This window comes from Schistocerca serialis, chromosome 6, assembly GCF_023864345.2.
Source record: "Schistocerca serialis cubense isolate TAMUIC-IGC-003099 chromosome 6, iqSchSeri2.2, whole genome shotgun sequence".
Taxonomy (NCBI): Eukaryota; Metazoa; Arthropoda; class Insecta; order Orthoptera; family Acrididae; genus Schistocerca; species Schistocerca serialis.
In genome coordinates, this window is record NC_064643.1 from 230068232 (window position 1) to 230140320 (window position 72089).

Sequence of the window (72089 nt, forward strand, 5' to 3'; positions counted from 1 at the left end):
CGAGGAAAACATATTAAAGAAAATGTTATACAGCGTACAAGTTTATAGCGCAGCGTTCTTCTTTTCACCGAAACACGAAGCGGTGGAAAACAAAGGATTAATTAAGCTTCCTGCTGGGAGCTTACGCTTTGAAATTAAACATTAATTGTTGTTTCCGAGACAGCACGCTCTGGGTCGCTTTAAAATATTAATTTTAGACTGAACCAAAGTGTACTAAAGGAGTCTCAGCTACAAGCCTCAGCTACAAGCAGCGCATATTTTGCCTCACTCCTTCGCACTGTTTTCGCCACAGCAAAGTCACTGTATCGCCTTACACGTATCAAGAAGTACACTGGGCTTACCATAAGTGGCAATTTTGTACAGCACATTCTATTAATCTGGTATCATCAGTAACATTAGAGGGCTCACAGGTAAATACAGTCTGATCTTGCAGTGAAGTCTTAAATAATAATTTACAGAAGCATTTATTATAATTCTGATATTTGGACATTTTTGTGTTCTTACTACACTGGAGCCAAATGTTATTCAGTTTGAATGTTGGCTATATTGGCTTTATGTACAACAACAACATTAAACTTTCATTATTCTTCTGTAACTTTGCAACATTCGGTAGAAGTACTGGCTGAAGCAGGAATACAGAGTCAGTATCGATATTCCTGAGTCAGGAATCTCTTTGGGCTTCAGAAACAAGTGGGTATTGGTTAGTTTGGTCGGAGAGTAGGTAAGGATACAGTACCCTGATGTCTGCGGAACACGACTTTTGTTTCATATGATGCTTCCTCCTTCAACAATCTGGTAGTTTTTCTTTGAATGGGATTTAGTATTGCACCTGTTCGTAAGTAAGTACTTTTTTACCGGGCAGGGTTTTCTGAAAGCAAGAAACACAGGATCGGCATGAGATCCGACATAAAATGCCATCTCTTGCACAAACAGAAAAATTTGTATTACCCACGATAATGTAATTATACAACAAACTGATATTAACGACTTGTAGCTGTAGTGCAAAGTATGTGTCCTGCGACTCTTCTAGTAGACTAGGATGACCTCCATTTCTGTACTTTGTTGGACGCATCATTATTCTACTAACTTAAGAACAAATGTGCTGGAAGACACCTCACAGTTTCTTTGTGTTTAGTACAGAATTTAGGGACTGCCTCATCAGGTCCTGAACGATTTCTTTTTCACTTGGTTTAAATAGCTTTTCATTTCCATCATTAGGTATTTCTAGGTCTATCACTTTCTTTTGTTCGCACAACAGCCCAAAAGTTTTATTCAGTAGTAACATTTTCCACTGAAATAAGTTCGAAAGGCGATATAAAATACTTTACAATTCATCATGCTGTGAACATTCGTTTAAGTGACGTCATTATCAACATACAAGTGGACAGACGAGTTTGCTCCACAGACTGATTGTACGTAAATTCAGAAACTTTTAGATAAATTTCGGTATAGAAGCCACTGAATGCTTCTTGCATAGCTGTTGTTACTCTTGGTATCGATTTGCTGAAATTTTATGAAGCGCGCATGACAATAAGGTGGCAGTAGAAATTCAAGAAAGGATAGCGAGTGGAAATCGTTGCTATTTTGCCTTGCAGAATGTATTTAATTCCAGGAATGTTAGTGGGAATACAGAAATCAAAATATAAACGACCATATTAAGACCTATAGTAATATATGGATCAGTAGGCTCGGTATTGACATTAAAGGAGGAGAACTGGTTATGAAGATGGGAAAGAAAGATACTGAGAAGGTTTTTTGGAGCAGTGAGAGAGAAAGATGGCTGGACACTAAGGACAAATGTAGAACTATAAAAACTTTTTGGACAGATGGATATAATTGGTAAAATTAAGCAGGGAAGAATAAGATGGGCAGGACACGTACAGAGAATGCCAGAAACTCGGAGTGTCAAGAAAGTTTTCATGGGAAATCCTGACGGGAGAAGGAGAAGAGGTAGACCCAGGAAAAGGTGGCTGGGCGATATGGAAGAAGGTCTAAAGGCGATGGGAATAAGAAACTGGAGGAGGAAGGCGATGGACAGAGAAGAGAGGCAGGTGATAAGGAGGCCAATGTCTTCAAGGACTGTAGAGCCGCCCAAGAAGAAGAAGGAGAAGCATGACAATAAGAGCACTACACGGCAATCACAAGCAGAAGTTATTTCCTAATTTGCCATTATTAAGGGATAGATACAAGACGAATTTTTTTTAAAAAAATGAGCTTGTTTACTTCACAGTAAAGCTTCCAAAATAGTATATCAACTAATTACCCATAACAAAATCCAGTAGTACAAGAGAAACGCTCTTGATAACATGTACCATTTCGCGAAACGCGACTTGCGGAAAATAGATAAAGAAAAACCTTGGCTGGTAGTAGCAAATGTCATAGAACTACAAACAAAACCAGTGAATTTTATTCGTTCAAATTCATTTACTTGTCCTTCATAATAGTAACGCTCATTTCGATTTAAAGTATTTATAGAAAGGGTACTCTACATCGGTAAATTGCTGACTGATCCAAATGTAGCGATTTCCATCCTTGCAGCATCGCTCCTTTTCCTTCTTGCGCCGGCCGTTGTGGCAGGTTCGAATTCTGCCTCGGGCATGGACGTGTGTGATGTCCTTAGGTTAGTTAGGTTTAAGTAGTTTTAAGTTCAAGTCCCATAGTGCTCAGAAGCATTTGAACCTTCTAGCAACTGCACTGGTACGTAAAACTTAACGGACCAAAATAACCTTCTCATGATATGTCTCTGTCATGCAACAAAGCACAAAGAAATATTTGTAATACGTAGAAAGAACTGCTACAGTATAGTACTGATAGAAATACGCAATGAGACGAACAGAAATGGCACTTTTATTTAAAGAATATAATTACACTGATAATAACGCTGAGCCGTGCGTGGCTGGTGTTCCCGTCATCATGTATTTTAGACCTTGTTTTTAACGTACTTCCATCTCACTTCGTTAATTTGAATTACTACTGTCACCGAGTTGCTGCTTTGACTGACCGTGAGCGGCGTTAGCTGCGCGTATCGATATATCCCCTCTCGTAGTATCTTTGCTCGACTGCTATTACTTCCCGCTCGTTGTCTGCTGTAAGCGAGTTAGTCGCAGTTCGGTTTGCGAGCTCGGATTGCCAGTCAGTTGGAACGTGTCTGGAGCGCAGTCGAGATCTGCCAGTCGGGGAGTTGGAATGAGGCAGTAGTGCAGTCGGGTTGGAGCCGTGAGGTCTGCGTCGACAAGGCTCGCCCAACAATTGCCGCCGCACGTCACTTGAGCCGGGCCATGGTCTTGGTGGATCGTCGGTCGGACGACGAGTTTTGGCTCGCTGATCGTTCACGAATCGGCTGTGTGTGTGTGTGTGTGGAACTTGGCTCGGTCCTTTCCTGGTGCAGGGATGTCGTCTAGCCAGTGGGCGTGTTTCCTCTGCATGTTTGGATCCGAGCCAGTATTTCCGCCGTCGTGTGTGTCTGCGAGTCTGGGGCGCACCAGCAGTGCAGTTGCGACGGAGCAGGAGCAGCAGTCGCGGACGGATCAGCAGGCAGTCGGTCGGTTGGTACGGACCAGGGAAGACATCTCCATGCTGTGCAGTAGCCTGGGTCCACTGCCGGGGCCTGCGCAGTGTCGCAGCGTGTGTGGAGCTGTCCGATCGCAACGAGCTTCGTGGTTCACCGACCCAGAACGTCAAAGTTGAGTAGTAGTTTCAACTACCAAAGCCAAGTCCATTCATGTTGTGTGCTTCGTAACTTTCGTGTGTTTCAGTTCTCATGTACTGATTAGTGGCAAGCAACTCGTTGTGTCGGTCGGTCCGTGGCTGTCCTCTCGTTGGGTTCCGATAGTCAAGTATAGTTGGGCTCACCGCCTGTCTCACCTAAGTGAACGAGGGTAGACCGACATGCCTGAAGGCTTTCTGAGTGCCACCGGTGTTTAATTATCTGTTGTCAGCTATTTAAAATTTTAGGCTTATGGTTTATGGTTTTGTTTTCCTAAAATTTTGCTAAATACATTTGAAATTTATCTTTCAAGTTTAAACAGTGTGGCCTTCTACCTTTAAACATTATGGTAATATATTTTGAAGTCTGATTGTGGTCCTCAGCCACTGGTATTGCACCTTGCGTATGGTCTTTTTTTATTTATTTTATTGCAATCTTAATTGGATTTTTATCTTGTTAAGATTTCTTATTGGAGGCCTTCGGCCTTGAAAGAGTTGCTAAATTGCAATAAATGACACTTAGAAGCAGTAACTGATTTCAACCCTTGTCTCTTTCCACAATCCTATTACCTGTTCTGCCCAGCGGGTTTAGTGGGCGTTTCAAACGCTATTCATGATGGTCGTCAGGACATCAAAAAAGGCGGGACGTGTTTCTTAGTGGAGTATGTGATCCCACGGACGGCAACGAGCTCCCATGCTGGCCACAATGTTGGTAAGGAGTTCTTATGCCATTGCGTACCATGCCTCCACCGGCGCGGATGATAACTGCTTGAAAATCGATGGTGCACGTGGACGTTTTTCAGTACTTGTTCTCAACGTATCCCACACGTGCTCGATGGGATTAAATCAGGAGAACATGCAGGCCAGTCCATCCGTCGAATATCCTCTTGTTCCAAGAGCCTCTCCAACTGCGCTGTTAAATGCTGGCGAGCACTGTCTACATCTACGTCTACGTGATTATTCTGCTATTCACAATAAAGTGCCTAGCAGAGGGTTCAATGAATCACCTTCATGCTGTCTCTCTACCGTTCCACTGTCGAACGGCACGCGGGAAAAACGAGCACTTAAATTTTTCCTTGCGAGCCCTGATTTCTCTTATTTTATCGTGATGATAATTCCTCCCTATGTAGGTGGGTGCCAACAGAATGTTTTCGCAACCGGAGGAGAAAACTGGTGATTGAAATTTCATGAGAAGATCCCGTCGCAACGAAAAAAGCCTTCGTTTTAATGATTGCCACTCCAATTCACGTATCATGTCTGTGACACTACCTCCCCTGTTTCGCAATAATACAAAACGAGCTGCCCTTCTTTGTACTTTTTCGATGTCATTCGTTAGCCCCACCTGATGCGGATCCCACACCGCACAGCAGTACTCCAGAATAGGGCGGACAAGCGTATTGAAAGCAGTCTCTTTAGTAGACCAGTTGCACCTTCTAAGTCTTCTACCAATGAATCGCCGTCTTTGGTTTGCTCTACTCGCAATATTATCTATGTGATCGTTCCAGTTTAGGTTATTTGTAATGGTAATCCCCAAGTATTTAGTTGAATTTACAGCCTTCAGATTTGTGTGACTTATCACGTAATCGAAATTTAGCTGATTTTTTTAGTACTAACGTGAATAACTTCGCACTTATCTTCATTCAGGACCAATTGCCACTTTTCGCACCATAAAGATATCTTATCTAAATCATTTTGCAAGTCGTTTTGATAATCTGATGACTTTACGAGACGGTAAATGACAGCATCATCTGCAAACAATCTAAGACGGCAATTCTGAATGTGTCCTATGTCGTTAATGTAGACGAGGAAAAATAGAGGGCCGCGCGGAATTAGCCGAGCGGTCTAGGGTGCTGCAGTCATGGAATGTGCGGCTGGTCCCGGTGGAGGTTCGAGTCCTACCTGGGGCTTGGATGTGTGTGTTCGTCCTTAGGATAATTTAGGTTAAGTAGTGTGTATGCTTAGGGACTGATGACCTTAGCAGTTAAGTCCCATAAGATTTCACACACATTTTATTTATAACAATAGAGGGCCTCTAGTACTTCCTTGGGGAAAACCGTATATTTCTTTTGTTTTACTAGATGACTTTCCGTCTATTACTACGAACTGTGACCTTTCTGACAGGAAATCACGAATCCAGTCGCACAACTGTGGCGATACTCCGTAGGCACGCAGTTTGGTTAGAAGACGCTTATGAGGAACGGTGTCGAAAGCCTTCTGGAAATCTAAGAATATGCAATCAATCTGACAATCCCTGTCGATAGCACTTATTACTTTATGAGTATAAAGAGCTAGTTGTGTTTCACAGGAACGATATTTTCTGAATTCGTGCTGACTATATGTCAATAAATCGTTTTCTTCGAAGTATTTCACAATGTTCGAATACAGCATATGTTCTAAAACCTTACTGCAAATCTGCGTTAGTGATATAGGCCTGCAATTCAGCGGCTTACTCCTACTTCCCTTTTCGGGTATTGGTGTGACTTGAGCAATTCTCCAGTCTTTAGGTACGTATTTTTCTGTGAGCGAGTGGTTGTATCTAATTGCTAAATATGTAGCTATTTTATCAGCATACTCTGAGAGGAACCTGACTGGTATACTATCTGGACTGGAGGCCTTGCCTTTATTAAGTTATTTAAGCTGCTTTGTTACACCGAGGATGTCTACTTCTATGTTTCTCATCTTGCCAGTTGTTCTTGATTGGAATTCAGGAATATTTACTTCCGTCTTCTTTGCTGAAGGAGTTTCGGAAAACCGTGTTTAATAACTCTGCTTTAGTGGCACTCTCGTCAGTGACTTCACCATTGTTATAGCGCATTGAAGCTTTTGATTACGTCTTGCCACTGGTGTGCTTCCTGTATGACCAGAAATGATTTCATTGCTCATATGATGCGTTGTCTCCCCCCATGAACCATGGACCTTGCCGTTTGTGGAGAGGCTTGTGTGCCTCAACGACACAGATAGGCGTACCGTACGTGCAACCACAACGGAGGGGTATCTGTTGAGAGGCTAGACAAACGTGTGGTTCCTGAAGAGGGGCAGCAGCGTTTTCAGTAGTTGCAGGGGCAACAATCTGGATGGTTGACTGATCTGGCCCTGTAAAACTAACCAAAACGGCCTTCCTGTTGTGGTACTGCAAACGACTGAAAGCAAGGGGAAACTACAGCCATAATTTTTCCGGAGGGCGTCCAGCTTTACTGTATGATTAAATGATGATGGCGTCCTCTTGGGTAAAATATTCCGGAGGTAAAATAGTCCCCCATTCGGATCTCCGGGCGGGGAATACTCAGGAGGACGTCGTTATCAGGAGAAAGATAACTGGCGTTCTGTGGATCGGAGCGTGGAATGTCAGATCCCTTAATCGGGCAGGTAGGTTAGAAAATGCAAAAAAGAAAAAAAAGAAATGGATAGGTTAAAGTTAGATATAGTGGGAATTAGTGAAGTTCGGTGGCAGGAGGAACCAGACTTTTGGTCAGGTGAATACAAGGTTATAAATACAAAATCAAATAGGGGTAATGCAGGAGTAGGTTTAATAATGAATAAAAAAATAGGAGTGCGGGTAAGCTACTACAATCAGCATAGTGAACGCATTATTGTGGCTAGGATAGACACGAAGCCCACGCCTACTACGGTAGTACAAGTTTATATGCCAACTAGCTCTGCAGATAATGAAGAAATTGATGAAATGTATGATGAGATAAAAGAAATTATTCAGGTAGTGAAGGGAGGCGAAAATTTAATAGTCATGGGTGACTGGAATTCGACAGTAGGAAAAGAAAGAGAATGAAACGTAGTAGGTGAATATGGATTGGTGCTAAGAAATGAAAGAGGAAGTCAGCTGGTAGAATTTTGCACAGAGCATAACTTAATCATAGCTAACACTTGGTTCAAGAATCATGAAAGACGGTTGTACACATGGAAGAACCCTGGAGATACTAAAAGGTATCAGATAGTTTATGTAATGGTAAGACATAGATTTAGGAAGCATGTTTTAAGTTGTAAGACATTTCCAGGGGCAGATGTGGACTCTGACCACAATCTATTGGTTATGAACTGTAGATTAAAACTGAAGAAACTGCAAATAGGTGGGAATTTAAGGAGATGGGATATGGATAAACTGAAAGAACCAGAGGTTGTACAGAGTTTAAGGGAGAGCATAAGGGAACAATTGACAGGAATGGGGGAAAGAAATACAGTAGAAGAAGACTGGGTAGCTTTGAGAAACGAAATAGTGAAGGCAGCAGAGGATCAAGTAGGTAAAAAGACGAGGGCTAGTAGAAATCCTCGGGTAACAGAAGAGATACTGAATTTAATTGATGAAAGGAGAAATTACAAAAATGCAGTAAGTGAAGCAGGCAAAAAGGAATACAAACGTCTCAAAAATGAGATCGACAGGAAGTGCAAAATGGCTAAGCAGGGATGGCTAGAGGACAAATGTAAGGATGTAGAGGCTTACCTCACTAGGGGCAAGATAGATACTGCCTACAGGAAAATTAAAGAGACCTTTGGAGAAAAGATGAAATGGGAGATATGATATTGCATGAAGAGTTTGACAGAGCACTGAAAGACCTAAGTCGAAACAAGGCCCCCGGAGTAGACGACATTCCATTAGAACTACTGACAGCCTTGGGAGAGCCAGTCCTGACAAAACTCTACCATTTGGTGAGCAAGATGTATGAGACAGGCGAAATTCCCTCAGACTTCAAGAAGAATATAATAATTCCAATCCGAAAGAAAGCAGGTGTTGACAGATGTGAAAATTACCGAACTATCAGTTTAATAAGTCACAGCTCCAAAATACTAACGCGAATTCTTTACAGACGAATGGAAAAACTGGTAGAAGCCGACCTCGGGGAAGATCAGTTTGGATTCCATAGAAATGTTGGATCACGTGAGGGAATACTAACCCTACGCATTATCTTAGAAGAAAGATTAAGGAAAGGCACACCTACGTTTCTAGCATTTGTAGACTTAGAGAAAGCTTTTGACAATGTTGACAGGAATACTCTCTTTCAAATTCTAAAGGTGGCAGGGGTAAAATACAGGGGGCGAAAGGCTATTTACAATTTGTACAGAAAGCAGATGGCAGTTATAAGAATCGAGGGGCATGAAAGGGAAGCAGTGGTTGGGAAGGGAGTGAGACAGGGTTGTACCATCTCCCCGATGCTATTCAATCTGTATATTGAGCAAGCAGTAAAGGAAACAAAAGAAAAGTTTGGTGTAGGTACTAAAATCCATGGAGAAGAAATAAAAAATTTGAGGTTCACCAATGACACTGTAATTCTGTCAGAGACAGCAAAGGACATGGAAGAGCAGTTGAACGGAATGGACAGTGTCTTGAAAGGGGTGTATAAGATGAATATCAACAAGAGCAGAACGAGGATAATGGAATGTAGTCGAATTAAGTCTGAGGATGCTGAGGGAATTAGATTAGGAAATGAGACACTTAAAGTAGTAAAGGAATTCTGCTATTTGGGGAGCAAAATAACTGATGATGGTCGAAGTAGAGAGGATATAAAATGTAGACTGGCAATGGCAACGAAAGCAATTCTGAAGAAGAGAAATTTGTTAACACCGAGTATTGATTTAAGTGTCAGGAAGTCGTTTCTGAAAGTATTTGTATGGAGTGTAGCCATGTATGGAAGTGAAACATGGACGATAAATAGTTTAGACAAGAAGAGAATAGAAACTTTCGAAATGTGGTGCTACAGAAGAATGCTGAAGATTAAATGGGTAGATCACGTAGCTAATGAGAAGGTATTGAATAGAATTGGGGAGAGGAGGAGTTTGTGGCACAACTTTACTAGAAGAAGGGATCAGTTGGTAGGCCATGTTCTGAGGCATCAAGGGATCACCAGTTTAGTACTGGAGGGCAGCGTGGAGGGTAAAAATCGTAGAGGGAGACCAAGAGATGAATACACTAAGCAGATTCAGAAGGATGTAGGTTGCAGTAGGTACTGGGAGTTGAAGAAGCTTGCACAGGATAGAGTAGCATGGAGAGCTGCATCAAACCAGTATCAGGACTGAAGACCACAACAACAACAACAACATGATGTGTTGAGGAATTTATCCATCGTCAGGTATACAGGAGCGATCACTGCACCTAGATATGGCGTTTCCAGTTATATGAGAAACATGCGCCGACTAGTTCGCGAAAGTTCGTTTTACATACAACTTGAAATGCCATATCTAAGTGCAGTAATCTCTCCTGCATATCTCATGATGGAGAAATTTCGAAACGCATCATGTGACCAATAAAGGTATTCCTTGCCTGACGTTTGACTTCACCATGCGATCCAGTCATCCTGAATGCAGAATTACTGATTTGTTATATATTTCCTTTTTGACGGCAAATAACAAATGACAAAAGAATTTGGTTGTAGTGTGAAATCTTCCTTTTTGCCCAATTTCATGCTTCTAGGCCAATGGGAACTACCCTACAGTTTTTGATGAATAAGTTTGCGAGTATTAAAATACCTGAGAAATAGCGGTATCTTTTGGTTGCATTGACTTAGAAACTTCAATTTTTAACATCGCCATAGAATTCACATGAAAAGAAGGGTTTTTAACATTCGGACGTACACGCGTCTAAGACGTGTATATTTCTATTGTCTATTTTCAAAAATCACAATTTATGAAAGATTGTTTATATTTTATTATTAGGATTAAGTAGGAAAAATTAATATTTGTCATTTTGGAAGTAATTCTGGTAGCAGGGAATGTCTGCACCAAAGTATTGTTGGCGGGAGAGACCGCACATTGATATAATTTTTAAAAGGGCAGGAGAGACCGCGTATGGATACATTTTAAGAAAGGAGCGGGAAAGACCGTGCATTGATACATTTTGTAATGGTAACAGGGATTGTCTGCACCAGAAAGCATTGTTGGCTGGAGAGACCGCACTTTAGCATCCGTAGGAAGTCAGTAGTAAGCGAGATGTGAAGCGAGTCGGTAGCAGGTCTGAAGCGAGAGGTTGAGAGGAGCGGTGTGCCTGCCAGCCATCAGCTATGATTTACAAGAGATTATAAACGGATGTACGGAGACATCAGCTAACTATTGTCATAAGAGGAACTAATATCAGTGATTTATTTATTTATTTTTAGAAACTCAAGACTACTGAAGGTATGTTTGCGCAATACTAGTTGTACGATTTTGTAAAAATTAAATCCCATTTGAACGTTTGTAAAATCATTTCATTACCAGTAGTAAATAGTTGAAGAAACGTTTTCAGAATGTAATTAATTTTTGCCAGCAATGATGCGTTACTGATTATAATCCATCCCAAAAACCATCAACGTAAAACTTTGCAAAATTTTATTCTTGTCAAGAAAAAGGTTAACTATGAACTACGTAACTTCAGTCAAATTAATTAAAGAATAGCGTCAGCTTTGCTATTAAGGAATAACGTCAGCTTTGGTAATAAATACAGCCACTTCTTATGACAACCGACCAGTAGCTAATAGAGTATTGTAAACCAGAGTAAGTATATTCATGTCGCAGTTCGATGTAGCAGTCAGATAGCGATCCAGTAACAGTAAAAAAAAAGGTAAGGAACAGTTTTGGATTATTGCAGATAACGACTGAGGGCTACGACGACGACACATTCTATGTTTCGACAAAATAATCAGCAAATCAATTTTAATAAGCATCATCTAAATTGGTATGCGAAGATTGCACTTTTTATTATTGAGAAAGAGAATTAATTTCAAAGGGAAGATTTCATATGTTTTATTAAGCAAGAGACAGAAATCCTAAGTAAAGGTTTCATAGGTTATTGTAGAAGGGAAGATTGCGAAATAAAAGAGATATAGAGGAGACGGGAAGGTTTCACACAGACAACAAAGCGATCCTATAAGGGTTCTGTTTTTACCAATTGAAGCACAGAATCCTAACAACTGAGTCCCGGCTGATTGCGCCTGTGGAAAGACGCACGTGGGAAATTTTCTGGCGTACGCCTATTCCAGCACACCGGTCGGCACTAGGGAACTGCGCTAAATTAGGTGCGTCTATGACAAGAGAAGACCAAAACACGCCCTCAGGCTACGAGCTCCCTGGGCAGTACGCCGAATCGGGACTCAGTTCCCATTGTTCTAGTTGTAAGACGTCGTGGTCTCCTGACCAGCAGATCAACCCCACGCTCACATAGTGTTCCACAATGATAGTCATCGACTCGCACCTCGCAGCTATGAGGGAACGTTAGTCATTGTATATAGTTGTGATATGAGCACGGACAAGATTCAAGAATTATTACATGTTATATCCAGCCGCGGTGGCCGAGTGATTAAAGGTTCTTCAGTCCGGCACCACGTGGCTGCTACGGTCGCGGGTTTGAATCCTGACTCGGGCACGGATGTGTGTCATGTGCTTAGGTTAGTCAGGTTTACGTAGTTCTAAGTCTAGGTGACTGATGACCTCAGATGTTAAGTCCCATAGTGCTTAGAGCCATTTGTTACATGTTATTTGATTGCTGTTAACCAGAGAAATTCAGATTGGACATTATTGAAGTACTCTAATGGTTGCTGTAATAAAATGTACTTCAAGCACGTCTGAATTCTGTGTTATAGTGAGAGCAAACCGGCCACTCACCTATCATACCACCCTCTCCTCATCCAGCCAGGAACCACAAAACATTACAAGAGGGCACAGCCACAACAGGAAAGGAGTACATTGTCACAATACCGTTGACTTATGACACACCGTGTTCAAAGATTTAGAGATCCGAACGCCCTTGCAAAATAATGCCACGCACACTATAACACTTGGAGCTTCAAAAAGATTATGTTCGTCAATTCTGCTAGGTGCGTTACGTTTCCCAACCTCTCGCCATATGAGGGTGTGTTCAGAGTCAATACTGAGACTCAAAATACTCCAGTCCGAGTTGAATACGGGGGGCCTCACTCTTCGTAGGTTCAGTCGCTAAGGTCTTGACACAGTGTTGCCGGTTTGCGAGTATCAACGGAACACAACGTACTGCTCGTCGGTCAAGGAGAGTCTCCCCATGCTTTCCACTGAGGAACGTGAAACTTTCTATGTCGCACGCAGTCTGACGTGGGTCCCAATCTTGCCTACTGCACAATGTAGCGGTCACGCTATACTTGCCCGACTTCGATCAACCGCTCAAACTCGGGCAGCAGTGCATGCGTTTCGGAATGCTCCCCACGCACCAGAATCAGTGCTGTGAACAGTACCAAACCTCTCGGCTACACTCGTCATATCTCGTCCTTCTTATATTTACCCGATGATTCTTTCCCTTGTGAAGTCATACAGATGTCGTCTCTGCGCCATGTTGTAATGAAGGACACCGCCAGAGCGCACCGTAACTACTCCCTGATTGACGCACGCTCTCTTTTTCAGTTCTTTCAACTGCCTCGTGTTTAGGGGCTAGCCCCATTTGGCGCTTCAGCAACGGTGACCTCACGCCATAAGTTGGCAGTTGATGGTTGGAGTGCTGACACATTATCTACGTGTCCAGTGACGCTGGCAACTGATGTGCTATGCTTGGGGTTCATTTCAACCAGTACCACATCAAAAACAGCTTGAAGATGATGCACCGAAGCATTGAAACTGGTAGCGACAAAATAAAATAAAATCATAACGACGGCTGTAGGTATTTTTATTTGTCACGATAGTAAACGGCCATCGTCCCAGAGACATACAAAAGAAAGACATAAGACGTCCTGCTTTCTGTGTGCAACTGGGAGACCTTTGGAAGCGTGCTCCCACAATTCCACTCATTTTGTCAGAGGTGTTACTTTATCTATCTCATCCTTATGTTCTTCGGGACAATATGTTTGCTAATGTCCAGGCTTCGAACAGCAGTGCTTTCTTTAAGACAGCCTTCTAGTTGGATTTATCTTATACAAAAAGAAGCTTTCACTTAGACTGCAGGATAGGTCGAAGATTTAAGAATTTTTGGACGTGTTATGCTATATCATCGTAGGCGAAACGTAGAGCGCAGGAGACACGAAAGAACGAGACCGTGACGAGGCGAGGGAAAGGAAGTAAGCCGACGGATGAGGAGACGGGGCAGTGGGCAGAACCAGCAGCTGCGATAAAAAAAGCGACCTATTTGTCTGGCGTCTGAAAAGCTCATATCCCTTTTGATGTCCGAGTTCTGACGGCTAGCCGGCTTAAGAGGGGATGAAGAGAGGTGGCGGAGCGGGGTGGGGGGTGTTGGCGGGGGCGGCCGCAGCGCGGCGTGAATCAGTAGGGCTTAGCCAGCAGCCCCCTGTCTTGTCCGCCTAATACCCCGGTAGGCCGATAGCGGTGGCTGTCGCCCCCACCCCCTACTGGGGCGAGCCGGACGCCTCGTGCTCGTTTGTGGCCTGCCTGGCGCTCTGGCCAACCCCTCTACTGACCATTCTTACCGTTTTGTCCTACCTTTAGCGTATCCTTCCACCCGACCGCTTTGATACGGCCATCGGCTTCTTTTCCTCCAGTCCCGCTACCTTCCGCTGCAACCCTTACTCCAGCCAGCGTAAATGACATTGAGACCAATACTTGGCTGAAGTGTTGGTCCACCAGTCATCATATTACTTCACTATTCTGCATTGCATGGGGGTGGATTCGAGAAGACTATAGACGGTTTCCAGAGATACCTGAGGTGTAATGGTTCAAATGGCTCTGAGCACAAAGGGAGGTCGTAACTACTCAAACCTAACCAACCTAAGGACATCACATACATCCATGCCCGAGGCAGGATTCGAACGTGCGACCGTAGCCGTCGCGCGGTTCCAGACTGAAGCGCCTAGAACCATTCGGCTACAACGCCGGCTACCTGACGTGTAGGCACAGGTAACTCAACTCCTGTAAACTTGGGACTGGTGCTTGGTGGGCATTGAGCTAGCGCGTGATAGCGCTTCAGAGGCGTTCTGTTTGTTTTATATAAGGCGAATATGGTCGCAAAGATATGAAATTGAGATCACTGATGTGATCCTCAAACGACTGTAACATGATTGTGGACTTGTGACACAGACAATTATCCTGCTGGTAGAAGCCATTGCCTTCGGGGAAGACTTCACACCTAAAGGAATTCTGAACGTCTGCAATAGTATTCATACACTAATGGCCATTGCAATTGCTACACCACGAAGATGACGTGCTACAGACGCGAAATTTAACCGACAGGAAGAAGATGCTGTGATATGCAAATGATTAGCTTTCCAGGGCATTCACACAAGTTTGACGCCGGTGGCGTCACCTACAACGTGCTGACATGAGGAAAGTTTAGAACCGATTTCTCATACACAAACACTAGTTGACCGGCGTATCCTATCGCGATTCGCCGCGGTGGCCGTGCGGTTCTAGGCGCTTCAGTCCGGAACCGCGTCACTGCTACGGTCGCTGGTTCGAATCCTGCCTCGGGCATGGATGTGTGTGTGATGTCCTTAGGTTAGTTAGGTTTAAGTAGTTCTAAGTTCTAGGGGACCTCAGATGTTAAGTCCCATAGTGCCCAGAGCCATTTGAACCATTTGAATCTATCGCGATTGCGGTTTATCGTATCGCTCGCGTCGGTCGAGATCCAATGACTGTTAGCAAAATATGGAATCGGTGACTTCAGGAGGGTAATACGGAACGCCATGCTGGCTCCCAACGACCTCGTATGACTAGCAGTCGAGATGACAGGCATCTTATCCGTTTGGCTGTAACGGACGGATCGTGCAGCCACGTCTCGATCCCTGAGTCAACAGATTGGGACGTTTGTAAGACAACAACCATCTGCACGAATAGTTCGACGACGTTTGCAGCAGCATGGACTCTCAGCTCGGAGACCATGTCTCCGGTTACCCTTGACGCTGCATCACACACAGGGGCGCCCGCGATGGTGTACTCAACGATGAACCTGGGTGCACGAATGGCAAAACGTCATTTTTTCGGATGAATCCAGATTCTGTTTACAGCATCATGATGGTCACATCCGTGTTTGGCGACATCGTGGTAAACGCACATTGGAAGCGTGTATTCGTCATCGCCATACTGGCGTATCACTCGGCGTGATGGTATGGGGTGCCATTGATTACACGTCTCTGTCACCTCCTGTTCGCATTGACGGCACTTTGAACAGTGGACGTCACATTTCAGATGTGTTACGACCATTGGCTCTACCCTTCATTGGATCCCTGCGAACCCCTATATTTCAGCAGGATAATGCATGACCGCATGTTGCAGGTCCTGTACAGACCTTTCTGGAGGCAGAAAATGTGAGACTTCTGTCCTGGCCAGCGCATTCTCCAGATCTCTCACCAATTCAAAACGTCTGGTGAATGGTGGCCGAGCAACTGGCTCGTCACAATACGCCAGCCACTACTCTTGATGAACTGTGGTATCGTGTTGAAGCTGCATGGGCAGCTGTACCTGTACACGCCATCCAAGCTCTGTTTGACTCAATGCCCAGGCCTATTAAGACCGTTATTATGGCCAGAGGTGGTTGTTCTGGGTATTGATTTGTCAGGATCTATGCACCCAAATTGCGTGAAAATGTAATCGCATGTCAGTTCTAGAATAATATATTTGTCCAATGAATACCCGTTTATCATCTGCATTTCTTCTTTGTGTAGCAATTTTAATGGCCGGTAGTGAATATTCCACAGCTGTCATGGTGTCTTCGATTACTAACATAGTTTACATGGAAGCCAAGGTTAATACCCCCACAGAATTGCACTGATCTGTATCCGTGACACGATGCATGTTTCGAACAGCCGCTCGCTTGGATGCCAGCGTATCGGAACACGATCGTAGACCTTCGTGTAGCAAGAAACGTGAAACATCCGATCGGGCAGCACGCTTCCATTTATTGACGGTACACCCTCGATGATCCGTTTTCCACTGCAATCGTAATTGACGAAACCGATAAATCAACATGGGAATAAACAGGGGTCGCCTGCTGTGGAGTCCCATTTGCAACAATCTTGCAGACGCCGGAGCATAATAAATCGCTTATATTAGTGAATTGCACAATTTTCTGCCCATAACGGCACTACAATGATTCCCAATTTGTCCCTTGTCCATCTATAAGTCCACTTACCGCTTCCAGTTCCTGCAATGTCATGAGCTGGCATTCAGTCCGTTGGTAGGCAGTGATCATAATTTGTTGGCTCATCTGTTATTACAACCACTGATTTGTATAAAAATTATTATCCCTCCTGTCTCCACTACATGTTATACGCCATCTCCATCCAGAGGTTTATGTCATCCGTAACCTGAGGTCTAGGTTTACTGCATTTATATTTCACTATTGACCAGAAACATAAGTCTACAGTGTATACAATTCCTTGTTATGATGGTGTTATAAATACTACAGACTTAATTTTTATAATCAGTGATAACGAAGGTTTACGTCATCAATAGCCCAAGGCCTAGGTTTGGTTACACTTAAGTTTTATTTCTGATCTGTAATGATTGTCGACATCTTATATAGATTCCGGATATGTTTTATTGTTCTTGTAATTGTAAAAAATACCAGTTAGTGGTTGACCTCACTTTCCTAGCATTTCATGTTTACGTTATATGCAATTTGTATGCGGTTTTGATAATGTATGCCCATTCATTCGTGACCAGTGTATAGGTATACATCGTCTAGTCAGTTTTTAATTGTTCTTCTTATTATATACACAGGTTGTCTCTGCTAAGACTCGACAGGTGCGTTTTATCTGGTATTACAATAGATTTTTGCAATTCCGTTTTTGCATTGTATAACTGGAGACAACCCAAAACATTATTTTTCGTCGTATCTTTCATGTGATAGCCAGTGTAGACGGAAAGCGACTGTTTGTTTCCTGCTATAAACAAAATTGTTTTTAAAGCAGAATTTCACGTGCCAATTTCTATAGAGCGGTCCCTCTTTAGTCTACTGTTATAATCGTTTTAACTATATGTATTAAAAAGGACAGTAAAACTCAAAAACTAACTAGTACGCGATCAACGACAGCACTGTCCTGACACGCCACCACCAGGCATGCAGAACTACTGACTCGCTGTTGGGTTTATATTTATCTTTCGTGTTTTACTGTTCCTGTTAATACATATCGATAAAACGAACATCGCACTAGACCAATTTGGGACCGCTCTATCCCATGGACACGTAAAATTCCGATTTAATTTTGGTCGTAACAGGAAACAAACCGACGCTTCCTCTTGACACTGGGTGTCGCATGGAAGACGTTATGAGCAGTAGTAGTTTGAGCTGACTCCACCTAAATGACTGGAAAACGAAATTGCAGACATCTGCTGAAACGCCAGAGAAAATGCGGCTGATGACTTTTGTATCTAAAATATGTAATTACGTCAGTTAGATGGCAAGCCTTACTGACTGTAGAAATTATGTGCGAGTGTCTTTTATATAAATTTACAATATTTATCTCACAAGAGATAACTTATACGATTTGTAATTTAATAAACTGCAATGTTGTATGACGTACCGTAAGTAGGCTCGTTCTCCTTATGCTACGATTAGTGTATTTCGTTATGGTACGCACACCGTGTTGCCAACAGCAACTAGTATTAAATGCACTCTCTGACTTCCTCCACTGACTAAATTATAGATCTTGTATTTTAATTTTTGGGTATCGTACTCTTTCTTGATCTAAAGTTACGTGTGTATTTCATGACATTTACCACTTAATTGACAGCAGTCTTTACGAAACGTGTTTGTACTCCATTTTACCCGCTTGTTCTCATTTATGACATTAGCCAAATTATGTGTATTCTAAGTACCACTGAAGACAATAGTTGTATTTGGTATGCTGATGATTTATTTGTCAGACGTGACGTAAACTGACTGTGATTTCACCTACATAAGTTTAATTCTTATATTTTCTTTCTTTTTGTCTGCATGCACTGCGTATACTTGTCTGTAGTTCCTGTCTACTCTTCCAGCGTCAATGTTTTTAAACAACGAAACCAGTAAAAAATGAAGGCATATGTGTACAGCTGGTGACTAATTCCATGGCACCAATTCTTTTCACATTACATCCAAATATATTAGTTTCCAATACTGTTTGTCAAAAATAACATATAAAGTGACAATGGAAGCACTACAGTGATAAGATTTGCTTCACATCAGAGTATAAATTAGCAGACGTTTCTTAACTAGTCGTTAAATTTCAATAATTATACTGGTGACTATTAAAATTTTCTGCTTCCTCAGATCAGCGGTCAGTCTGTTCTCGACCGCCGTGGTGTACAGTCATGTGCTGCAGCCATCCAAACAGAGCTGCCGTGTTTACAGAGGGTGCACTCACCTCTTCTTCCATATTGTAGATTCGGCATTGTAAGTACCACTCGATGACGATATATTATTGCAGTTGGGAGTGAGGGAGCTTCGGTTGACATATCGTGAGCTTTCTTCCTGATGTTTTACGAAGAGAGGCTGAGCCGCTTGGTAGTATATGCACAACTGTCCTGAAAGCGTTCAAAGTATGATGATGCGTTTTCATTAGTCATCAATGTAATTGTTTCTTAATACGGCCACCGGTGGACTAGTGCAGTCATATCGTGGTCGGGTAGCATACTGAAAATGTCTTGTTTGTGGGCAAAAACATTAAAGTTTAGCTTCGAGAGGAATAGCGTACGTTCATCTCCGGCCTACTTAATAACTGGCTGGTAAATGAAGTAGAGAAGTATAGACACGTTAGGTGCAGCTACTTTGGCTGTTTAAGGTTGGCGATCTATCAGAATTTAGAATTAGCTCTATGAAGTTCCTCATGATAAAATAGGGGATATTCGGAAGATTTATGGCAGTGTCTATGAGGACAGGGAGGACACATGCTCGGAGTAACGTTTCTTTGGCAAACTAAATGGAATGAAGATGGCTGGAGTGGATTTTAAGAGGCATAACCCATCGTATCTCTTTATTTGAGGCCATAGAGCGTATGAAAAATAAGAAAGTAAGTCCAATACTTGTTCAGTCTGCATCTCAAGGGAGCAGTTGAAGGATTATTGTGATCTGAGAAGGTCTCTACAACCAGCAGGTACGTACATATGCCACCCAATTGTCAAAACGAAATGACCAACTTCGATTCCGTGTGGACCGTTATTAGGAAGGTTAGGACTGGAGCAATCAATCGCAATCAGAGCAATCAATCGCAATCACACTGGCTTTTTTATTATTCTTGCATATGTAGCTTTCAGCTATAACTTCAGCTATGACTTTACTGGTGTACGGGCAGAAGGTAAATGAGCTCAGTTTCCTTCTTCCTGAACACCAGTAAAGTCATATGATGATATATACTGCTGGAATTTTGTTGGGATGTATTGTTTTAATGTGGTGTTCAGTCCAGGGACTGGTTTGATGCAGCTCTCCGTGCTACTCTATCCTGTGTAAGCTTCTTCATCTCCCAGTACCAACTGCAACCTACAGCCTTTTGAATCTGAGATATGACTCACACGAATGCAGTAAACATTGTTAGTTATAGCTGAACTCTAGACATGTAAGAATAATAAAAAAAAGTCAGTAGGATTGCTGTATTGATATACTTCCTTATAAAACGAAAAGAAGTCATTGCTTTGCAGTATGATCTCGAAGATAAAATGGAGTGGGTAGAAGAAACGTACAACGCAGTTTAGAAAAAATGGAGACAGCGAGCACATCAGTACCAACTACACCACAAATTTACACGCTTAGAATGGTCCGAAAGCCCAAGAAAATTCTGATGAGCAGACAGAAAAAACTATGAAAACCAGTACCTCGGAACAAACTGAAAAACTCAGGAATAAATCCGCGAAGTGGACTTCACAAGTTATCTTGTACAAGAAATAAGTGAGTCGTCAATAATAATGGAAAAAGTAGAGGAAATTGTGGATACTACGAGTGAGGAGATTAGTGTTTAACGTCCCATTGACAGTGATGTCAGTAGAGACAAAGAAGAAGCTCGGACAAGGGAGGGATGGAGTGGGTAAGCGGCCGTGTCCTTTTGAAGGAACCATCCCCGTTATACATGTAAAACGTATGCTGACAGTGCATAGTATTATAGGCCGACGGAGATCCGACGAAAGTTGTGAAAATACTTTACAATTACGGCACATCATCAGGTGCTAGAGTTAATATCCACAACAGCAAGATTTGAAATCTGGATTCTTTTTAACTCCGCCTTATGCAAAATGAAAGGTGTTTCATTGTCATTTACCCAGACATGTTTCGACACTTACGTGTCATCTTCTGTGCCTCTCGATTTATTTACAAGTTGGCTTTCTTCTTGCCCTTTTATCGTTTCTGCAACATGTTATCTGAAAAGTGACCTGGTATCTGAAAAGTAGTCATTAAGAAATTTGCTTTCTTTCGGCACACTTTTTCGTGGGTAGTGGTTGTGTATGTCACCCCCCTTTTGATGCCAATTGAGGAGTTACTTGAGATTCAATACCACTAAGGCTATCTTCTTCAAAAGGAAAGTCCCATGAATTACATTTTGTTAAAATTGCAGACATACGTGATGATCTAAGGAGCTCAAATCAAAGAGTAGAAAACCTTGCTTTTTGTAACATTTCCTGATCTAGGTCAATGGGAAGTACACTTCAGGCTTTAATCAGGGAGTTTGCGAGTATGAAATATGAGACGTAAACGGCTGCACCCTTTAACTTCATTCATGTAGAAGATTAAATATTTCACACCCTAAAGTGACAGCAGACCTCGTGTGACACGAATTTCAACTTTCTTTTCTGAGAAGAAGAAGTTTTAACAGTCTGATGGGCAGACATACATACAGACAGATAGACGGACAGATCGACAACAAAGTGGGCCTATTAGCGTTACGTTTTTATCGATTGAGTCATGGAACTGTAATAGACGTATGTTAATAACACTTGTGCTCAGCCCTGAAACGTCTGACTTAGCGAGGTCTCAAAAGCTGTTAATCTAACTCAAAGTCTAAAATGATGCAAGAAGTTCGAAATTCTGAGAGAAATATGAGTAAGATATGAGGAGAGTTAGATTATATACTCTTACAGTTTATACAGGATCCAAAATGGAATAATAAAACTGTAGAACCATTAACAAAGTGCTCAGTTTAAAAAGCATGTAAAGCAAACGTACAGGCTTTCGCGTCTTTTGTTCTGTGCAGTGAAGAAGAAATAACGGAAATAAAGCTTTAAGAGAAGGACTCATATTCCAGAAGAATGGATATCAGTGATAAGGTTCGCTGATGACACATTGCAGTCCTAGTGAAAATGAAGAATTGTGTAACCTGTTGAATGGAATGAACAATCTAATCAGAATAGAATATCAGTTGAGAGTAAACCGACGAAAGACGAAAGTAATGAGGAGTAGTAAAAATTAAAAATAGCGAGATACTTAATATCAAAATAGATGATCATGAAGTTAAGAAGTTGCGCTAATTTGGAAGAAAAAACTCACATGATGGACGATGCAAGGAGGACGTAAGAAGCAGATTAGCACACGTAAAGAGAGCATTCCTGACCAAGGGAGGTCTGCTAGTGTCAAACGTCGGCCTTAATCCGAGGAAGAAATTTCTGAGAACGTACGTTTAGAACACAGTACTGTATGGCAGTGAATCATGGACTGTGGGAAAACCACAACAGAGGGGAATCGAAGCGGTTTGAAGGATGCTGAAAATAAGGTGAACAGATACGAAAAGTGATGAAGAGGTTCAACGAGGAATCGGCGAAGAAAGGAGCATAAGGGAAACAGTGATAAGAAAGACAGAGCGAAACGATAAAATACCTGACGGCTTACCAGAGAGGACATTATCATCGTTGATAAAGAATGTCCGTCCTCAGAGACCAAAAACAGGAAAAGTTAACGTAATATTGGTAAACTGCAGGAGTATCCAGGGCAAGGTTCCTGAATTAGTATCTCTTATCGAAGGAAATAGTGCGCATATAGTATTAGGAACGGAAAGTTGGTTAAAACCGGAAGTGAACAGTAACGAAATCCTAGACACAGAATGGAATATATACCGCAAGGATAGGATAAACGCCAATGGTGGAGGAGTATTTATAGCAGTAAAGAATTCAATAATATCCAGTGAAGTTATTAGCGAATGCGAATGTGAAATAATCTGGGTTAAGTTAAGTATCAAAGGTGGGTCAGATATGATAGTCGGATGCTTCTATAGACCACCTGCATCAGCAACCGTAGTAGTTGAGCGCCTCAGAGAGAACCTGCAGAACGTCGTGAAGAAGTTTCGTGATCATACTATTGTAATAGGGGGAGACTTCAATCTACCAGGTATAGAATGGGATAGTCACACAATCAGAACTGGAGCCAGGGACAGGGACTCTTGTGACATTATCCTGACTGCCTTGTCCGAGAATTACTTCGAGCAGATAGTTAGAGAACCAACTCGTGAAGCTAACGTTTTAGACCTCATAGCAACAAATAGACCGGAACTTTTCGACTCCGTGAATGTAGAAGAGGGTATCAGTGATCATAAGTCAGTGGTTGCATCAATGACTACAAGTGTAATAAGAAATGCCAAGAAAGGAAGGAAAATATATTTGCTTAACAAGAGTGATAGGGCACAAATCGCAGAATATCTGAGTGACCACCATCAAACGTTCATTTCTGAGGAAGAGGATGTGGAACAAAAATGGAAAAAATTCAGAAACATCGTCCAGTACGCCTTAGATAAGTTCGTACCGACTAAGGTCCAAAGCGAGGGGAAAGATCCACCGTGGTATAACAATCATGTACGAAAGGTACTACGGAAACAAAGAAAGCTTCATCATAGGTTTAAGAGTAGTCGAATCATAGCTGATAAGGAAAAGCTGAACGAAGCGAAAAAGAGCGTAAAGAGAGCAATGAGAGAAGCATTCAACGAATTCGAACATAAAACATTGGCAAACAATCTAAACAATAACCCTAAAAAGTTTTGGTCATATGTAAAATCGGTAAGCGGATCTAAATCCCCTATTCAGTCACTCGTTGACCACGATGGAACCGAAACAGAGGACGACCGAAGAAAGGCAGAAATACTGAATTCAGTGTTCCGAAACTGTTTCACTGCGGAAAATCGTAACACGGTCCCTGACTTCAGCCGTCGCACGGACGCCAAAATGGAAAATATTGAAATAAACGATATCGGAATTGAAAAACAACTGCTATCACTTAGTAGCGGAAAAGCATCCGGACCAGACGAGATACCCTTAAGATTCTACAGTGATTATGCTAAAGAACTTGCCCCCTTTCTATCAGCAATTTATCGTAGATCGCTGGAAGAACGTAAAGTACCTAGCGACTGGAAGAAAGCGCAGGTCGTTCCCATTTTCAAGAAGGGTCATAAATCAGATGCGAATAATTATAGGCCTATTTCGCTTACGTCAATCTGTTGTAGAATAATGGAACATGTTTTGTGTTCTCGTATTATGACGTTCTTAGATAATACAAATCTCCTTCATCATAACCAACATGGATTCCGCAAACAGAGATCATGTGAAACTCAGCTCGCCCTATTTGCCCAAGAAATTCACAGTGCCGTAGACACTGGCGAGCAGATTGATGCCGTATTCCTGGACTTCAGGAAGGCATTTGATACGGTTCCGCACTTACGTTTAGTGAAAAAAATACGAGCTTACGGAATATCGGACCAGGTTTGTGATTGGATTCAGGATTTCCTAGAAGAAAGAACACAACATGTCATTCTTAACGGTTCAAAATCTGCAGATGTAGAGGTAATTTCGGGAGTACCGCAGGGAAGCGTGATAGGACCTTTATTGTTTACAATATACATAAATGACTTAGTTGACAACATCGGTAGCTCCGTGAGGCTATTTGCAGATGACACGGTTGTCTACAAGAAAGTAGCAACATCAGAAGACTCGTACGTACTCCAGGAGGACCTGCAGAGGATTAATGCATGGTGCGACAGCTGGCAGCTTTCCCTAAACGTAGATAAATGTAATATAATGCGCATACATAGGGGCAGAAATCCATTCCAGTACGATTATGCCATAGGTGGTAAATCATTGGAAGCGGTAACGACCGTAAAATACTTAGGAGTTACTATCCGGAGCGATCTGAAGTGGAATGATCACATAAAACAAATAGTGGGAAAAGCAGGCGCCAGGTTGAGATTCATAGGAAGAATTCTAAGAAAATGTGACTCATCGACGAAAGAAGTAGCTTACAAAACGCTTGTTCGTCCGATTCTTGAGTATTGCTCATCAGTATGGGACCCTTACCAGGTTGGATTAATAGAAGAGATAGACATGATCCAGCGAAAAGCAGCGCGATTCGTCATGGGGACATTTAGTCAGCGCGAGAGCGTTACGGAGATGCTGAACAAGCTCCAGTGGCGGACACTTCAAGAAAGGCGTTACGCAATACGGAGAGGTTTATTATCGAAATTACGAGAGAGCACATTCCGGGAAGAGATGGGCAACATATTACTACCGCCCACATATATCTCGCGTAATGATCACAACGAAAAGATCCGAGAAATTAGAGCAAATACGGAGACTTACAAGCAGTCGTTCTTTCCACGCACAATTCGTGAATGGAACAGGGAAGGGGGGATCAGATAGTGGTACAATAAGTACCCTCCGCCACACACCGTAAGGTGGCTCGCGGAGTATAGATGTAGATGTAGATGTAGATAGGACATGTGTTAAAACAACTTCCTTGGCACCAGAGGTGGTTAGAGTATTAATCTGTAGGGGAAGTCAGAGATTAGAATACACCCAACAAATAATTGAGGACATAAGGTTCAAGCGCTACTCTGACGCGAAGACATTGATACAAGGGAGGAATGCGTGGAGTGAAGCGACAGGTCGAAGCAGATAGATGAAAGATGTCTGAAAAAAAGGAAAAAAAATCAGTTTAAATGGCTTAAAATCAAACAATAGGTTAATTCACTAGGTAAGCATGACACTGATATCCTTCCACATCCTACCCAAAACCTAGCTTTTGCTCCGTGTCCAGGGTCCTTGTCGACGGAACATTAAACCATAATTCTACTTTCTTCCTCCTGTTACGAGTACTATTAACCTAGATGTTCAACAATAACAAGTTCTTCCATCTTAAAGGAAGCTGTATGTTAAAGTTGTAGTGACATAAGACATCCTCTAACATCAATTTCGCTGTTCAGTTCTTGTTGCACAGATCAACACCCCCATACACACACTAACTTTACACCTGTACAACCTGTTATAATTGTAGCCACCCAAATAATTATGTAAATTATATCCTTCTATAGACCTTAATCTGAATTACGTATATTCACAAACAATGGAGTGAAAAGAGATTAGGGTTTAACATCCCATCGACATTGAGGTCATCAGAGACGGAGCACAAGCTCGGAATGTTTGATGTATGGAGAAGGAAATCAACGTGCCCTTTCAAAGGAAACGTACCGGAGTTTTATGTGGAGCGATTTAGGGAAATCCGGCAGACTTAGATCTGGGTGGCAGGCGCTGATTTCAACCGTCATCCTCCCGAATGAAAATCCAGTGTGCTAAGCATTGCACCACCTCGCTCCATGTATTCACCTACAGATATATATACTGCTTTGTTATTATGTTCCTTGGCAAATATTTTAACGAAGTCTTGACGCCGACTTTAATAATGAAAGACAATTGCCATTGGCAGGTTTAGTACTCTACTCGTATGTACGCTGCCTAACAAAACATACAAAGCACACAGAAGACAGGGTCGGATAATAACATAACTTCGTACACTTAACACACCGACGGTGAATATGTAAATGTCTAGAGTTGCAATTCTCTGTGACAGCTGGAACGTCCACCAGAGTACATTAGCGGTCAACTCAGTTATTATTTGTTTTTCTGTCTTAAGATTACTACAATTAAAGAGTATTTCACACCAGACGCGTTCCCCTTTTATTTACAGAGCACTTTCTGAAGTCATCCGGGTGATATGGTTACACAATATGTGTGTACATTTGGGTCTTTGTAGATTAAAAACAGTATTTCCTTATAAAGTCGGCATACACTTTACTTACGGTGTTCCTGCCTCTTGTTATAATATTCTGCAAACCGCTGCTTTTTCTTTCATTCTTAGCGGAGGTTAAGGTTGAAAGAAACTTGGTTCCACACTCACGCTTGACAATTTTTCGTCTTTTTTTGAAACAACTTTTCTTGCGCTGAATGAGCGTTATTCTCACTTCACCTCACTTTGTAAGACTTCAGAACAAAAAAGGAAGTACAGCTTCGCGCGTCCCGCATTCAGTGTATGTGTTCATTCATTTGTGCTGTGTAGTTAGAGAGTATTGCTAACCTGTAAGTGCATTTCTTTGTCGTTGTCGTGTGTGTTTGCGAGCGCTTGTGTGTGTGTGTGTGTGTGTGTGTGTGTGTGTGTGTGTGTTTAGTGAGAGGGAGGATTGAAAGCGAGAGAGAGAGAGAGAGAGAGAGAGAGAGAGACAGACAGACAGAGATAGACAGAGAGAGAGCGACGTTAGGCTGAAGTGAAGGGGCGGGCGAAAAGTGTATGTGGGTGGATGGATGAGAGCGGCTTCGAACTCGGGTGCGCTCATAGGTATATGTGTGTAACGGTGTGTGAGTGTAACTTAGTGAAAATGTTGTGTGTGTAGATTAGTGAAGATGTCTTAATTGTTCAGCAGAGATGTGCCTTAGACGTTGAGCCGAGATGCAAGTGGAAAATGGGTTTGGGCCACGGAGGAGCTATGTTGTCGTGGTCGGTAGTAGTGGTTTGTGTTCCTGGGTATTGGGGAAGGACCAGTAATTATAGGGGAATATTGGATTCAGCGTGGAACGGGGTTGTAGTGCGTGGGTGACGTATCCAGAACTGTGGTCATATATCTACTGTCTATTACTTCAAAAAGTGTGGTCGTATATACGTTAAGTTCTCCTAAATTGGGTAGTTTTCTTGTGGGATGAGACGCTGTTTCTTGTTGTTTATGATTTCCGCGTCTGTCTCTTTGATGATACTTTTATATTGGTGTTGGTGTAAATGTTCGGCAAGAGCTGAATAATTTGGTCCGTACTTCATGTACGCTTTGTATCTGTTCTTGATTGTTGATATATGTATATAGAGATACATATTTCATACCGATAAGTGAGCTCATACTGCCAAGTTCTCTGAAAATTTTACCCGATTTTGTAATCACGAAAATGACATCAGACCATATAGTTCCATTTCGTTTCGTTCTATCCGTCTCGACGATTCACCTTTTTTGTTAGACAGTGTATTTCGGAAGTGTTCCGAAATCTTCTCTCCTAGAGATAGCTTAGTTAAATGGAACTAACGTATTGATCCCCTCTAGTTTGCTATGTCATCATTAACGGCCAGTGTCATTCTCTTACTAGTAGCGTAATATCATTCCTCTGTGGATTCGTAACGACATTTAAAACATAATTCTACAAAATTTCGGCAACTTCATGACATCAGAAAAAATGAGGTGCATCGAACAAGAGATAATCATAGTAGATATATTTGTGGTGATATCTATTCATTTTGTAGCTTGTACATCATTTATGAAGGTTTCATACGATACGTCAATCAACCATATCTCTTAAAACGTCTGGCGGAAAAAGCAGACGATCACAGGCAACAATTTTATCTCAGAAACGCTATGTTACTCCTCGTAAAATACCGGAGTAAACATTCTTTTTTCCTGCTATGACGCCGTCCGGGGTGGCCGAGCGGTTCTAGGCACTACAGCCTGGAACCGCACTACCGCTACGGTTGCAGGTTTGAATCTGTCGCGGGCATGGATGTGTGTGATGTCCTTAGATTAGTTAAGTTTAAGTAGTTCTAAGTTATAGGGGACTGATGACCTCAGAAATTAAGTCCCATAGTGCTCAGAGCCTGATATGACTATCCTTATTTATGATTACTTTTAACAGACTACTCTTTGAAGATATCGTTCGTTAGAAACTAGTGCTAGGTCTCTTTGTATAAAGATTGGAATGAACTTTAGTTGTTTGCAAATGTTTTCTCGCAGTTGTAACAGTACTAGTGCCAGCACCTTCTACAGTAGGGTACCGTCAAATTAAAGAAAAACTAACATTTGTGTATGGGCGCCTGAAGCGATGTGTCATCTGTAAAGGCTTTTAGTACTGCCAAAATAAATGAAATTATATTTTTAAAAATGACGACTTTTGAAGGACTCATCTTAATCTCGCTGAGCTGCAGACGACGGAGCACCTCTTAAATTGCAGATTAACAGACGTGATCAACGTGATGATTTGGTCGACGGAAAAGGTACTAAGTTTCCGTGATTTCCGATCTGCGACGTTTTGCTGCAAGTAGGTAGGGCGGACGAATGTTCAAATGTGTGTGAATTCCCAAGGGACCAAACAGCTGAGGTCACCGGACCCATAGACTTACACACTACTTAAGCTAACTTACGCTAAGAACAACACACACACCCATGCCCGAGGGAGGACTCGAACCTCCGGCGGGAAGGGCTGCGCAGTCATCCGTGACATGGCGCCTCAAACCCCGCGGCCACTAAGCACAGCAAAGCGGATGGTAATTACTTGACTTGGGCTGGTGTAGCAAGTGTCAATATCCCTGTTAAGTCAGTGAAGAAATCGAACACCAAAGTCAATAGTTTCATCGTAACTCCTGGTGGTACGTCCTATTCTCTATCAGACACACATAAAAAAAAGTTTTCCTTCACCCCAGTTCCCAGAACGCCTGAAGGTAGACGTTGGCTGTGGATATTGTATCACAGACACAGGCCCTTTGACTGTTGAGAGATGTCACTAAACCCGACCAAAGATGTAAACAACCGTGCATGAGCAGCGAGTATTAGCAGGGGGTGAGGGGGTCCGACAGCCGGTCAGTTCCAGGCATTCCACCAGGTAGGAGGTACACGGCTCATGTTACCTGTAGTTCAGCCATGCCTAGACGGTCAATACCGCAGTTCGATATCGTCCACATTGTTACTTTGTGCCACGAAGGGCTCTCAACATGGGAAATGTCTAGGCGTCTTGGAGTAAACCAAAGCGATGTTGTTCGGACTCGGAAGAGATACGGAGAAACAGGAACTGTCGATGACATACCTCGCTCAGGCCGCCCAAGGGCTACTACTGCAGTGGATAACAGCTAGCTACGGATAATGTCTCGGAGAAACCCTGGCAGCAACTCCAAGATGTTGAATAATGCTTTTCGTGCAGCCACTGAACGACGTGTTACGACTCAAACTACGCGCAATAGGCTGCATGATGGTCAACTTCTTTCCCGACGTCCATGGCGGAGTACACGGTTGCAACGACGACACCAAGCAGCGCGGTACAGATGGGCCCGACAACATGCCAAATGGACTGCTCAGAATTGGCATCACGTTTTCTTAACCGATGAGTGTCGCATATGCCTTCAACCAGACAATCGTCGGAGACCTGTCTGGAGGCAACCCAGTCTGGCTGAACGCCTTAGACACCCTGTCCAGCGAGTGAAGCAAGGTGTAGGTTCCCTGCTGTTTTGGGGTCTCATTACGTGGGACCGAAGTACGCCACTGGTGGTCATGGAATTCTTCTTAACGGCTGTACGATACGTAATTGCCATCGTCCGAGTGATAGCGCAACCATATCGGCGGCATACTGGCGAGGCATTCGTCTTCATGGACGACAATTCGCGCCCCCATCGTGCACATCTTGTGAATGACTTCCTTCAGGATAACAACATTGGTCGACTAGAGTGGCCAGTATGTTCTACAGACATGAACCCTACCTGCCTGGGATAGATTGAAAAGGGCTGCTTATCGACGACGTGACCCACCAAGCACTCTGAGGGATCTACGCCGAATCATCGTTGAGGAGTGGGACAATCTGAACCATCAGTGCCTAGATGAACTAGTGCGTAGCATGCCACGACGAATACAAGCATGCATGAATGCAAGAGGACGTGCAACTGGGTATTAGAGGTACCGGTGTTTACAGAAATCTGGACCACCACCTCTGAAGTTCTCGCTGTATAGTGGTACAACATTTAATGTGTGGTTTTCATGAGCAATAAGCAGGGCGCAAATGATGTTTATGTTGATCTCTATTCCAATTATCTGTACAGGTTCCGGAACTCCCGGAAGCGTTCACAAACGAAATTAAAGATTTTGCTTGCGTGTTAGATGATCATGCTCTCTTCCTTCAACTGTCCAACAAGTCAGTGGACAAAATACGCTGTCAAGTCACATTAATGTAATTTACGGCGCGAGACATACAGGAAGAGAGTAAGTGATGTTCTGAAAGATACCGACAGAGGTATGGGCCATGACGCCTCCACTGCCGTGGCCAGCTTCCCTACGTTTCTCGTTTCAGTGTCCATGATGCGTACAGTCCCTTCGACGTTATGGCACAGATTCTGCATTTGGTTTAAATTCCGGGAGTTTGGCGGTCAGGGGTGGACGGTAAACTGATCCCTGTGCTCTTCGAATCACGCGCGTACACTGCGAGCTGTGTTTGCACTGTGCATTGTCCTCCTTGTAGATGGAATAGTGCTAAAAAAAAAAAAAAAAAGCAAAGTGCATGCAGAAGCAGACGTGGTCCCCAAGCTTAGGTGCATACTTGTATTCATCCATTGTGTCTTCCAGAATGAGGAGATCTTCCACGGGATGCCACGAAAATATTCTACAGGCCGTGACGCTCGCTCGTGATTGCAAGGTGTCTGCTTTCAGACGTTTGTCGCTGTACACGCCAATGGTCATTTGTCCGATGGAGCATAAAACGCTATTCATCTGAAAAGACCACCTGTCACCACTGAGTGGACGTCCAGCTGCGGTATTGACGTGCAGATTCCAGCCTTCGTCACCGATGAACTGCAGCTAGCGTGGGTGCATGATGAAAGCAACCTCTGCAGAGTGCCGTAGCTAGCAACGTTTCCTGAACCGTAGTTGAGGAGACACTGCTGGTAGTCCCTTGGCACATCTGGGCAGTCAGTTGCTCAACAGCTGCACTTCTGTTCCCTCGTACACATCTCCGCAGCCGTCATCACCACTGCCATCTGTGACCAATGTTGCCCCATAGTTGCCTCTGCGCTCGTTTTGGAGAATACCATTTTGCTATGCACAGTACGTATACTTTGATCACGACGGCACGCGAGTAATTTGAAAACTTATCCACTTCGGAAGTGTTTCCACCCTGGCCCGAAAGCCAACGATTACACCCTATTGGACGTCAAGGTACATCGCTCCGTTTCCGTATTACGGTAACGACTGCGCTGTTTACATTTTACCCCGGACGCTTTACATACCCTCCACTGCTAGTGCTGCCACCTCCGTCTGTGAATGGTTATTGGAACATTGGCGGTGGTCACATTAATGTGACTGGACTGTGTACCAATCATCATTTTACAAAGACCACACTGCCCACGTTGGAACGCTGTTGATGTTTTAGAACTGGTACCACGTGGTAATGTGACCGTCCGTCGCTGACGTAAATCATGGCAGTGGAATGACATGACCGCACAACGTTACTGGCTGGTAAACCCATCTGCGGTTGTTCGGCCGCCTAGCGCGTCTTTTTATTTGACGGCACTTCGATGACTTTGGTGTCGATAATAGTGAAATGATGATGAACAAACACCCAAGCCCTGCGCCGATAAAATCCACGCATTCCCCCCCCCCCCCCCCCCCCCCCCCCGCACCGCTCACCGCTTGAAACATGACGATCAGATCAGCCATCAGCCATACTGACCACCTCAGCCAGTGGAGTGTTGTGCATGTGTTAGTGAGTTGTACAGAGTCAGGGCAGTAATATCAGTCGGTGTGGTGACTTGACAGAATGTCAGAAAGAAATTTCAGTGTTTCGCTGTGCCAGTGACTACATTGTGGTGTTCACCGCCATCGCAAGAACGGGGTTCTACCCGAAAGCGACTACAGACAGTCGCTTTAGAATCCGACAAGATGTGCTGCTCTCAATAAACGCTGGTAGTTCCATCCACCTCTACCAGTTTCTGAGTGAACGTTGCGCAGTAGACATTTAATGTCTGATAGTTAGCACAAGGACATTCCTCACAGTGGCAAATAAAGCTGTTCTCCTGTGTGCCACACGACATTGAAATTGGGAAGCCGTTGAGTAGCGCAGTGTAGTGTGAAACCAGAAATCGCAGTTTAGTCATAAAGGAAACAAATATGAATTTCTGCATGAAGAGAGAAAATGACGGCCTTACATTACAGGTACACGGCACCTCTACATACTGTGTAATAAACACACAATTTCTAGAAATGAACATTTATTCTCAGTTGAAGTGGTGAGAACAAGCAAAATACTTACAAACAGAATGCTGTAGGCATGTTATGGCTCAAGAATCATGTCATCAGTGCGTAATATCCACTGTGTTTTAATTACATGCTACTAATATGTAGACTCAATTCTTAGCTAGGGAACTTTTTTTGTGAGGTTCAAATGTACAAAAAATTTCAGTCTCCAGAAAAGGAACATAAGAATAACAAAAGATGCTATTCGAGCTTATTGTAAGGAACACTTTCAAATATTAGTTATTTTAAGCGCGCTATGTGAGTATATTTACCAGTCAGTCGTGTACATCAAAAATAACAGTGACAATCGCTGCAGAAACAGCTTGATTCCATAATCATGAAACAACATCTAGACTGTAGTTACATTGCTGAGAAAGGCATCAAGGAATAATGCTTCAATGAATAAAACTGTAGTACAAATTGTGTAAGGAGATTAAATACATTACTAAAACGAACTTACTGAGAAAGGTTTCTAAAAAGCACCTTTTAAGCAATACATTCTGTACGATGAAGGAATACTTACATAACACAGAATAGATGTTTGTTAAAAGAGTCTTATGCATATAAATAACAATTACGATCATAAAACATCTATCAGTTTGCTTAATGCTTTCACTATATGTTGTTTCCTTCTTTTATTTTCTGCATAACCTCACTCCAAAAACTATGCATTGCATAATACTAACACCTCATCATCTCTGTACACTGACCATCTCACTCACTACGGAGGTAGACAGCCTCAGTTTTTCAGGATAGCAAATGGGAAGTCACGGTACACGAAATGAAAACCAGACATAGTTACAACAGTCCTTATATAACTTGAAAGTGTGTGTGTTATGAAATAACATGTGTCATAATGTGAGAACTCTGTGCAATGACTGAGAGAGAGCATGATTGAACAATGTGACATTAATTTTTCACATTATAATTATATTTTAAAACTATTGTTGTGCACTATTCGTAAACTGAATGAGGTAACACTGTTTGAAACAGACTTGCCATCCGGACATCATGATTTGGCAACTGATAAAATGATGTGAAATTAACTGCCAGCTGGATCAATCTTTTGCTACCTCACCACCAGATGGTGAGTATATAGCTTTAAAATATGATTAGCTCATTTGCAGATTAGAGGCTCGGTCATGCGCTGTTGCTGTATGCCTTTCGAGAAGCATCGATTATTTATAAGGCATCCTCAACAAACAATCAGTGACATTTTTATAAAACAACGTAAGTAAGAGAATTGATTAATAAATAATAGAGACAATAAAGGAATGATGCCTCAGAATAATGATGTAGCCTAACGACAGGATTAAAGGTCACTACCAATTTATCCACATGAACCACAATGTTATTTCGAATGATAAGGATACACTTACTCAGATTTAAGCACAATATAGGAGTAAGAGGTCATCTGGTTGACTTAGTAGAGCTATCAGGTCGTCCACAGGTAATAAAGAATCTAAGCCAAAAGCATTGTGCAGTGTAGCCAAACTATTAAAACTGAATGAAATTTCTATAGTTCGCTAAGTTCATTTAAGGGAACCCGGAACCTAAAAATGATGAAATTTTTTGTTTTCAGTTTATTGTGAAATAAAATACTACAGATCTTCCTCTTTAAAATGACATATTAATCTCATCTGTAGCTCAACTCCAAGTATTGATAATATTATTTTCAACAATGTGCTGTAGAGGGCATGTCGCGACATTGAATTCCCACAGATATATATTAATTGAAAACATCGTTTTTCACAACTTACGGTCTTTCCAATGACTTTATATTATGTTGGCAACACGATTTGATAGGCAATTGTTTTGTCTACGTATTGTAGTCTTTGGATAAGATACTGTTGTTTACATTGAGCATTTGGTGGTTATTGCACGATTTGTGTTGTATTTCTACTGCGTAACTGGAACTTATCAAATATGCCTTGATTTAGTAACAGAGTATACAAGAGCTAGAAACCTCATCCGAGGTACACTAGTGGAACTGTGACAATTTCTCCGACCTTGAGAAATGTTCTGAAAATAGTGAGGTTATTCATGACGTGAAATCCACTCCTGTCTCTAGCAGAAGCAAGAAGTTTGTGGGGCGGCTGGTGGAATTTATTGTTATATAATGTAGAATGTAAAGTTAGAAATATATGCATTTCCCGGCCGTTTTAACCATATGTGGGGCGGCAGGTGGAATTTAATGTTGTTTAAATGTTCCTATTATTTATGCTGTTGTTTTGCCGTTCTCAACACTGGCTCTCTAACTACAATTTTGGCAACCAGAAAGTGATTAGGAAAACGTGAAGCCTGTAATTAGAATTCCTAGTGCCCACTTCATCTGAGAAATACACTTATAGCTACAGCTTATAGCTCTGAGGAATTAGGAGATTGTCTGGGATTCATAAACAAAAACGATCGTGTAAAAAAGTTCTCTGTATTCTGAAAGTCACAGATGAAAAAAAAAGGATCCACACAATCTCACTAACAGAGCAGTTCAGAGTCTAATGCGCTGATGCAACTATAACTGTCCAAATTAAATGTTTAAGTGAATGCTCGCCATAATTTGATGATTAGGTTCATCAAACACCACGCTAAATAATGGTAGAATGTCCATCCCGCGGCGGCACGTGAAAATACGACATACGCAAACTGAAGATAGATAATTAAAGTCATCCCAGAATTAACACTTCACTCGAAAATGATTTCATGGTTACGCGTATCCCGAGTAACTTAATATGGCATCCGAGGCTGTTTATAGCAATGATACCGACGCGACGCGACTCCCGACCCAGATGGTGTGCTATTCAGCGTCTGGAGAAAACTGGGGCCTTGCTTCCTCGCGCAGCGTTCTTATATATAAAGCCGCGGTGCGGACGGCTAAGGGAACGCCTGATCAAATCGGCTCTCCCGACTAGCCGCTGGGATAGTACTGCATCACATTAAGTTATTGAATAAATCATTGTTTCCTTTGCTGATGGCCGATGAAGCTCTCAATTTAATTGTGCAATCAGCACACAGGTAAGTAATCATAATAAAAGTCTAACGTGGCTAAGTAAAATATTTTGGGCGAGAGAACTAATTTAATTACGCTACACGCAGTAGACGAGCTCTGAACTTGCCCTTTGGAGATACGCTATCGCTATAGTTTTATAGTCATTCAGTTGAAGTTTCTCATATCTTTATGATTATAGCGAATCTCCCTTCTACTTAAATTTAAAGATCCTAGCCTTATTTAATAGCCTACTTAATCTATCTTGCTTCCTTAATTTTTAAGACAAAAACCAGAAATCATGAATTTCCACTAAAATTTTAATTTGTGAAATCCAAAGTACTGTTTCTATTAAATTATTATGAAAAAGGAATCTAAATATAAATTTTTAAATCTCTAGCTCTTTTCTATTGCGCCAATGATTTTTACAGAAAAAGTCCAAATTTTGAAAATGATTAAAGTTATTGAACTGACATTCAACACACATTGATTTAGTATTACTCCTGACATGCTAGAAACGTTTCAGGTTATTTACTTGATTTTAAAGTATTGTGCAACATTTATGATGTCAGAGCTAGTTACAGTGGACTAGGCTGGCACACAATAGAAAGACTGATGTGAATTTACTACGGCGTGAGTAAGCTGCTTCCTTACATCACCCTCTACCTAAATTTTTTTTTGAATGTTAATGAATAAAAAAAATTTAATTACAAAAAGGGAAGCAGGAGTACAGCTTAACTTCCTATGAAAAATTAAAATTGAAATGTAAACATATAGAAATATTAAAAGAAAACTGATTACCTACTTCAATTATTTAAATTGCTCACATGTTCACTGCCTCTTAAGCAACATTATCACTCAAAATTTAAGCAAAATCAATTAAACACTTTGGCATACATATTGCCTTAGACAAACAAACACATAAAAATATGTAAAATTATGAAAATCTTAAATCCATTAAATACATTTTTACATACACAAATTCAAAGAAAATAACACAGTTATTCATGATACATAAACAGATGATTATATCTTAGTAGTCTTTTCTAAACCTGAAAGAAAATTTTATAATAATGACAATTTCATTTTTACACACGGGGTTGTAGCCGCTTTGGCTGGCGTTCTACACTTCCATTCACAAGGGTGGGGGAGGGAAAGTTGCTATGGAGTGCGTCCTTCACGTTCACTCTAAATTACATGGGGAAAGGGGAGGGGTCACTGTGAGTTGTGTCCAAGGCACTCCACGCTTTCACGCAACTACCAGGCTGCCATTATCTGGTTTGTCCTGTAGAACAAACAAAAAGAGTGCCTCAGACTCTGTTCACTTAATATCTAAGGGTGGGTCACAATGAAATGGGGATATATACATTTTATCCTTCAATATTTTGCTGGAACAAAGTTAACAGAACTTTTTCAATTTTACTGTCATGGTTACTTAATTGTCATAGAATCGGTAAACAAATGGCTCAAAACGCCGTGAGTCAAGTTCTAGAGAAAATTTATGCTCAAGGCATACAATCATGAATCCTATTTAATTTCAATTTATTATTTCTGTGCCGGAACACTGAACCAATGCTCGGTACATTCCTGACAAATCTGTATTTTATTTACTTAGCTGACTCACTTCAATTACCTTATTCTTAGAGATAGTATGAGTATATTTGATTAGTAGTTATCTTCTCAGCTTCTTTGTACATGTGAGTAACTTGTGGTAATAGTACAGTTCTGAGTGTTCAAAACAAACTACGTTTAGTTGACTACTAAATCCACTTATTGGTCCTCTGCTGCTATGTCAGTTACACATCTGCAATTATGTACTTACTTCATCGAAGTGTATTTATGCTGAGCTATAAATAATGTTTCACGTCTGCCCTTATGTTATTCAATTATGTTGCTAGTGTATGTACTTATTTGACACTCTATTAACATTTAAAGCATAGGATAGCACATTTATTTCATATTTATAGTGTATTGCAGCTGATCAGTTTGCTCACGTGGCAATCCATTTCCACTCTATCGGACGCTGAAACAATAGGTAGTCTCTCTCGATCTACCACTAAAGTGCAATAAGTAATTATGGACGATCGTAATGCTAAATTCCTTAAACCTATAGGACACCATGAGCTGCTCTGTCTCATCTAACATAAGGGTACCTATGGTCGCAATTACGCCTCCAACTCATAACCTCAATACGTGTAGGTGTGTCCTGTCACACACTACACCAAATAACGGCCAGCTCCAACCTTATAAATACTTCAGGGACGTGTCCTTCACGTCTCAACCACAAACCCTGTTCAATTCTATTACACTGCCCTTCCTTGCTACACAAGGTGAGTTTATTCTTACAACTTATCTGCATATTTTTCATAACACTAAGCAATCTCTTTTACTATTAATTAGTTAGCTCTACAGCATACAATAGGTTTCACTGTCACTTCAGATCCTGCTTGAACACGAATTTGTACACCTTTTTAAAATATTATTGTGGGACCATTTCCAATAAAACAACATTTTGTACTTACAATATTACCGGGGTTCTATACATAGTTGTTACTCAAATACCTTTGTATCTTAATTACATCATACTTCTCTATTGTTTATGTCACTGTTAGGTTTGTCACATTAGGTATTTTTCTTCCACTAATCGGTGGATAGAAAGGTTACAGAACTCATGGCTAGATAGCCATGACGGAAAATTTTTGTATTGCAAAGAAGGGGTCGAAACTTTTGTGGACAGGAAAAATGAAGATTGAGTGAGATCTGAAAAGGAAAGAAGATCTCACACAGCTGGGACTGCACAGCTGCCACACTGTGTAGAAGTTACAGAACAATCTCTTCGCTATAGAATTCATTGGTTTCAGAAAATTTTTATATTGGAAAGAAGGGGTCGAAATTTTTGTGGATAGGAAAGATAAAGAGTGAGTGAGACCTGAAATGGAAAGAAGATCTCACACAGCTGAGACTGCACAGCTGCCACACTGTGTAGCGGTTACAGAACAACCTCCTCCCTACAGCATTCATTAGTTTAATGCTGGATTGATAGCCATAACGGAAAATTTAATGCGCTGGAAAGAAGAGGTCGAAATTTTAGGTGGATAGAAAAGATGAAGAATAAGTGAAATCTGAAATGGGAAAGAAGATCTCACACAGCTGGGACTACACAGCTGCCACACTGTGTAGAGGTTACAGAACAACCTCCTCCCTACAGGATTCATTGGTTTCAGAAATTTTTCATATTGGAAAGAAGGGGCCGAAATTTTTGTAGATAGGAAAGATGAAGAATGAGTGAGACCTGAAAAGGAAAGAAGATCTCACACAGCTGGGACTGTACAGCTGCCACACTGTGTAGAGGTTACAGAACAACCTCCTCCCTACAGAATTCATTCACTACCTATGAACTTTTTTAGGTCGATCACGTTCCTGAGACCTAATAGCTTTTTACTCTTAGGGTACTCTAGCCTATATGCATTGGCATGTGGTTTTCCTATGATCCTGAAAGGTCCTTGGTATACGAACATGAATTTCCTTGTTTCTGCATTTATTTTCTTTGATTTTTCCTTGGTTTTGACAAGGACTAACTGACCTATTTCAAAACTGATGGGTACAGCTTTTGCGTCATGACGCTTCTTCCTTTCCAATGCTCTTTTTCTTATATTTGCCCTAGCCTTTAACTTCTTCTCGTCTGTGGATATTTGCGTTAGGATAGGGAATTCTACCATATCTGCAATTACATTGTGCGGTTCTTGGCCAAACATCAATTCGCAAGGCGCAAAACCAGTTGCATCATGCCTTTAGTTGTTAATTACATTCTCAAAATTCTTCATGTGCTCTGCCCAATTTGAGTGTTTCCGAGCACAATAAGTTCTGCAAAGCCTATTCAATTCTCTCATAATACGTTCACTCATATTTCCTTGGGGGAAATACGCAGATATTTTCAGATGTTTCACTCCGGCCTTATCTAGACATTCCTTAAATCTATCAGAAGTAAATTGAGGCCCATTGTCTGACAGCAAATTCTTCGGAACGCCAACGTTCACGAATAAATCTTTTTCCAACTTTTCTACCAACGTTTTTGCATTTGCTCTTTTAATTGGGTATAGCTTAACATATTTACTGAATCCACCCATAACAACAAAAACATGGGTGCAACCACCTCTCGAAGCAGGAAGAGGGCCAAACAGATCACATGCCAGTAATTCTAGCGTTTCAGTTGGCTCTACTGAATGCATATCCCCTTGTATTCTGGTGATAGCAGCACGGACTTTCTGGCACACTACACAAGATGCTAGACGCATGGCCACACGGCGGTACATGTTGTCAAACACAACCTTCTCTTTTAATTTTGCAATGCACTTCTTGGCACCGTAGTGCCCATACCTCAGATGTACATAGTCGATTAGTAAGTCTACATGTTGTGAGGGAAAGCACAGCTTCCACCCAGAAACACCTATCTTTTTCCTTCTAAACAAAATACCTTTAAGCAAACAATAGTATTGCGAAACCTTAGGATAGTTCGCATTTCCTAAATAGCTCTTCACTAATTTCAGTTGGTCATCTGCATTCTGCTCACGTCTCAAGTTCTTAATCGCTCTCTTTAATGCACTTTCTTCCTTTACTTCGTGTAATGCAAACATTCGTACTTCACTTAGGTCGGTTGCTGTAATTCCCGCGTCGTCACAGAGCTCCGCACTTCTAGATAACCCATCAGCTACCAGATTGTCTTTCCCTCGAATACATCTAACCTCAAGGTCAAACTGCTGGAGATACAATGACCATCTTACCAAACGAGCATTCCTCAACTTACACGTCTTTAAAAAGGTCAACGCCTTATGGTCACTGTAAACAATTATCTTGTGACCTAATAGATACTGCTCAAACTTCTGTACCCCAAATACAATTGCCAATGCTTCCAGTTCTGAGATGCCATAATTTCTCTCTGCTGCCTGTAAAGATCGACTTGCGAAAGCTATAGTCTTGTGCACTTCTTGTTCGTTCTCTATTTCTACTTGGAATATCTCCACAGCTATACCACAGCCACTAGCATCAACAGACATACAGAATGGTTTTTCAAAATCAGGATGATGTAAAATAGGACTATTAATTAAAGATTGTTTAAGCACCTCAAACGCCTGTTGACATTCTGCTGTCCAAACCCAAGGGGTATTCTTTTTCAGCAGGAGGTGAAGACAGGGCGCATTAAAAGCCTGATCACTAACAAAACGCCTATAGAAGCCGAAAAGACCGAACGTCGATCTCAACTGCTTCTTGTTTCTGGGAGCCTCAAATTTTTCAATGACTGCTAGCTTGCCTGGGTCAGGCAGAATACCTTTTCCACTTATCATATATCCCAAGAAACCTATTTCCTCTTTAACGCACTCTGTCTTTCCAATCTTTAGTTTCATGCCACCTCTCTCAATAGCCTCTAACACTTCCTCCAGTAAAACTATGTTTTCTTCCCAGGTAGGAGTCGCTATTAACAGATCATCTACGTAGACTGTTATTTTATTACTTAAGGCTGGTCCTAAAACATGGCACATCACACGTACGAAGGCGCAAACAGAGATATAAGTCCGAAAGGTACCACACGATATTGGTAACAAACTCCTTCGTACAAGAAAAATTTGTGTACTTCCTTGAACTTTCCGCCAGTGGCAAATTCCAATATCCACACGTGATGTCCATGGAAGTTAAGAATTTTACTCCCCGGAACTTTTGCAATAACTCGTCCATGTTCTGCGGTCTATCACTTTCCCTAACCACTATTTCATTCAACCAACGAGCGTCCAAGACCAATCTGACACTCCCGTCTCTTTTTGGTACAACAACAAGAGGATTATTGTACTCACTGACGGCTTTTTCAATCACACCCCACTCTAGCATTCTCTGTATCTCCTTTCGAACCGCCTCCTTCCTAGCTACATGTATGGCTTCCTGAAAAACACTTGGCCAGGTTTCACCTTTAATTGACATTCATAACCTTTGACCACGCCAGGTCTATTTGAAAATACCTTATGATGCCTTTTTAAAACCTGTCTCAGTTCTTCCTTCTGATTAGCTGAAATTTTATCGATTTCCTGCTATTTAGCTTCTATCTTGTCCAAAATAATTGCTTCTTCTTCTTCTTCTTCTGTGTTTAGCTTACTATACTAAGATTAATACCTTCGTCCCAATATCTCCTATTTTTCAGAACCGGTATAGGCAGCTACCAAGTTTCTTCATTAGTTACTACATGTTTATCACTAAAAGGTACTGTAATTACTCCGGTTATCGGCAAGACCATTTTTAACTGGCTTCTTTCAAAGACAGCAACACTCTGATATTTTGACAAGAAATCTATGCCAATTAAAACTTCAATACTGAGATTGTCTACAATTAAACATGGATGATCAATTAAATTACCATTAATGTTAAAGGGCAGCAAAGTTTCTTGCTTTACCGTTTTTGACACCTTGCCAGTAGCACCAATTATTCTCAGTCCTAATACCCTCATTACTGTAAGCTTGTCTTTACCAGGTAATGCATCAAAGAAGGACTGAGATATCGCACTCACCTCACTTCCACTGTCTAAGAGACAACGTACATTGATACCCAACATATTCACTATTATTATGGGGTGGCTCTTTCTAGGTTGTACAGATGGTTCCTCAAATTCATCCAATAGTTCCTCTTGGATTTGTCTCCAACAAAAGTGATCGACATCTGTCTTCATTACATTTAGGTCAAAGTGTGTAGGGATTTCCTGAATTACATTTTCAGCTGCCTTTTCCAGTCGGTCTATTAATTTCAAATCGAAACACCACACAACTTCATTACCTTTAGTTTGCTGAACATGACCCAAATTACTGTAGTCTGAGCGATTCTGCGCCTCCAGACCGGGCATAACACTAGATACAGCTAAACCACTTTCACTATTATCGTCGGGTTCCTTCTCTAGTGACAACTGGTCACAGCTACCGGGTTCATCGACCCCCAACAGGCTACCCTCTACATTCTCACTTACCTCCTGTCCTAAATCTATTAGTACAGTATCAACTTCCTGCACAGGCACTTTAGATAAGAGCACATCATCCTCATCGTAAATATAAGCATTAATTTCCTCTGCTTCTTCACCTGACAATTCAGTATTTTGTAGCTCTTCCCTACCGTTACACTGCTGCGCCTTCTCTTCCTCTTCCCACTTAGAAAGCGTCTCTAACACAGTATCTATCAAATACTGTGAGTGATCTAATATTTCTGCTGTATCCTTAGATGCTACCGACCCCTCATCCACATGTTCAGTTTGAGTATTCTGATCTGTCTTACCAATTATTGTAATTACTGGCTTAGGAAAAGTAACCGCCTGGTGAGCGCCAGTGTCCTCATAGACGGGAACTAGTTTTCCTGCCTCGGCCTACTACTGTTTCCTTTATTTCCATTATAGTTAACTGGCACAGCATTGCTTTCCGCACTGTTGTTTACCTGCATAATTTTGTTTGGAACAAAATTACTATCATTTGGATGCCGTTGTTGGTTCTGATAATTATTTCTCCAATTCCTACCTCTCTTAGGATGGCGAACACCTACTGTTCTGATGTTTACATTGCCATTCTGCTCGTTCTTAAAATTACTACTATTGTTATTAGCATTTCTGTTATTACGTGCTTGCTCCTCATTGACAGCAACACGTTCTACACGTTCCAAATATTCAATGAAACGATCCAGATTGTCTCTAGGGGCAGATATAATTCTAGTTTGCCAACACCACGGCAGTTTGGCTTCAAAACCTAGTATTATCATTTCAGGTTTTAGGTTTTCGTTCAAATGTGACAAACGTGAGATCCATGACCTGGCAAACTCTTTTATAGATTCCTTGCCTGCATTGAAGCGTTTTCCACTCCAAAATTATCTCAATACTTCATTTTGCTTATTGCTAGACCAATACTCATTAATGAAAGCTGTTTTAAATTCTGCTAATGTTTTACATAACATCAGCTGACCAACGCATGGCGTCACCTGCTAAATGGCTTCTAATAAATGAGATTTTCTCTCGTTCCGACCAAGTTGGTGGAATCACATCTTCAAAATCGTTCCAGAAATCTAGCGGGTGGATATTTTTATCTGGATCCAACCGCAAGAACTGCCGACACCCGATAAAAGCGGCGTTTGCAGCTACAATTTGTTGCATACTACCGTTACCAGAAGTTACTGAAGCTACTTTACTCTCAATGTTAGCGATGTTAGTACTAATATTTTCTACTCTCATTTCAACATTATCTACTCTTTGCACAATATGAGTAGTATCAGTTTTGATTGCGTCTACTTCTGCTTGACATATGTTTACTTTTATATCAACATCTTTAAACCTATCTGAGCACAGTTCAGATTCCGCCTCGATCTTTTCTGTTAACTTGTGCTCCAGCTTCGCATCTTCCATTTGGAAGTCTTTGCGAACCTCAGCAACTTCGGATTTTACTGTTTTGTACATTTCAGAAAATTGTTGAGCAACCTTTTTCTTAATATCCTCATGGTTGTAATCAATTTTATAATTCAACTTACTGCAGCCAGTCTTGAAGAGAGTTTCTAATTCAGCTTTATTGGATTCTAATTTATTGTCCATTACCTCAATTGTATCCGATTTTAACTCAGCTGTCATTCTAGCATTACTGGCTGACATTTTTGCATTACTGGCAGCTATTGCTTGTAATATAACATTTAAATCAATAGCCCCAGTATGTCTGGGTTGCTCACTAGCTGGCTTTTTATCACACTCAGGTGACGAAAAACTAGCTCCAACACCAGAATCATCAAAACTAAATGAAACTTCTGATTGATCAGTCATACCTAACTTCTCCTGTTTAAACTCTACCACCTCTGATGACTGTTTCGTTTTTAACTCATCAGATAAACTATCATCCAATAAATTAACAATTTCTGCTTTACTACAGGGGTCTCTATTATTGAATCATTGCCCCTTCCCACACTACTGTCAGGAGACAATACTTCATATTTCACTTTAACATTACTACTTTCATGCATATTTACACTTGAACCGTTGTCTGGATTTATAGTTCCTTCAACAGACATAGGTTCTGATTTAAGTTTAACCTCGGTTTCTTCTGGCAGTTCCATTTCCGACAGTCCTTTAGCGCAGGTTAGTAAAATTTTTAACAGCTTTTCACTTAATTTAGTTCCTTCTGCACGACGTATGGCGTTGCCTGCACGGCGTACCAGGATTACTGATGCGATGCAGCGCATTGAACTGCAGACGGCACTCCGACGGCTGTTGTGTGTTTGCGTGGCCCGCAACTGCAGCCGCGGCTCCGGTTGCTCCGACGGATGACAGCGGTGAGGTGAACTGGCTTCTCGCAATGCCGGCAGCGCCGCTAGACTCAGTGCCAGCTCCATCAATCCAGATGCGTTGTTAATCCAATTGCGTCGTCCACATACACACGTAACACTTTCACTGTTCTATTACTCAGTTGCGTGTCGCATTTCACTCGCGAATCCGAATATTTAAAAATCACTTTCACTTTTACTCAGTTTCTTTCCCGGCCGATGCACCATATTTGGGGCGGCTGGTGGAATTTATTGTTATATAATGTAGAATGTAATGTAGAAATAGATGCATTTCCCGGCTGTTTTAACCATATGTGGGGCGGCGGGTGGAATTTAATGTTGTTTAAATGTTCCTATTATTTATGCTGTTGTTTTGCTGTTCTGAACACTGGCTCTCTAACTGCAATTTTGGCAACCAGAAAGTGATTAGGAAAACGTGAAGCCTGTAATTAGAATTCCTAGTGCCCACTTCATCTGAGAAATACACTTATAGCTACAGCTTATAGCTCTGAGGAATTAGGAGATTGTCTGGGATTCATAATCAAAAACGATCGTGTAAAAAAGTTCTCTGTATTCTGAAAGTCACAGATGAAAAAAAAAAGAATCCACACAATCTGACTAACAGAGCGGTTCAGAGTCTAATGCGCTCATGCAACTATAACTGTCCAAATTAAATGTTTAAGTGAAGGCTCGCCATAATTTGATGATTAGGTTCATCAAACGCCACGCTAAATAGTGGTAGAATGTCTATCCCGCGGCGGCACGTGAACATACGACATACGCAAACTGAAGATAGATAATTAAAGTCATCCCAGAATTAACACTTCACTCGAAAATGATTTCATGGTTACGCATATCCCGAGTAACTCAATACAGCATCCGAGGCTGTTTATAGCAATGATACCGACGCGACGCGACTCCCGACCCAGATGGTGTGCTATTAAGCATCTGGAGAAAACTGGGGCCTTGCTTCCTCGTGCAGCGTTCTTATATATAAAGCCACGGTGCGGACGGCTAAGGGAACGCCTGATCAAATCGGCTCTCCCGACTAGCCGCTGGGCTAGTACTGCACCACATTAAGTTATTGAATAAATCATTGCTTCCTTTGCTGATGGCCAATGAAGCTCTCAATTTAATTGTGCAATCAGCACACAGGTAAGTAATCATAATAAAAGTCTAACGTGGCTAAGTAAAATATTTTGGGCGAGAGAACTAATTTAATTACGCTACACGCAGTAGACGAGCTCTGAACTTGCCCTTTGGAGATCCGCTATCGCTATAGTTTTATAGTCATTCAGTTGAAATTTCTCACATCTTTATGATTATAGCGAATCTCCCTTCTACTTAAATTTAAAGATCCTAGCCTTATTTAATAGCCTACTTAATTTATCTTGCTTCCTTAATTTTTAAGACAAAAACCAGAAATCATGAATTTCCACTAAAATTTTAATTTGTGAAATCCAAAGTACTGTTTCTATTAAATTATTATGAAAAAGGAATGTAAATATAAATTTTTAAATCTCTATCTCTTTTCTGTTGCACCAATGATTTTTACTGAAAAAGTCCAAATTTTGAAAATGGTTAAAGTTATTGAACTGACATTCAACACATATTGATTTAGTATTACTCCTGACATGCTAGAACCGTTTCAGGTTATTTTCTTGATTTTTAAAGTATTGCGCAACATTTATGACATCAGAGCTAGTTACAGCGGACTAGGCTGGCACACAATGGAAAGACTGATGTGAATTTACTACGGCGTGCGTAGGCTGCTTCCCTACAAGTTGCATGGATCAACTGAAAAATACTGCAGTTTATTGGAGAAGTGTAGTGAGGATAATGTGAACGGAATAATTAACATTTCATTGCTCTCAGAGGTGATTGAGAGTTCAGCACTGTGTAAGGAATGTTGCAAATTGAGTATGTCCGGAAATGTCAAGCGACACATAGGACTTGCAGCAGATATCTGTCTCCATTGTACTAGTTGCCATTACAGTGATTCATTTTGGAACTCAGAATATGTCGAAATAGGTCAAGGTGAAAGTGATAGTGAGAAAAGCAAGTACTATGGTGTAAATATTGGATGTGTTTATCCTCTAAGGTCAATCGGTAAGGGATACTCTGCTGGTCAAATGTTTTGTGGTGTAATGAATCTACCACCACCACCAACGAAATTCTCAAAATATAACTCGGTTCAACGGATCCTGTGTTGAAAATATTGCCCAAGAATCCACGAAAGAAGCAGTGGAGGAGGCTGTGGCGGTTAATGAAGAAATGCCAGATGTTTAGAATCCTCGGGACCTGACTGTCGCACTAGATGGTACGTGGCATAAACGCGGGCACACTTCATATAATGGGGTAATAACGGCAACAAGTGCTGATACTACAAAAGTTATAGATGTAATTAAGTCCAAGCACTGCAGGTGTCCTAAAAGAGTGAAGGGTGAGCATGCAGAAAACTGTCGAAGAAATTACAGTGGGTGTAGTGGGGCCATGGAAGTTTCCGGTGTGAAAGACTGTTTCAGTCGCTCTCTTCTGTGGTACAAGGTCAGATACCTACAGTTCCTGGGTGATGGTGATTCGAAGTCTTTTGCTGCTGTATCTGAGCTGAAATCTTATGGAAATGATGTTACCATTACTAAACAGGAGTGCATAGTTCACGTTCAGAAACGTATGGGAACAAGGCTGCGTCGACTGAAGACCACAATGAAAGGCCCACAGTGATGGAAAACTTTTGGGTGGAGCTAAAAGATTGACAGACGAGGTAATCAACAGATGGCAGAGAGACTATGGACTGGCAATAAGACAAAATACTCACAGTGTTGATGCAATGGAAAAGGCTGTAATGGCACTTTACTACCACACCTTATCGACTGACGAGGAACCACTACATGGACTATGCCCACAGGGACACAATTTCTGATGAAAGTACAACAAATATCAGGGATCTGAACGTGTATACAAGCATCATCACAGTCAACCAGAAACTGTCATGAAGGCTACAAAACCAATTTTCAGAGATCTTTCTGCAACTGAACATTTGAAGAAATGTCTCTATGGACGTACACAAAATCAAAATGAGAGTGTGAATAGTGTAATTTGGACCAGAATCCCAAAAAATGTGTTTGTGGAAATTCATACTCTTCATTTTGGGGTATATGATGCCATTGCTACGTACAACAAAGGTAACATTATAAAGTGCAATGTGCTGCAGAAGTTGGATGTGATGCCCGGAAGGTACATGGTGAGTGCAATGATGTCGATAGACAATGAGAGGAAACGGGATGCTAAAAGGAAAGAAAAGGAGTGTGAGAGGCAAGCCAGACAAAGAATGAAAGGCGTGAAAAGAAGGCTAGATGGGGAGATGTCTAGTGACAGTGAAAACCCCTCTTATGGTGCTGGACTCCACTAAAATGTTGGTGAAACTTTGAAACTCGTTTTCCGCAAGTTCACTTTTTTGCCATATAAGGAACATTTTCTGCTAAACTATTAGAGATAAAATTTTCAAGGAATGTAAACAGTGCCATTATACACCTTGTGTCGTAGTCTTTTTGTGATACATAATTGAGAACAGATTTTATTTCAAAGAAACTATGCCAAAAAATGTGTCAATTATTTTCAGTAAAAAAATTATTAATATCTTCCCAAAAAACACAAATAAATTAAAATTCATATGGTACATGGTATTAAATATATGTAATATTATACTGTAAAAGTTTCATCATTCTGTTGTTAATAGTTCATAAGAAAATGTTCCTTACATTTAACATTGGAGGTGTAGGACGTTCCGGGTCCTCTTAAAACTATACACAACAACCAGTTTACCAAGGCAAAAGACCAGTCACTTATAACTATACTAGCACTCAAAGTTCAAGTACCTTCTATGCCTCGAATAGGTGCACATCAAAATAACTTTATGTCCGAAACAACATTTAACTCAAGCACCCTACAAAACAACCTTATCCAACAAGATGTGAACATCGAAAGAACACGACAAATGCTCTTATCGCCAATTTAAAACTTCCGTCACGTGGCTAATGATTACAGGCAAGTGACTGTTTTAGAACTGGGCCGCCATTATAACGATTACACATTCTGCAGTTTTTAGCCGGCCGCGGAGGCCATGCGGTTCTAGGCGCTTCAGTCTGGAACCGCGCGACTGCTACGGTCGCAGGTTCGAATCCTGCCTCTGACATGGATGTGTGTGATGTCCTTAGGTTAGTTAGGTTTAAGTAGTTCTAAGTTCTATGGGACTGATGACCTCAGATGTTAAGTCCCATAGTGCTCAGAGCCATTTGAACCATTTGCAGTTTTTACTTATTTCATACATAAATTCTAAGCACTTTAAGATAATTTACTGACGGTTATTACATTATTGCACACTAAACCTTGAAGAGTATTCATGTTTTATTTATTCTTTGTTCATCGTAAACGAAATGAAAAAGTTAGTCGAAGTGAAGTATTTATTTAGCTTGCTGCTACTGCACTGTGCTACTCAAGTACTCTTCTTACAAACATTAACTCACAGAATTTTCATTAAAAATACCAAACAGATACGAACAATAGAACAAATCATTCATACTGATCGCTATCTATAGTGTAAATGAGGCGAACTCTTTGTTTTAATACTACATTCTGAACGGTAAGACAAATATTATCATTTTTTAGCAGTAATGAAGGTTTGTCCAACTGTATATCGTACACATACAGTATGCAGATTGTCTGTAGCTTTTGTTATTATTTTTAAAAACAATTTCCATATAAATGTTGATAACTTTATTAATGTGTACTTTATAAATATAGTAACGATTTTAGTGAATTAATATCTTTATTGCTATTTCTCCGCTGTCATCAGATTTTCTGTAGCCTGTCTGAAAGCGGTTTTTGTGTTTTTAATGAATATTTAAAGCTTTTAGTTTTAGTGCAGTCAGCACCTGACCATATTACTCGGTGTTCACGGGCATGCAGCGGTACAGTTTACTAACGGTTGCGGAAATTCCAAGCTGCGATCGCGCAGTGACCTGCCGGACACCAATCCCCACCTACTCTCACGGCCTGCTCCAGGAACTCTGAACACACCGCTTGTAAAGCTGCAAATCAAGGACAACTTACAAAATCCGTGCGCCAATTTGCCACGGGAGAATATACGTGTACTACAGCAATATGACATCCCTTACAACTGAACTGGAGCGTGCATCTCCTCATACTTCCAAGTTATTTGTAAAGTATTTTCAATTTTGCACTCCAAACGCTATCACTTACCTGCTCAACCCTTTAAGTCCTCTTCTGGGTGCTTTACTTTCTTTGTCATACAGTGTATTAGAAATAAATGAAAATGCTGTGGCATGAAATTATAGCAGTGGAAATTGTTCAGCAGATACATTGAATATGTAATGTGATGAACATGTAGTGACACTTCAAAATAGAGTTTCGAGTTCCAATCAGACAAAGGTTTTCAGCTGTCGTTACATATTAATGACATCGTAGCTTCCGCTAACAGTTTGAGCTGATATCATTTCATGTCATGTCATAGCATCATCATTGACAATATCCCTGTCGATCCATTTATTCTATTGCAGTACGTTTAATTTTGTTCACAAATCATTCGGTGCCGAATCACAGTTTAGAAGTTACCCGCAAGACCATTCATCCATCGCCTAGGCTTGGCTACATTATAATGATCTCTCGGGGAAGCGAAATTGTCACATTGTGGTACTTTAAATAATCCTTTCTCACATCGGGGCTCCACCTTGGAGTTCAACAGATAGAGCATTTTTATTGAGTAAGGGAGGCCGCCAGGTTTTATAGGCAATAATATCATTAAGGTGTAAAACGTTGCCGGCCCGGGTGGCCGAGCGGTTCTAGGCGCTACAGTTTGGAACCGCGCGACCGCTACGGTCGCAGGTTCGAATCCTGCCTCTGACATGGATGTGTGTGATGTCCTTACGTTAGTTAGGTTTAAGTAGTTCTAAGTTCTAGGGGACTGATGACCTCAAAATTTAAGTCCCATAGTGCTGAGCTCCATTTGAAACATTTTTTTAAAACGTTGACTGGAAATTTATTATCCCAGGATGCGTTAGTATTCATCGGCATAACTCAAAATGGCTCTGAGCACTATAGGACTTAACATCTCAGGTCATCAGTCCCCTACAACTTAGAACTACTTAAACATAACTAACCTAAGGACATTACACACATCCATGTCCGAGGCAGGATTCGAACCTGCGACCGTAGTGGTCGCGCGGTTCCAGACTGAAGCGCCTAGAGCCGCTCGGCCACCGGCGGCCGGCGGCATACACTCCATTACTGTGTATGCCGTATCATATTTCTCTTGATGACAGAAAAGCCTCTGTCACAAGGAAGGAAGAAATGACCACTCATTCCGATTCACTCATTTGTAGTGCGAAGTTTATCTTTGTAGAGTGCAAGGAACATTGTCACTACAGTATTAACTCCGTGTTGGGCAGAAAACCCATTTGCTAATATGTGCAAAAGTTTTACATTTTTTGGAATTTCTTTGGTGTGGACATTCAAATATTAACGTGCGTCATCAGCTCCTTAAACTAATTGTGAACTTCGTGTTACCAACAGCTGATGCCGACATCACACTAAAGAGGTAAAAGACTGTTACGTTGAGAAACCCCGCAAATCAATGACTTACGGAGTTTCAGAACCAAAGCAAATACTGCGATGCTCTCATGGCCATTTTGTACAGCACACTTCCGCCGTTTCTACACGTAATGATGTATGTACCCTTCATCTTCCATTTTGTCATATAAAACGAATTTTTCAAGAAGAGTGACCTTTTTAAAAATAACCGATTCATATATATTGATTTGTAATCGTTCATTGACAAACGTATGGGCTTTATACCAAACCACTCAGTACGTTTATCCGAAATATGGTAGAAATTCAGTCAGTGTAAATGACCTTTCACCCTCCCCGTCTCCCTCCCACCCCACCTGCTCTATCAACAAAACCGAGCGGTTAGTGCACTGGACTCGCATTCGAGAGGACGACGGTTCAAACCCGCGTCCGTCAATCCTGATTTAGGTTTTCTGTGATTTTCCTAAATCGCTTCAGGTAAATGCTGAAATGGTTCCTTTGAAAGGGCACAGGCGATTTCCTTCCCCATCCTTTCCTAATCCGAACCTGTGATCCACCAGTAATTACCTCGGTGAGAATGGGACGTTAAACATTTACCTCCCCCTCCCCCTCTTTCTTCACAAAGAAACGTTAGCAGAGGTCAGAGACTACAAAACAAAGATCTTACTACATCTACAAAGATTCATTCCCGAGAATTACTTCTGCGCGCTGATTTTGGACTTTTTCAAATACAGGGTGTTACAAAAAGGTACGGCCAAACTTTCAGGAAACATTCCTCACACACAAAGAAAGAAAATATGTTATGTGGACATGTGTCCGGAAACGCTTGTTTTCCATGTTAGAGCTCATTTTATTACTTCTCTTCAAATCACATTAATCATGGAATGGAAACGCACAGCAACAGAGCGTACCAGCGTGACTTCAAACTCTTTGTTACAGGATATGTTCAAAATGTCCTCCGTTAACGAGGATACATGCATCCACCCTCCGTCGCATGGAATCCCTGATGCGCTGATGCAGCCCTGGAGAATGGCGTATTGTATCACAGTCGTCCACAATACGAGCACGAAGAGTCTCTACATTTGGTACCGGGGTTGCGTAGACAAGAGCTTTCAAATGCCCCCATAAATGAAAGCCTAGAGGGTTGAGGTCAGGAGAGCGTGGAGGCCATGGAATTGGTCCGCCTCTACCAATCCATCGGTCACCGAATGTGTTGTTGAGAAGCGTACGAACACTTCGACTGAAATGTTTAGGAGATCCATCGTGCATGAACCACATGTTGTGTCGTACTTGTAATGGCACATGTTCTAGCAGCACAGGTAGAGTATCCCGTATGAAATCATTATAACGTGCTCCATTGAGCGTAGGTGGAAGAACATGAAGCCCTATCAAGACATCACCAACAATGCCTGCCCAAACATTCACAGAAAATCTGTGTTGATGACTTGATTGCACAATTGCGTGCGGATTCTCGTCTACCCACACATGTTGATAGTGAAAATTTACAATTTTATCACGTTGGAATGAAGCCCCATCCGTAAAGAGAACATTTGCACTGAAATGAGGATTGACACATTTTTGGATGAACCATTCGCAGAAGTGTACCCGTGGAGGCCAATCAGCTGCTGATAGTGCCTGCACACGCTGTACATGATACGGAAACAACTGGTTCTCCCGTAGCACTCTCCATACAGTGACGTGGTCAACTTTACCTTGTACAGCAGCAACTTCTCTGACGCTGACATTAGGGTTATCGTCAACTGCACGAAGAATTGCCTCGTCCATTGCAGATGTCCTCGTCGTTCTAGGTCTTCCCCAGTCGCGAGTCATAGGCTGGAATGTTCCGTGCTCCCTGAGACGCCGATCAATTGCTTCGAACGTCTTCCTGTCGGGACACCTTCGTTCTGGAAATCTGTCTCGATAAAAACGTACCGCGCCACGGCTATTGCCCCGTGCTAATCCATACATCAAATGGGCATCTGCCAACCCCGCATTTGTAAACATTGCAGCGACTGCAAAACCACGTTCGTGATGAACACTAACCTGTTGATGCTACGTACTTATGTTCAAAAATGGTTCAAATGGCTCTGAGCACTATGGGACTTAACAGCTGCGGTCATCAGTCCCTTAGAACTTAGAACTACTTAAACCTAACTAACCTAAGGACATCACACACATCCATGCCCGAGGCAGGATTCGAACCTGCGACCGTAGCAGTCGGCCGTACTTATGTGCTTGATGCTAGTACTGTAGAGCAATGAGTCGCATGTCAACACAAGCACCGAAGTCAACATTACCTTCCTTCAATTGGGCCAACTGGCAGTGAGTCGAGGTAGTAAAGTACATACTGACGAAACTAAAATGAGCACTAACATGGAAATTAAGCGTTTCCGGACACATGTCCACATAACATCTTTTCTTTATTTGTGTGTGAGGAATGTTTCCTGAAAGTTTGGCCGTACCTTTTTGTAACACCCTGTATGTGGCCCAATCCATGATGGGCCTCCTTTGTCACCTTCTTGACTGTCATTTTAAGTGGTTGTTAGTTGTAATGAGGATTTCATTACTGTTTCTAAGCTATTTCTAACGACGAGAAAGAGCTTTCGGCAGCTGTACGACGAAGGAATCAGGCGCGTAACAGCGTGCGCGAGGTTGGTTTGTGTGGACTGCTGGCAGCGTCTGTTCTCATCTTGTAAACGCGGGTATACGGTGGCACGTTACCGGCGGCACCTCTTATGACGCCGTAAACTGCGGTGCACGAGTTAATTAAGACCCCTGTCTACAGTAACGCAAGGTTAACTCGCATTTGCGCGCTGCGCTCGAGTGGGTAGCGCGGATGCTGGAACAAACAGCCCGCGTTTCGCCGCCGGCTCGTACGCGCGACGTGCGTTAGGGTCCATTTTCCTCTCCAAAGGGGAACGAACAGTACTGTAGCGTAATGGCGCTGCTAGTTAAGTACGGCCGTGTGTTGTACACGTGGCACCTGAGCCGGCAGCGGCATTAGAAAGGGTAGCTCTTTCCGCTAATCCGTTAATGCGTGGCTAGCGCAGTCAGTCTGACACAGAAGGGAAATGGACAGAAGAGTGCGAGGCAAGAAGCTATAAAAAAGTAATATTTTTTTTCGAAACATTATGTTGTGTCGTTTTAGACAGTATAGTGCAGTGTTAAGTGCAACAGCGGAACACTCGAACCCGCAAACGGAATGTAGTTTACCATCTACTAGAGTCGTGAGAATGAGTATTTTACTTTTTAGCTCGTCGGATGTGGACATTAAGTTCTGCATAGTTGTAGATATTTTACCGAAAACTGTGCTTTAACGTCGTTTTCGGTAAAATGCATACAACTAGTGACAGGAGACTAATAATGCTCCCCAGTAATTAGCACAAAATACTTGAACATTGTGAAGAAAAAAAGTTTGTAACATGAAAACGTGCTTATACATTGAAGAGCCAAAGAAACTGGTACACCTGCCTAATATCGTGTAGGGCCCCCCGCGAGCACGCAGAAGTGCCGCAACACGACGTGGCATGGACTCGACTAATGTCTGAAGTAGTGCTGGAGGGAACTGACACCATGAATCCTGCAGAGCTATCCATAAATCCGTAAGAGTACGAGAGGGTGGAGATCTCTTCTGAACAACTCGTTGCATGGCAACCCAGATATTATCAACAATATTCATGTCTGGCGAGTTTCGTGGCCAGCGGAAGTGTTTAAATTCAGAAGAATGTCCCTGGAGCCACTAAGTATTAATTCTGGACACATGGGTTATCGCACAATACTGCTGGAATTGCCGAAGTCCGTCGTAATGCACAATGGACATGAATGGATTCAGATGATCAGACAGGATGCTTACTTACGTGACACCTGTATCTAGACGTATTTAAACCTAAACTCCGCCAGAACAGGCCGTGAAGGCCCAACGGTAATGACCGGCCGCCGTGTCATCCACAGCCCGAAGGCGATCTATAGGTATCAGGATATCACAACTGCAGACGCCCCACACCATTACAGAGCCTCCATCAGCTTGAAAAGTCCAATGCTGACATGCACAGTCCACGGATTCATGAGGTTGTCTCCATACCCGTACACGTTCATCTGCTCGATACAATTTGAAACGAGACTCGTCCGACCAGGCAACATGTTTCCAGTCATCAACAGTCCAATGTCGGTATTGACGGGCCCAGGCGAGGTGTAAAGCTTTGTGTCATGCAGTCATCAAGAGTACACAAGCGGGGCTTTGGCTCCGCAAGCCCATATCGATCATGTTTCGTTGAATGGTTCTCACGCTGACACTTGTTGATGGTCCAACACTGAAATCTGCAACAATTTTCGGATGGGTTGCACTTCTGTCGCGTTGAACAATTTTGTCCGCATCTCGCGGTCTAGTGGCTAGTGTTGCTGCCTCGGGATCACGGGGTTCCAGGTTGAATTCCCGGCCAGGTTGGGGATTGTCTCTGCCCGTGGATTGGGTGCTTGTGTTGTTATCATCATATGATCATCATCATCATTACTGACAGTTGCTAGATCGGGCTGAGTTATATATTGGACGGTGTAAGAATTGGGACTTTGTATGGGCGCTGATGACCGCGCAGTTGAGCGTCCCAGAAATCAAACTTCATCATCACGTTGAACGATTCTCTTTAGTTGTCGTTGGTGCCGTTCTTGCAAGATCTTTTTCCGGCCGCAGCAGTACCGAGGATTTGATGTTTTACCAGATTCCTGATGTTCACGGGAAAATCCCCACTTCACTGCTACCTCGGAGACGCTGTGTCCCATTGCTCGTGCGCCGACTGGAACATCACGTTCAAACTCTCTTAAATCTTGATAACCTGCCATTGTGGCAGCAGTAACAGATCTAACAACAGCGCCAGACAGTTGTTGTCTAATAGTCGTTGACAAGCGTAGAGCTGTATTCTACCTGTTTACATATCTCTGTGTTTGCATACGCATGCCTAAACTGGCTTGGCGCTTCAGTGAACTTTGTTAGTGAACTTACAGTGCGAGCTCAAAGACCAGATGGGAGGAAACGGAGAGGTCAACCAAAAACTCGAAGAACTGTTCCGCTGACGACCCCTTAAAATAAAGGGCGAAACGCGTCTGGAAGAAATAAAATACATTGGAGTAAGAGAAGGCAATTGCTATTAACAAAACGAATGTTTTTGTGCTTGCTGCGGATGAGGACCACAAGACAAACTTGTTAGCCAACTGATTTTGTGTGCTACCTGATATCCACAATCTAGGTATGCAACACTTAGCCTCTGAGCAATTTCCGGTAAAAAGACGGATGGGAAGAGAGTAGCTGTTGTCCTAAAAGCTCATAGAGACCAGAAAACGAAGTGAACTGGTCGGACGCCTACTTTCCACAGAACATAAATTCGGGATATGTGGTAGACTGTTTCTCAGGACGGGTAGGAACAGAACTGAGAAGATATTCTAACTAAATTTAATTACCGAACCTTTTTATGGGAGACAGTTGGACCACCAATAAAGTGAGATTCAAAGTAGAGCTGGAAAATAAAGACGGCGTCTCTGAAATATTCGTTAATTTTGGGAGCAGAGATAACAGGACACAGAAAACTGAAAACACACAGTCCGTCCAGAAAGCTCAGAGGCTGATTTTATTCCTGGCGTACTTGCGAGGTCAGTGTAGTAACTAGGTTGGCAGATTGAAGTAACAACCGTAAACAGCAGATGTGCTTTCGACCAGTAAGTTGTGGGGGCAGAGGTATGGAGTGAACGTGCGGCAGTAGTGTGTCGATGTTGTGTTTCCAACTGCAATGGAGGAACTCCTGCAAATCAAGCGTCCAGGTCATTCTGCTGACAGCTTTGAAGAAGAGAAAAATGTGTGAAAAGTTTGTTCTGCAAACATTTACTCCTGCACAAGAACAACGACGCTTGGACACATGCTGCGGCTTGATTCAAAAGCAAAATGCGGACATCTCTTTTGTGCAACAAAATTGTCAAGAGTGCAAGACTTGATACTATGAGTGTAACCTAGCGCAATAGGAGAAAATGCAGAAATTTACGCGATAGATCAATGCCTTGATGACTTAACCCATCGTTCAAGTCAATGTGACGAGCTAAAGCTGTAGTTGGAGGGATGTGGAAGGAAAGAATCATAAGGAGGAAAGGTTGGTGATGTAGGGTGCAGAAGTTACATTGAACGGAAGGAGACGAATGGCAAATAGTAATAATGGAGGAGCATGTCTATTCAAATTTATGTCCGGTGACAGAAACAACAGCTGCTATACGAAATTAATGTCGAAGAAAAGATTAAGATTAAATAAATTGTGTTTGGTGTTCTATGAAGACTGCTCTTCTGGAAAACAAATGAACGCATTTATATTGTACTTTCTATATGAAATACATTAGAGTTTTAGGATTTGAACTACTGGTGACCATTTGGTACGAAGAAGTGTCTCGTGGACAACCTGATGGTTCAACAAATGGATTGGGCGGAATATTTGATGGGAGCCAGTTATTCTAGTGGTCGTCTCCGCAGAAGTGTCAGACTGAAATCTTGAGGCCCATAGCTGCGTAGCAGGACGCTGCCTGGTGTAGTGCGCGATGCGGTATGTGGTGGCTACTGACAGTATTATGAGAACATTTTTGTCAAAACTGTCTCGTACCATAATCAAGCGCCAATAAATTAATAAATCCGTATAAATTTAAATTAACCCCAAGCAAAAAATGAGGGTCCCTGTATGATCAAAATTAATTTCTGTAATTGTCATAGCTAATTACTACGTTTCCATACTGAAGTCTTATTCTGCAGGTCCGTTTAAATGTAGACAACTGTGTGCAAGTTGAGCAGAGGCCATCCAACCATGTCAAGCAGCCAGCTTGGGGCCGTTAAGAGGGGCCACAGGCCTTTTCTAAGATCAAACACCGCTATTCATCTACATCTACATCTACGTGATCACTCTTCTTCTCACAATAAAGTGCCTGGCAGAGGGTTCAATGAAACACCTTCAAGCTGTCTCTCTACCGTTCCACTCTCGAACGGCACGTGGGAAAAACTAGCACTTAAATTTTTCTGTGCGATCCCTGATTTCTCTTATTTTATCGTGATGATCATTTCTCCCTATGTAGGTGGATGCCAACAGAATGTTTTCGCAATCGGAGGAGAAAACTGGTGATTGAAATTTCATGAGAAGATCCCGTCGCAACGATAAACGCCTTTGTTTTAATGATTGCCACTCCAATCCACGTATCATGTCTGTGATACTATCTCCCCTATTTCGCGATAATACAAAACGAGGTGCTATTTTTTTTTTACTTTTTCGATGTCATCCGTCAGTGCCACCTGATGCGGATCCCACACCGCACAGCAACACTCCAGAATACGGCGGACAAGCGTGGTGTAAGCAGTCTCTTTAGTAGACCTGTTGCGCCTTCTAAGTGTTCTGCCAATGAATCGCAGTCTTTGGTTTCAAAATGGTTCAAATGGCTCTGAGCACTATGGGACTCAACTGCTGTGGTCATAAGTCCCCTAGAACTTAGAACTACTTAAACCTAACTAACCTAAGGACAGCACACAACACCCAGCCATCACGAGGCAGAGAAAATCCCTGACCCCGCCGGGAATCGAACCCGGGAACCCGGGCGTGGGAAGCGAGAACGCTACCGCACGACCACGAGATGCGGGCAGTCTTTGGTTTCCTCTACCCACAATATTATCTATGTCAACGTTCCAATTTAGGCTACTTGTAATTGTAATCCCTAAGTATTTAGTTGAATTTACAGGCTTCAGATTCGTGTGACCATTACGGCTGGGGGATGAGAGTCCTGGTAGAAACTTAGGGTCAGTGTACTGTGTGTACGCTAAACTTCGCCAAAGTGGTGTCCTATACGATGTACAATCATTGTATCGCCTTTTTCAATTGCGAAGTCTGCTGGCGCGCAAGGAGGATGCCATCAGCAGGCAATATAGCGATCCCTAATTCTCTGTAAGAAACAAATATTTTGGAAAACACTAGGACCGAGGCAGGACAAAGATTCGACCTCTGAAGTTGAGTGAGACGGAATGTCATCCAGTCCTTTACTGTTTAAGAACAAAGGCCTCGCAGCTATCAGCCTAGTGCCTAGTTAATTGCCCTGCTGCTGACTCTTAAGATATAGTAAGAGAAGGTACCACTGGGTAAAAAAAAAGTTTTGAGCTAGAGAAACCTGTGTACGTGTAGAAGACCTGGTTGGCTAAGGCGTGTAACAGAACAGGTGGTGAAACTCCAGAGCTGCATATTTTTCAATCCTGCACTAAAGACAAACCCACTGGGTAAATTGTGTTTAAACTGAGTATGAAAATATTAATGCTTTATTAAAACGGACATGTTAGGTCGTCACTCGAAGAATACTTGGTTGCGAGAAAAGAAACTGTTGTGAACGTCCATAAACTTTGTTGTACAGTACATGGTAACGATGCAGTTAATAGCAGTATTGTTAGATGATAGGTAAGGAGAATTAAAATGTCAGGCAGTGCGGAAAGTGAGCTACGTGATCGGCCATGCTCAGGATGTCCTGTCACAGACATCCGGTGCGTCATAGCTCTACTTCTATGTCTCTTGGCACTTGGGAATTTTCCACTTTCAAGATGACCATTAAGCCTTGCAGTGGACACGAGAGGTCTTACACTGAGGGAATACAGGTTCTTACACAGCGCTCACGAAATGGGATAGAACGTGACGGAGAGTAAATGAAATAAATGATTGATACTGTCACCAAATTCTGACGGAGAGTATATCAAAGAAATTATTGATACTGTCACCAAATTGTAACTCTTAAGAATAGATATTTTCCGAAAAAATGTAGGTACGTTATTTACTTAATGACGCCCAACACTATGGGAAAATATTTCCGATTTTCCGTAGCAAAGCTGTATCTGTACTACGGGAAAATCTGTATATTACTGGTACATGAGTGTGGCTGGTTTGTTGCGAAGATGTCACTTCCAGCATAGCTCACTTCTATCACTTTAATATTGTTGTTCGAAAATAAATACCTGATTTCGTAATTATTGAAGGAGCCGACTATTACCAGACGCTCAAATACGCAACCAAATAGCTGAAAATCAACGAGAGGAACTATCTGTTTCTTGATGGCTTCAGAACAATGGGGATGTACAGGGTGTTTCAAAAATGACCGGTATATTTGAAACGGCAATAAAAACTAAACGAGCAGCGATAGAAATACACCGTTTGTTGCAATATGCTTGGGACAACAGTACATTTTCAGGCGGACAAACTTTCGAAATTACAGTAGTTACAATTTTCAACAACAGATGGCGCTGGAAGTGATGTGAAAGATATAGAAGACAACGCAGTCTGTGGGTGCGCCATTCTGTACGTTGTCTTTCTGCTGTAAGTGTGCTGTTCGCAACGTGCAAGTGTGCTGTAGACAACATGGTTTATTCCTTAGAACAGAGGATTTTTCTGGTGTTGGAATTCCACCGCCCAGAACACAGTGTTGTTGCAACAAGACGAAGTTTTCAACGGAGGTTTAATGTAACCAAAGGACCGAAAAGCGATACAATAAAGGATCTGTTTGAAAAATTTCAACGGACTGGGAACGTGACGGATGAACGTGCTGGAAAGGTAGGGCGACCGCGAACAGCAACCACAGAGGGCAACGCGCAGCTAGTGCAGCAGGTGATCCAACAGCGGCCTCGGGTTTCCGTTCACCGTGTTGCAGCTGTGGTCCAAATGACGCCAACGTCCACGTATCGTCTCATGCGCCAGAGTTTACACCTCTATCCATACAAAATTCAAACGCGGCAACCCCTCAGCGCCGCTACCATTGCTGCACGAGAGACATTCGCTAACGATATAGTGCACAGGATTGATGACGGCGATATGCATGTGTGCAGCATTTGGTTTACTGACAAAGCTTATTTTTACCTGGACGGCTTCGTCAATAAACAGAACTGGCGCATATGGAGAACCGAAAAGCCCCATGTTGGAGTCCCATCGTCCCTGCATCCTCAAGAAGTACTGGTCTGGGCCGCCATTTCTTCCAAAGGAATCATTGGCCCATTTTTCAGATCCGAAACGATTACTGCATCACGCTATCTGGACATTCTTCGTGAATTTGTGGCGGTACAAACTGCCTTAGACGACACTGCGAGCACCTCGTGGTTTATGCAAGATGGTGCCTGGCCACATCGCACGGCCGACGTCTTTAATTTCCTGAATGAATATTTGGATGATCGTGTGATTGCTTTGGGCTATCCGAAACATACAGGAGGCGGCGTGGATTGGCCTCCCTATTCGTCAGACATGAACCCCTGTGACTTCTTTCTGTGGGGACACTTGAAAGACCAGGTGTACCGCCAGAATCCAGAAACAATTGAACAGCTGAAGCAGTACATCTCATCTGCATGTGAAGCCATTCCGCCAGACACGTTGTCAAAGGTTTCGGGTAATTTCATTCAGAGTCTACGCCATATTATTGCTACGCATGGTGGATATGTGGAAAATATCGTACTATAGAGTTTCCCAGACCGCAGCGCCATCTGTTGTTGAAAATTGTAACTACTGTAATTTCGAAAGTTTGTCTGCCTGAAAATGTACTGTTGTCCCAAGCATATTGCAACAAACGGTGTATTTCTATCGCTGCTCGTTTAGTTTTTATTGCCGTTTCAAATATACCGGTCATTTTTGAAACACCCTGTATTATTAAACACTGTATCTGTGTATGATGTGGACGTGGTGAGTTTGCAGATGGTCTTCCTTATGCTTCAGGCAGAAATTTTGTTTCTTTCGTTTTGTTATCACGTTTCTGTTGATTTTCAAGAGCAAATACCGGACCCAAACGGAAAGTGAAGTTTGTACATGTACAGTAAAGGCCTCAGTAATTTTACTGTTTCATGGTTGGTAGCGCTGTTGCGCGGTAGGCGTGACAGCGTAAGGTTCACAAGATATAATGTGTGCCAAAGATGTCGAAGTAAGAGTTTAAAAAACGCTGCGCTGAGACCAGATGCGGCGAAGTGTGAAGCTCGTATATAAGAGGGAAAATAAGAGGGAAAATAAAACTTCTGTTGAAATTACTTTTCCTGCAGACGGTGTGACTGCATAGAGTAATCTCTTTATACTTCGACTAGAAAGAATGTTTGTTTACTGAAAAGGGAAGAATCTAACAATCACGATGAACGATGTTAAGATTCTGGCTGACAAAAGTTTAACCATGAATTTCTCACAGAACGTATTCTAAAAAGCTGAAAAAACCCGCTTCGCATGGTTTTTTTATTTTGTTTCCTGCGAACTCTCTAGATCACTCGAGAACATAGTAAAAACGAACTTTCAAAATATCGTAAAAATGTTAGTAAGTCACTCTAAAAAGTACTCTAGACTGATCAAAAATGCTCTCAGCAGTCTTAAATCCATTTAAGTATTCAAATAATTCAATAACTTAAGAAAAATGAGGACCTTTGTAGAATGTTTTAAAATTTAAAACATTGGATAACATTTTAGAACAGTCGAAAACATTCGTTAACATTCCAAAATATTCATAAAACCTCGACAACATAGATAAATCTCAAATCTTTTGTCTTAAAAAACACACTCATGCGAAAAAGACCACCACAGGGTGACAGCGACCACTTGGAACACTCCAAATCACCGAAACACGACAGCTACTCTACAACTACTGTGGAGCTGTAACTGCTGTGGAACGAAGTAAGGGTAGCACCTTACACAAAAACCAGTTATTGACGGGAGGTATCTTAAAAGAATCAAGCTTTAAATACAGAAAATACACTAAATCATCATACTCAATACAACTGTATTTAATTTAGTGCAAGGAAACTGTGTTGCACAGTATTTCATACTTCATTAACTTATTGTATCACAATACTTGCTTGTGAACTACATTTGTCATCTTCTTTTCTCTGAGTACGTAAATCTGTTCCTTGGGTTTCTTATCCCTAGGACAAGTTCCATATAACTGACCGTCCGAAAAGCATGTTTCTTTAGAGTGCCTTTAAATACTAATCTTACTGGAAATAGTAGTTGATATGAAATACTAATCGTATTGGAAATAGTAGTCATTTGAACTGAAACGACAGTTCCGTAGATATGAGCAGAATCCTGGAATAAATGCTGTTTTTTTCTTTCTTTTCACGATATTATTTTTGCTTGTTTGATTACTGTTCACAACTACTTCATGCTTCGAATTCTTACATTAATATCGCCAAGTACTTCATTTCTTATTGCTAAAATGACTCTTTCAAATAATCATCTTAGGTAATTAGAAGCAATATCCGGGAAAACTTCATGGATTCATTCATTTGGGCTGCTGATAATGTTACATAAATCATTTGTAAGTTCAATTTGCTTAGTTACACAATCAGTTGGGTGAGTGCCTTCACTAATTTGTAAGAGTTTTTAGAAAAAATGTTTCGCTTCTTCATCATTGGAAAGTTGATTCTGATATTTGTTCTTAATTTTACATTCATCATCCGAGGAGAAAAAATTTCTTCAGACTGCATTGATTTCATCTGCTTGGATGGATTTTGGAATAACGGAAGCGTTTGACGAAAATGTCCAGAATTTGTAAGTATTTTACTTCTCATTAATTACGGATTACATTGAACATCTAAAACATTCTCGAATTTTCTGGAAGATTGTGTAACATTACGGAACATTCTCCAACTTCCTCTTACAGTCCAGAACACACATTTAGACCAGTCTCGGTCAGTTCTGCACTCGATTTCAAGCTGCTTCACCGTCTTTCCACAGGAAGTCCACTGGTGCGAGGCCCTCGTTTGTCAACCATAGCTTCGACATTCAGACCAATCTCGGGCAGTTCTGCACTCGATTCCAAGCAGCTTCACCGTCTTCCCAGAAGAAGTCCATTGGTGCGTTGCCCTCGTTTGACTGCCATATCTTCGAAAAGGACCCCTGCAATTCCAAATAAAACCTTCTCTATGGATGGGGATGAAGGACTACCGTACCATATAACATCCATGGCAATGCGGGAGTATCTGGCGGCAAGTACTGACAAACCACACATACATGTATTATGTCATCAGGGACAAATTCCATCTTTATTTTTATTTATTTATTTATTTATTTATTTAACCTGGCAAGATTAGGGCCATCAGGCCCTCTCTTACATCTAACCAGGCATTCTACTTATTTTACATTCATATGTTTTAGTAGGCATGTTAAACTACATCTAGTACAAAAAGTGAAATAAACAATTTGAAAGGTACACCTGGAAAAATACATACATATAGAGTTTATATTCTTAGGTCACAAGTACTGTTATAATTAGACATTATTGAAGATACAGATTTTAGATAGGAGTGCCGGCAGCAGGGAGTATGAGGGAGACTCATGGTGAAGGGAGGAGAAGAATAGAGACATGATGAAACATAATTAAGGAAATATAAAGGAAAAGAAGATTGCGTGACTAATAGAGAAAGATGAAGAGGAAGGCATCTCAGGAGCAAGATAGGAGACGCTAGCTTTGCTATTTGACAGATGAGGGGATTGTCCTTGTACATTAATTTTGTGGAGAACTTTGTGAGGATGATAGTAGGAAATACTTCAACTTCTTCTTAAAAGCAGCAGGAGATCGAATTTTGCGCAAGGTAAGGGGCAGTTTGTTCCAGAGGCGGACAGCGGCAACTGAGAAGGAGTTTGCAAAAGTTTTTGTTTTGTGAGTGGGCACAGTTAGGATACCAAATAAGAGTGACCTCGTGTTTCGATTATGATGACATGACAGGTTTTTAATCTCTGAAGCAAGGTACTGGGGTGCTTGCGCGATGAGGAGTCGGTGGAGTAGACATAGAGTGTGGTAGTCACGCAATTTGTCCGGCCGCAGCCACCCTAGCTCGGAGTATGAAGCACTAACATGATCATATCGGCGAATGTTGCAGGTGTAACGCACACAGGTATTCATGGTTAGCTCTAGCCGTCTTTTGTTTTCACTACTCATGCCTTGTTGAATCACATCACAATAGTGGAGGTTCGGTAGAACGAGTGCTTGCACGAGCTGGCGTTTCAAGTCCTGTGGAAATATGTTCCGAAACTTTTTGAGAGCATAGAGACAGGCAGACGTCTTTCGGCACACTGCGACTGTATTCTCCGCCCAGTTGAGATGCTCATCCAAAGTTACACCCGAGTTCTTCACTGTTTTCTGATATGGTATTGGAGTACCGTCGAGCAGAATAGGAGGTAGCCGTTCGCGGAAATCTGAACTTATTAATTTCTGATGGGCTATTAAGATTACTTGCGTCTTTTTTGCATTTAGTTTAAGCCCCAGGTTTTTCGCCCATCTCACTACTGAAGACAGATCATCATTCACCTGAGCGATTGCAGTGTTTACATCTTCAGGTCTGACGCTTAGGTAGAGCTGGAGGTCGTCGGCATAGAAATTATATTTACAGGAGGACAGAACCGACGAAATATCGTTGACATATAAAGAAAACAAAAGTGGTCCTAAGACTGATCCTTGTGGCACTCCCGACGAAACATGTTTCCAGGAAGATTTTTCATTTACGCAGACAACACATTGCTGTCTATCTTTTAAGTAGCTTTCAAACCATCTCATTGCACTGTCAGAGAAATTAAGCTGTTGCATTTTTCTGAGCAATATGTCAAAGTTAACAGTGTCAAAAGCTTTGCTGAAGTCCAGTAGCGTCAATATTGTTGCCTTTCGATTGTCGATGGCATATTTCAGGTCATCAGTTACTTTAATTAGAGCAGTGTTTGTACTGTGATGTTTACGGAAACCGGATTGAAATTTGTCATATAGGCTGAATTCATGCAAGTGTTCAGTGATTTGATCATGAACAATATATTCAAGTGCTTTGGAAACAGCAGGCAGTATGCTAATTGGTCGGTAATCACTAGGCAGTTGCGGGTTTTCGATCTTAGGGATGGGTCGAATTAGGCTTCTTTTCCATGCACTGGGATATATTCCGTTCACGAGGGAAAAATTAAATATGTCAGTTAAGACAGGTACTAAGATATCGGCAACATTCTTAATCATGGTTATACCGATACTGTCGTTGCCTATTGCATCAGAAGAGATTCTCATTATTGCTTTTCTTGCCGTATTTGTTGTTACATGTTTTAGATGGAAGGTATCGTTGTTAGTTATCCTGTTTGGGGATTCTTGTGGACGGTAATTATCAGCTGTGCTGGTATTCAGAGGTGCAGAGAAGAATTCATTTAATTCGTTAGCTGACACATGAAAAGTAGTTTCCGATTTTGCCTTTCCGACCCCCAAGCTACGGAGATTCTTCCATAGAGTCGTGGGCGTCAGATCGCTGCATACAAGGGAGCGAGCGTGCCTGATTTTAGCATTGCGAATGCATTGTTTCACTCTGTTCCGTAGCTTTCTATATTCTTCGAAACGCTCGGGTTTCGGATCTGCCTTGAAACGCCTGTGGGCAGCATCCCTATTAGTCATCATTTGACGTAATTCAGCTGTCAGCCAGGGAGCAGGAGATTTTCTTACACGGATTGTGCGCACAGGTGCATGTTTGTCATAGAGGGCAGTGAGTTTATCACCAAGTTCATTAATTTTGCCGTCGATTGTGGGTTTTCTGATTATTTGATGCCATGAGATTTCTGAGCAATCGGCTGTTAGAGCGTCAAGGTCAATACGTTTCATGTTCCTACAAGTTATGAACCGCGATTTGATCCTTGGGGGCTGCACAGAGTAGGCCAGGAATATTATGTGCTGAGAGGCCAGGGGCCGATGTTTGACCAACATCTCTTACTTTGTCAGTCTGTTTCGTTGCGATTACGTCTATAAGAGTATGACTGTGCGCCGTATGGTGTGTAGGTTGTAGTGGAAGAATGTTCATGCTATTGCAACTAAACAGTCTTCTTAGGTTTATTGCGGAGGGAGTGTCTCTTAGCAGGTCTATGTTCAAGTCACCCATTACGATGACATGTTCGTATTGACACTGAAGTGAATGTAATTCCAACTGGAAGGAACTCATTGAGCTTATTTTTGGCGGCTTGTAAACGACGCCAGTCGAGAATTTCCGACTTTGTATATTTATTTCAATGAACATGAATTCAGCCTCTTTTTCTACAGCAGGATTTGACGTACATAAGACTTTCGCTTTGAGATCTGTTCGTATATACACGCCGACCCCGCGACCTCGCTTTTTTGATCTGTCTGCCCTAAGAAATGTGTACCCTGGGAGATGAAAAGATGCAGAGGATATGTGTGGTTTCAACCACGTTTCGGATAAGAGGATTACGTGGTAGTTTAGTTGGTTGAAGAGGAGGCTAAGTTCTTCGTAATGCGCAGGTAAAGACTGGATGTTACAGTGAGCTGTTAAAAGCTCTGACGCGTTCCGCCGAGCAACCTGGAGTAGGGTGGCAGACTGGTTTGTCCCTTTGTTAGGCACTACCTGCCGCGAGGGGCACTGGCCGCTGCTTCCGCCAAGTGACATAACACAGGGGTGTCCGAAATTTTGCACACCCTGTTTGTGACACCGCGAGTGCCGAAAGAAAGGCGCCTGCTAAAGATTTTCTGAGGTTGCGAGAGTATAGAAAATGGATTAGTGGTATTCTGTGCAAGGAGAATATGACCAAAATAGTGACGGCTGTGTGTCACTGTGTATCCTCTGTCGTAAGAGGAGAAATGTAATTAGCGTATTTGAAACAGCTTAGAGTGGAAATAAGGGAGAAGGGAGTGATTTAAGAGGCCGATGCTGCCAGCAGAGAGAAGTAAGCTTAGTAATTAATAGATTATCGTAGGAAGCTAGAATTAGATTGAAATTTACTGAAGTGATACTGGTAGTGATTATCGTAGGAAGCTACAATTTGATTGAAATTTGCTAAAGTGATACTGATAGTGATTTTTGTTATGAACAATTTAAACCGAAGAGATGGGTGATTAATGAACTAAAGGAGAGACTAATAATTGCAATAGAACTATTTCAGAACGGAAGAGAATAAACTGAGAAAATGAAAAAAAGAATTAGCAGTAACTAAAATTAAGTAATGGTTAGAGCTACAGACACAAAAAAATAGTGAAAAGTTAATACAGTTACAAAAACAATTAGTTGAAGGTACAAATATGGGTATAATTAAAAAATTAATAAAATTACAAGACTATATCTGAGTATTGGGGCTGTTACAATTGCAAATGGTGTTAAGTTTGAACTTTTGGCTCGAGTAACTTCACTTAATACTATTCAGTTCTGTCATGTTCGTGACTGTCTTCTTTCCAGCTGCTGTCTTAATGATTACTCTGCCATCCTGAGTCCACACATTCTGAAGACCGAAATGGGATATGGCACTGTTTAAAATCTTTAGCCGTTCGTGTGTCAGATCTTCCCTTATTGTAAGCCCTGTCCTTGCTAACTTCTTCTTCTGGGTAAAGATCTCTGCCCTTTTTCGGTACGAGACAAATTTAATTATTATTGGACGAGGTTTGGTGGCACCTGGTAATTTTCGTCCCACCCGATGGCTCCTGTCAATGTCGGCCTTGGTCACTTCAACGCCTAATTTTTCACGCGCAACCTGTATAAGCAGGTTGTCCGTGTCTTCTTCCTTATTTTCTACTACTCCAAACAGTCGTAGACTATTTCGCCTTTGGTACTGTTCTAGTTCGTCAGTTGCGGCAGATAGTTTGACTTCCAACTCTCGTGCCTTTTTCTCGTATTCAGACACAGACTTTTTTAGTGCTGTAATTTCGGCAGTATTGGCCTCAACAGTTTCACGCATTTTGGCCAATACTGCTGCCGTTACAGTATCTGATAGTGCCTGCTATCAGATCGAGATTGTTTTTATCGCGAAGCGCAGCGTTTACCTCAGAGCGGACCAGCTCCGCTATACCGGGAGCCGCGGCCGCACCTTCCGCCAAGAGCGGGCCCGCCGCACCTGCTGCTTCCCCGCTGCTGGACGCGCTGCTGTTCACTCTTCTGTTTACCATTTTCTCGAAGATATTGGCGGAGCACAGAAAAAAAATAGCACTACTGCACAGAACACTGTTGTTTTCACGATTTCCACTTGTACTAGACAACACCACCTGCGAGAACACCTTCGAATTCAACTAAATTTCGCGAGCCGAACTTAACACGTGTTACACTGCAGCCGCCATGACACACTTTAGACAGCCACATCTTCATAACCATCCACTACAGTTCCAAATCAAAACTGCTCCACGGATGCGAAGTGATGGTTATCACCCCATATGCCCCCCCATGTGGCACGGAAGTTCGCTTGCGAAACTTTAGAGGCACACACATACTTTTTTTATACATATTGATGAACAATGTGGTATGATTGTCCAAGTAATGTGATTTTTTGAGGGGGTTTCTAAAAGATGTTGAATAACAAATACCAAATACAAATGTTATGAGATGTTTCTGTACTTTGATAGTTCTAATCCTATTCGTCGAGTATTCCCAAAAAATGAATCTTTACCTTGTTAGTGAAGGGGAATATGCTGAAAGAAACAGGTTTACTTTATGAAGAAACAAGCAATCTTGGTTGCAGTGTTAATTTTTTTATTTCTTCCCAGTGACGTGTTTCACCTTTAATTAGGCATCTTTGGATTGGCTGATATTTGGTATCATTGCGTATATGAGATACCACACATAAGAATATCCCAGCAGGTAATTGTCTCTTGTCGAAGCTTAAAAAACACCCCATGATGTGTTATTAAGGCATGTGGCGCAATCCAGTGCAAACCAAACTGGATCAGGCCAACATCTTTACATCAATAACATGCCGGAGGTGTAATGTTTATGTCTTCAGTCATATATACTGACTTCTGTACGAGTCCCGGAATGAGGTGGAAAAAGTGTACAGTTTATTTTAAGTTAGCCACAGCAGTAACCATGCTTACTGAAAATATACATGTACTAATGTTCTGCACCATTTCTAGGTTGTGAGTTTTCCATTTACAATAGTAATCATATGTAGTCTCAAAAATCTTGCACTTTCTATATCTGTTATTTAAACTGAACAGCTGAGGCACATGGAATTGTATGAGAATTACAGAACTCTACTATTGACTCTTGTTAAAATGTACCCTCAATTACGTGTTGACTTTTTAAATATTTCCTTAGCTGCCTTTTCAATAACTATTATGATAATTTTTTCGAAATGTTAGATAAGTGTGTAAAGTGTATGAGACAATCGTTGTACTGCAAATAGTACATCTTATTGTAGTAGCACATACGTGTAGGAATTCTAAGGTCCCTGAGCAGGCTGTTAATCCACTTTGTCCAGTACCTTTGATTTAAGATACTGACTATATCTTTTTGTCTGTCCTTGTCCAAGCTACAACGTATTTGTAGTTCTTTTGGAGGTTTCATCCATTTACCAACGTTCTGATGCACTACTCGCGTGATAACCATTTCTGGTATTACTTTTGTAAACAGACACTGTTCCCGAGGGTAAGAATATCAGTATCAACAACTCCTGTATCTGCTACTGAATTCATACTTCTAACCTTTTATCAACTGTTTTCGGACCATGTCATCTACTGCTAAAAGAGCAATTTGGATTCCAGATTGATGTTTAGATATCAAGGAGATACACAGGTCAGAACTGATTGTTTCTTGCACTACACATATTTGAAACCACACTGTACTGTATTTCTATTGTATGCGGTAATATTGCCGTGTCAGGGCGCCGTCCTTCATGTGTAATGGTGAAAGGCACTGGCTGCAGACAGGCGAGACACTAGTTCGATTACCATTGCTGCAGTTTTTCAATCATTCCATGATACTAGCTGGTGTAAGCCTCTACGAATTATTTATGAAAATTATAATTTCCTAAATAATTCAGTGCTTATATAAATAGGAGTAGTCTGCTGCGTCAGGCAGTTCAGCTCTTCTTGGACTTTCGTGTGTTCTTAATAAATGCACTCCAAGTATGAAATTTTGTTTCCCATCGACGGGTCGTAACTTATACCAGATTCCGCATTCTACGTGCCCATAATGTCAATCAATTCCACTAAACTCATCAGCCAACTACAGGATGTAGGTAGCAGATTCATATTTCGGCGCTTCGTTCGTGGTCACGATGGCTCATAATTATTCTACACACGATTTTAAACTTTTTCTAATGCCACACTAATCCGCATCAACAGGACACAGCGTGCAAGTAATGTATAGTAAAAGTATAATGTGATTAGCCTACATAAACACACTACTTCGCACAGGAGCGCGCATACAGGGAACGATTGTGATATTTACAGAACCTTCGGTACTTCTAGATCTTCTCTTTCTGGAAAAAAGTATTTAGTTCGTATAAAATGTATTCGTTAATGGCATGAATTAATCTGAACATTCGTGGAAGATATCTTGGGATAACTGGCTCCTTGATTGATATTTTATCACTTAAGCAATGTAGTGCAAGAACTGTCATTACCTTGTG